At 40.1% G+C, this 70,177-nt stretch overlaps 6 protein-coding genes, 1 long non-coding RNA gene and 1 pseudogene across 9 annotated transcripts in view; 7 read left to right on the forward strand and 1 right to left on the reverse strand.

Moving 5' to 3' along the window:
* The first annotated feature begins 3,671 nt into the window (after positions 1-3,671).
* Positions 3,672-13,267, forward strand: KRT28 (keratin 28, type I). The gene is made up of 8 exons (XM_005861983.2): positions 3,672-4,182; positions 4,654-4,736; positions 5,818-5,974; positions 8,215-8,376; positions 8,457-8,582; positions 11,543-11,760; positions 12,127-12,182; positions 12,924-13,267. The coding sequence occupies exons 1-8, from the start codon at positions 3,733-3,735 to the stop codon at positions 13,064-13,066; spliced, it is 1,395 nt and encodes a 464-aa protein (XP_005862045.1). The 5' UTR covers positions 3,672-3,732; the 3' UTR covers positions 13,067-13,267.
* A 2,359-nt stretch (positions 13,268-15,626) lies between these two features.
* Positions 15,627-20,702, forward strand: KRT27 (keratin 27, type I). The gene is made up of 8 exons (XM_005861845.2): positions 15,627-16,403; positions 16,908-16,990; positions 17,355-17,511; positions 17,788-17,949; positions 18,026-18,151; positions 19,785-20,002; positions 20,218-20,267; positions 20,381-20,702. The coding sequence occupies exons 1-8, from the start codon at positions 15,960-15,962 to the stop codon at positions 20,521-20,523; spliced, it is 1,383 nt and encodes a 460-aa protein (XP_005861907.1). The 5' UTR covers positions 15,627-15,959; the 3' UTR covers positions 20,524-20,702.
* A 3,992-nt stretch (positions 20,703-24,694) lies between these two features.
* Positions 24,695-30,273, forward strand: KRT26 (keratin 26, type I). Its single transcript, XM_005861984.2, has 8 exons — positions 24,695-26,054; positions 26,490-26,572; positions 27,098-27,254; positions 27,378-27,539; positions 27,635-27,760; positions 28,166-28,383; positions 29,511-29,578; positions 30,122-30,273. Exons 1-8 carry the CDS (start codon positions 25,614-25,616, stop codon positions 30,271-30,273), a joined length of 1,407 nt encoding a protein of 468 aa, XP_005862046.1. The 5' UTR covers positions 24,695-25,613.
* Positions 30,274-33,008: 2,735 nt separating this feature from the next.
* On the forward strand, positions 33,009-40,074 carry KRT25 (keratin 25, type I). Its single transcript, XM_005861846.2, has 8 exons — positions 33,009-33,437; positions 33,737-33,819; positions 34,184-34,340; positions 36,817-36,978; positions 37,061-37,186; positions 37,969-38,186; positions 38,527-38,594; positions 39,704-40,074. Exons 1-8 carry the CDS (start codon positions 33,009-33,011, stop codon positions 39,811-39,813), a joined length of 1,353 nt encoding a protein of 450 aa, XP_005861908.1. The 3' UTR covers positions 39,814-40,074.
* An 8,303-nt stretch (positions 40,075-48,377) lies between these two features.
* KRT24 (keratin 24, type I) lies at positions 48,378-53,426 on the forward strand. Of its 2 annotated transcripts, XM_014536121.1 has the most exons (9): positions 48,378-49,132; positions 49,867-49,949; positions 50,330-50,486; positions 50,745-50,808; positions 51,057-51,154; positions 51,253-51,378; positions 51,787-52,004; positions 52,411-52,523; positions 53,183-53,426. In XM_014536121.1, the coding sequence occupies exons 1-9, from the start codon at positions 48,539-48,541 to the stop codon at positions 53,284-53,286; spliced, it is 1,557 nt and encodes a 518-aa protein (XP_014391607.1). In that variant the 5' UTR covers positions 48,378-48,538; the 3' UTR covers positions 53,287-53,426. The 2 variants fall into 2 exon arrangements, with proteins under 2 accessions (XP_014391607.1, XP_005861909.1); XM_005861847.2 differs by lacking the exon at positions 50,745-50,808 and having other exon boundaries at positions 50,993-51,154.
* A 5,857-nt stretch (positions 53,427-59,283) lies between these two features.
* Positions 59,284-60,004, forward strand: LOC102258188 (annotated as a pseudogene).
* Positions 60,005-65,207: 5,203 nt separating this feature from the next.
* Positions 65,208-67,766, reverse strand: LOC106725347. Its single transcript, XR_001361215.1, has 3 exons — positions 67,527-67,766; positions 65,723-65,824; positions 65,208-65,230 (listed from the first exon to the last, which is right to left on the reverse strand). It is a non-coding gene; the product is annotated as an uncharacterized LOC106725347 (long non-coding RNA).
* Positions 66,317-70,177, forward strand: part of KRT222 (keratin 222, type II) — a 9,833-nt gene continuing 5,972 nt past the window's right edge. Inside the window, exons 1-2 of one of the 2 annotated variants that reach the window (XM_005861849.2) lie at positions 66,317-66,518; positions 69,582-69,710. In XM_005861849.2, the coding sequence (XP_005861911.1) occupies positions 66,423-66,518; positions 69,582-69,710 (225 nt within the window). In that variant the 5' untranslated portion in view covers positions 66,317-66,422. Of the gene's footprint in view, positions 66,601-69,581; positions 69,711-70,177 lie in introns of both variants that reach the window. The other variant, XM_005861850.2, reaches the window with a different exon arrangement.

Here is a 70,177-nt window from a genome sequence, read left to right on the forward strand (position 1 = left end):
GCTGACTGGCCCTGCCCCCGATGAGGGTGGGGGGGCCGGCTTGGGGCAGTGCTGGCCAAGGCGAGGAGCCACAGGCATTCTGGTCATTCACCGTCCAGTCAATTTGCATATTACTCTTTTATTATATAGGACTAGAGGCCCAGTGCACGAAATTCATGCACAGGTAGGGTCCCTAGCAGCTGCCAGCTGCCAGCCGGGGCCTCCCTGCCTTCATTCCGCATCACACCCTGGTGGTCAGCACACGTCATAGCAAGCAATCGAACTCCCATTGGTCAAACTCCAGAGGGAACACTTTGCATATTAGGCTTTTATATAGAGACTATAAGCCCATTGCACGAAGAGATTCATGCAATAGGCCTTCCTTCCTCTGGCTGCCGGCATCAGTTTTCCTCCGGCACCCAGGACCCAGGCCTTCACTCCGGCCGCAGTGGAGAAGGCAAGCCTCTTCAGTCTTCAGTCGTCTTCAGTCTTCAGTCATCTTCAGTCTTCGCTCCGCACCTGCGTATGCAAATTAACCGCAATCTTTGTTGGGTTAATTTGCATACTCATCCTGATTGGCTGGTGGGTGTAGCAGAGTGACACCAATTTGCATGTTTCTCTTTTATTAGTGTAGATAGTTGTTTGTTATTAAGCTTTGTCTCTTCTTCTACCCATTCATAAGCCAGGATCTCAGTGAATCAGAGTTCTTTATCTGTGTGGTGAGAAAAATCTTCATTTCTGAAAGGTCTGAATCATGGTGGTCCTGTTGTCTAACCTTTTCAATCTTCCAATATCTCCTTAAACAATTATTTATATTAAATTCTCTCTGACAAGCCCTGGGCAGGTAGCTCAGCTGATTAGAGCATTATCCTACTATGCCAAGGTTGTGGGTTCGATCTCTGGTCAGGGCACATACAAGAATCAACAGATGAATGGGTGGAACAATGAATCGATGTTTCTTCATCTCTCTATTTTTTGTCTCTCTTTCCCTTCTCTATAAAATCAATAAAAAGTATTTATAAAATATTCACAATCTTTAGAGAAATGCAAGGCAAACATTAGGGTAACTGCTATTTAAAAAATAAGACTTGGCTTGGGATGGTGAACACAATATGATATACAGATGTATTATAGATTTGTACCCTGAAACCTATATAATTTTATTAACCAATGTCACCCCAATAAATTCAATTTAAAAATAACAAAAAATAGGAAATAGCAAGTGTTGGCAAGGATGTGGAAAAATCAAAACTCTTACGCCATGTTGGTGGGAATGTAAAATGGTACAGCTGCTATGGAAAACAGTATTATGGTTCCTCAAAAATATTAAAACTAGCCCGGCCTGTCTGGCTCGGTGGTTGAGCGTCGACTTATTAACCAGGAGGTCACGGTTCGATTCCCAGTCAGGGCACATACCTGGGTTGTGAGCTCGATCCCCAGTAGGGGATGTGCAGGAGGCAGCTGATCAGTGATTCTCTTATCATTGATGTTTCTAACTCTCCCCCTCTCCCTTCCTCTCTGAAATCAATAAAAATATATTTAAATATATGTATATCAAAATTAGAATTACCATATAATTCAACAATAACGTCCAAAAGAATTGAAATCAGGGTCATGTTTCCAGCAGCATTATTCACAATAAGAGATTGAGGCAGCTATTTTCTTCCCCTTCGTGTTCCCTGCTACTAGTACAGTCCTGGTGCATCGTAGGTGCTCATTAAAATTTCCTTTCATGTTGTTATGAGTTTTATTTCAAAAAACGTAAGTTGTTATAAGAAACATGTGTTTTCTCATCTTAAAATCAGAGGAAAGAAACCTCTCTTCCTGATTCCTTGTAAGGTCCAAATGAGATAATACACAAGAAATCACTTTGGAAGCTGTAAAGCACCATATAAATGTAAGGAAATCTTGTCTTTATATTCATTGTGCTCTGGCATTTTGAAAAGCTCAATATTAAGGTTGCTTCTGATCAGGGGTTAATAATTTCTAGTTAAGGCCAAAGCAGAGGTTCAGAATCTAAGCAATATCCATTTGAAGGTGAACACTGCCCCCTGGTGGAAATAGAAGGGCAGGGGCAAGTGTGGTTAACAATGTGGGATTGCCAAGGGTGATACTGACTGCAGAGAATCCACTTACTTAAATTTATACTTCTTGCCTTTTTTGTCACAAATGCTCTTTTAGAAGTAGTTTCTTTCCATATGCAGGATATAGACACATTACATCTATAAGTTGTCTAAGTATTATTATGTACAGTTAATAATCAGGCACTGAAGAGATTTTTAATTCCTTATATACTTTAATATTCTAATTCTTTAATATTTTGATTCAGTAATCCAATAACAATTAAAAGAATAATTTTTACAATTTATACTACATGTTAATACTATTGATGACAATATGTGCCGCAGGTATATGTATTAGCATGGTTCATTTAGAGTATATATAAGATATGCTCATGATGCCAGAATCTCAAGGCCATCTTGAACATATGCCAAGTCTTCCCCTGGCATGTGCCTGGTGACTGAGCAAATTGTTTAACATTTCTGGGTCTCAGTTGATTCATCTTCCAAAAACAGGGACTGAATTACGTGAAATCTGAGGTTCTTCGCAGTAATAAAAAGATCTTACAACTTTGCCAAATTTCATTTAAAGGCCATGCTGATGCTGGTGACAAGTACTGGCTGAGCAGGCTTTGGACTGCTTCTGCCAACCCAGTTCCAGAAGACACCCTGACTGTCCTGGTGACAAACCAACTTTATACCTGAACCTGAAACCAGTCAAGTCCAACCAAGTCCCTCCTACCTTTCCACCTGCTTCACCCCCACCCTCCTCACTACTGCTTCAAGAGGAGGCTCCTTGGGTCACTTCTCCTTACTCACCTCACCTTTATTCCCAGCTTGACCTCCCCAGACCCCACCCCACACACACACACACAGTTTGTAACACAATAATAATAACAATAACAACGTCTGCTCTTCATTGACAGTTTTTCATTTGCCAGACACTGTGCTAAGTGTAATCTCCTTTAGAATCTCAACAAACTGAGGTGGAAACTGTTTTATCCACATTTTAACAATTATCTGAACCCTTTCTGCAAGCCTCTCTGGGTTCAATTGAAAAGATACTTTTAGCTGGGGGAGGGTGTTAAATAAAGGAATCAGTCAATATTTATGTTATTGTTCAAGGTAATTAGTAGATGTTAAAATCCTGGTAAGACCAGAGAAGTTACCAGGATTATATTTTTTAAAATAACACTTTTTTTGTTGTTGTTCTGGTGGGATAAAATATGTGTTTCTGTTGTTAATGGTTCTTTATATACCTCTCTGGTAATTAAGACTCTGCTGTAGCTGATGGTACCCTATTACAGTCTTACTTAACTTTTAAAATTTTATAATATCCTGTGCCAGATAATGATGGTATATTCTTAGGATCAAGATGAAAGTAAAGGATTACTCATTCAAAATTAGCAGTTAAAATAATGAACTTAATATAGAATGAACCCTATTATATGTAAGATAACAAACACCCTGAAGCAACAGCCAGAGATGGTAGACATTAATTTTTTTAGATCATCCAATTACACATAATTTCATGTTAATCTGAATGATGCCATTTTTCTTTTGGCATGCATAACTCAAATAGAAACATCCCAAATGGTGTGTATAAAAGCTCAAAGAAAGCATCAGTGCACAATATTCTGTTCTCCTTTGAAGCTACAGCTATCCACAGACAAGGAACATTTCTCATACCACCATGTCTCTCCGATTTTCTAGTGGGTCCAGGCGTATTTGCTTGCGGTCTGGACCTGGATCCGTCAGACCAGCCGGTGGAGGCGTGGGCTTTGCAGGCGGCAATGCATGTGGCAGCTCTGCTGCTGGAAGTGGACTTCCCTGTGCCTTGGGAGGGAGCCTGGGCAGTGTTTCTGGTGGGAACCAGGCTGGTGGTGCCTTTGGCAATGCAGCTTGTGCCGGCTTTGCTGGAAGCGAAGGGGGCCTCCTCTCTGGGAACGAGAAGGTGACCATGCAGAATCTTAACGACCGTTTGGCATCCTACCTGGATAATGTGCGCGCTCTGGAGGAGGCAAATGCTGAATTAGAGAGAAAAATCAAGAGTTGGTATGAAAAATATGGTCCTGGATCCTGCCGTGGACTTGATCATGACTACAGTAGATACCACCTAACAATCGACGATCTTAAGAGTAAGGTGAGAAATCGCAAACTTGAAACTATTCCAAGTATTTAAAATGAAGAATTACCTTGCAAAAGACAGAGCTACAACAAGAAATGCTTTATAACTGTTACCTGTAATTTACATTGCATTTATTTATTTATTTAGGTAAATAATTCTTCCTTTTAGTCAGAGGTAGGCACTTTGATTCAAGAATGTCCATGTAGCTTAAATGTTAATAATTTCACTATTTTTTTTATTTTGAAGTATGTTCATTGATAAGAAAGTATTATGCTCTAAAGTTATATGAGTATATGAGAAAAAAACATATATATGAGTATAACCATACCTGTAACTTTTAAAAATTAAAGTTTAAACATTTTGGTTGTTACCTAAGGGAGTCAGATTTTTATGCAAGAGTTTCATTGTGTAACATTCCTTATCTCCTGAAATAATAAATTATAAAAGCAACTTATTTGTTATGTTCTCCCTCTTGATTTCTTCTAGATTATCTCTTCCACAACGGCTAACGCCAATGTCATTCTGCAGATTGATAATGCCAGGCTGGCTGCGGATGACTTCCGGCTAAAGTAGGTGACAAAATAATCACACTCTAGAAAAAGTTCCCTGTCTATGTACTGTGTTAAATAAGCATTTCCATTTCATCCCACATAGAACGAAGTGCAACCTAAGAGATTAAAGGAAGTAATGCATGTTATAATATGATATAAAGCATGTTATAATCTTTCAATTAGCTATACTTAGAATTTATACATACTTATTACATTGCTGTGACAAAATATCACTGTATTTCTATGCCTGCCTAGAATATACACTGAGTGGCCAGATTATTATGACCACCCCATCAGTATTTCATTGACACTTCCAAAAATACTGAAAATTGAAAACTTCCTAAGCAAATACTCTCAAGGTTTTATTATTATTATTATTTGCATAACTAATTCACTTCATTGTACTGATGGGGTGGTCATAATAATCTGGCCACTCAGTGTATATTCTAGGCAGGCATAGAAATACAGTGATATTTTGTCACAGCAATGTAATAAGTATGTATAAATTCTAAGTATAGCTAATTGAAAGATTATAACATGCTTTATATCATATTATAACATGCATTACTTCCTTTAATCTCTTAGGTTGCACTTCGTTCTATGTGGGATGAAATGGAAATGCTTATTTAACACAGTACATAGACAGGGAACTTTTTCTAGAGTGTGATTATTTTGTCACCTACTTTAGCCGGAAGTCATCCGCAGCTCAGGTTTTATTATTATTATTATTTGCATAACTAATTCACTTCATTGTACTGATGGGGTGGTCATAATAATCTGGCCACTCAGTGTACTGCCAAGAGCAAAGATGTTTGTAAATATTTGTTGACTAAGTAAAAAATATTAACCAAGGTAAAATTACAAAGTGGTGTGTTTTATTTAATTGGGATATACCAGTGGAATTTGTGTGATTAGATATCTGCAGATTATCCTGCCCAGAATTGGGTGAAAGGAGAGAAGAGGGCTTTCTCTGTGTACTTTTATAATATTCGGATTCCGAACTCAATGTCTAACTTTCAATTAAAAGCAATTGAGGCATTATTGTCCTGTCTCTTGAGGTGGTCTCACTTGTGCTGATGTTCACTTAATGCCTCTCAAGGTATGAAAATGAGCTCGCCCTTCACCAGAACACCGAGGCCGACATCAATGGGCTAAGGCGAGTGTTGGATGAACTGACGCTCTGCAGGACCGACCAGGAGCTGCAGTACGAATCCCTGAGTGAAGAGATGACGTATCTCAAGAAGAACCATGAAGAGGTAGGAGCAGCTTCACTTCTAGTCACATCACAATTGCACACATTTGAAATACTTCCGGGGGACAATTAATGTATAATAGTAATTCACGCTCATTATAATAACTCAAACAATGCCCAGGCTATACAGAAAGAATTTCATTTCTCTCACTGTGCCCTTCTACTCTCATCCCTCAAGGTAATAAATGTTAGTAATTTGATCTGGATCCCTCCATTTTTGAGACCGATATAATATTCTATTTTTCTGAAAATATGACATTACTTTTGCATTAATGCAACCATCTTTCTTTCAATGACATTATTTCTTTAATTCACATAGGCTTATCTTGCGGTCAATCTTCTAGCAAAAGACCTATCAGACTAGAAAACGATGTCAATGTTCTCACTACTTAATGAGCTTATTACTATAATATTGAACCCTACACAATGATAACTCCATAATTTGACGCATAACACCAGGAAACTTCAACCCCCCCCCCCACAAAAAAAGTACTACCCCAAATGTAATTGCAAAAGTCTCCAAAATCATAGATGCCAAATTTTCTGAAAACAACCTATGACAAATGTGCCCCATCATTGGGTAGAAATGGCTAAAAAACCAAATCTACTGTCCCCAAAGAGTAAAATTATGGGAGAGGGAGAGAGAGAAGGAGTACTTCAAAAGAAAAAAATTAAAATAAAAGAGAAACAGGGAGAGGAGAGAGTGTCCCAGAGCAGGGGGTTGGAAGAGTCAGGCCACCAGAGTATCAGCAGGAGAGTGAAAAACAGACCCAGGCATTGCAGAGAGTGTGACATCAGGAAAAGAAACAATCCCAGAAGAGAAGAAATAGCAACCACAGCAGCCCAGCCAGCTGTGGGCATTAGGGTAGGAGCAGGATTCACTGTCCTCCTTAAAGACACCTAAACAAAAAGAAGGTGCCTCTGAATGCACTGAGGGTGGGAACAAAGAGCCACTGGCATCTCAACATCCCCCTGAGAGTGTCAAATTTACCACACTCACCAGTGACCAGTACCCCTAGGATAACACCAAGAAATTCCATTTTCTTTTTTTTTTAATTTTTATTTATTGATTTTTAGAGAGACATCAATTTGCTGTTTCACTTATTTATGCATTCATTGGATGAGTCTTGTATGCCCCCTGACTGAGGATCGAACTCGCAATCTTGGCATATCAGGCGGATGCTCTAACCAACTGAGCTACCTGGCCAGGGCCCAAGCAACTCAACATTTAAACTCTTTTAACAAGAAGAATTTTTTTTCACATGAATTATACACAACCCCCACCCCAAAAAATATGGAAATAACTTCAAGTTATCAGTGGTCTCCTTGGGCAATGTAAATCTTTTGCTCTTGGTGGGCACTGGCAGGCCACTGGCCTAAGGCCATAAAAATATGACTTAAGAAAGCAGAGATACCAATCCATCAAAAGCAAGTACTGATGAAAAAGGTCAGCTACCTAAGGAACTACGTCCAGGTCACTGATAAGCTGATTTGTCCAGAAATCCATTTTTTGACCAGATTAGACTATTTCATGATTCAGACTAGAACATGTCCTAGGACAGAGCGGCCACAGAGTGTAGTTACTAACAGCAGACACTCTGGAGCAAGTATGTACCACATTCTGACCCTGCGGTGTTCAAATCCCAGCCTTTCGAGTACTAAGAACCTGGGGAGATTCCTGTATCTCTCTGTGCTTCCCTTTCCTATCTGTCAAATAAGTCTAATAGCACATAACACATAACAAGGTCAAAAGACTTGAATGCGGTAATGCATGTAAACCACTTCGAACAATGCCTGGGAAGCCCTCAATAAAGGATAGCTCTTGTCCCTCCTGTAAGAGCTCCTTGTGGGCAGGGATTTTTCTTTCTTTCTTTTTTTTTTTTTTTCCTACTGCTTCATTCCCATCCAGGAGAACGCTCTCTGACATTTAGTCAATCGCTATGTGCCTAGTCACTCTCTGGTCTTTGTATCCCCGTCTCATTTTAAAATAATAAAACACTTCTCTGGGGATGCTGCCTTTTCACTGCGGTGTTGTTTGGGATTGTTTTCACTAACAGACCACTAATTCAATAGATGATCGGCATGACTCTGGGTCGAATGAGTCCATTTGAAAAAATCTTACGCCTCGCATTATACACTGGAATTTAAACCACAGTCTTTGAGACATGAAGCAACCCTTTAGGAAACTCTTCTTAAATGGTTTGGGTAAATGGCCCCTAAAGTCAGGCTCACCTTTTGCTCCAGGAAATGAAGGCTCTGCAGTGCGCGGCCGGGGGCAACGTGAGCGTGGAGATGAACGCGGCGCCCGGGGTGGACCTCACGGTTCTGCTGAACAACATGCGGGCCGAGTACGAAGACCTGGCGGAGCAGAACCGCCGGGATGCGGAGGCCTGGTTCAACGAGAAGGTGAGGAACCCCCCATCAGCTCTGCCCTCACCACCCCGAGGGTGCAGGCCCAGTGAACCCCTTTGCGCCCTGCCTTCCAGAGTGCCACCCTGCAGCAACAGATCTCCGACGACGCGGGCGCAGCCACCTCGGCCCGGACGGAGCTGACCGAAATGAAGCGCAGCCTGCAGACCGTGGAGATCGAGCTGCAGTCGCTCCTGGCCATGGTAGGTGACAGCGCAGGTCGGCCTGCATTGCGTGATCCTAACAAGTCTAGCTGAAATGCTCCCGTTTTCCCTGTTAGAGCTTTTACCTACAAATACCTCCTGGGGACAGCAGGGAAGACAGACGCTGAGACACTCAGCAGAGAGACTACTAGACAAAGCTCTCTTCCTCCCTGAGGCCACTGAGGATTTCTTTCCTGGCAGGTGCTCAGGGCCCATTTCATGAAATAGCTCCTTCCTCGGGTGGCTCATCTCAGCCCTGGATGGCAAGCAGCAGGCACTGTGCTCCACCACAAAGTTAAGTGGCAGGCTGACATCAGGCGAGCACAGGGGGCAGAGCTGGTGTGGACGCCCTCAGCATCTCCTAGTATTGATGAAAGCCTATGGAAAGCCACCTCGTGCTTTTCCTGGGGAGGTGGGGGGAGGGGGAGGAAAAGAGGGTGCATTTCTGATTCCCTGTGAGCCCTGCCAACCTCTTCATCACCAGGGGGTCCAGGACAGCAGTCCCTGGAGACCACCCAGCACTAAAACCAGCTTCCCTCTGGAGCAGCGGTTCTCAACCTGTGGGTCGCGACCCCTTTGGCGGTCGAACGACCCTTTCACAGGGGTCGCCTAAGACCATCCTGCATATCAGATATTTACAGTACGATTCATAACAGTAGCAACATTACAGTTATGAAGTAGCAACGAAAATAATTTTATGGTTGGGTCACAACATGAGGAACTGTATTTAAAGGGCCAGAAGGTTGAGAACCACTGCTGGAGTGTCAGCTGGCAGCACCCAGAAGACTGGATTTGGAGAATGATGGCACACATGGGCCCAGGGGTTCCCTGTTACCGTCAGAGGTTTCAGGCGCCCTGAGGACACCAGATCGCAACACAAAGAAAGAGCCATTATTATACAAATGAGTGCAGTAAGCCAAGAAAAAAAAAAAAGATGACTCAAAACAATAGGAAGGTTATGTTGATTTATCCACCCTAAAAAGGGGCAGTGCTTTCTTATCAGATAGCATTTAGATTGGAGACTTATTTTACCACTGATTGAATCCCAACTTAACCACCATGCCCCTCTTTTCACCTCCATCACCACTGTGGCTGGTACCCGAAACCCTCCAGACTACAGACTTTGAGCTCCTGGAACCCTCCTCTCTTCCCCATCCTCTTCTTTCCTGTAACTGGAACCCTGAGGACCTGTTCCTGCTGCTGTCCCCTGAATAGGAATCCCTCCTCTCACTTTTGTGCTATGTTGAAGGAAATGAATCACTCAGTTCCCAGGTCAGAATTTAAGCATTTTCACACAGAAACAATGATGTTAGAAAGTAGTTAGATTCTCTGCAGCCAGTATAGTACTATAGTTTGGGCTCATGAAAGAATCCACAACAACAAAACAAGCAAACAAACAAAACCTTTTTAACACACAACATAAATGAATTCTAGAATATGGCGGCATAGAACTAACTTCCATACCTGAGATTCTTTTGTCGTAGATGAATTCTAAGCACAATCTTCTGTAGTTTCGCATGCAAATCATATGTAAATTGGGAGTTGTCTAAATGGATAAAGGTTTCATATGCTTCTAACTTCCAAGTAGTTTACCAACTTCCAAGTTCATCCTGCCCTCCTTCCACCGCTATGAGCCAAACTTTACAGCAGACAGCTATGGGATAGAGATGCTGTCCCCTCTGATTTGAGACAGCATTAATAACCTTAAGAAGGAATACCATCACCAAGGAAGTTAAAGTTCTGAACAGCCAACCACACACCTCATTGACCCCTTGCCACTTCTTGACTCACCCTCCCCATTACCATCCTGGTCACCTTCCACTCCTCTGCCCCTGGAGAGCCCAGTACCACCCATGTAATGCACCCATCAGCCTCTTGGACCCACTGTCTGTCTGTCATGACAAATATTTTATAATTTCCTCTTCATAATCTTAAAATGAAGTCAATAGATAATATATTTAACAATTTACACAAAAAGAATTTTAAACCAGTGCAATGTCATAACTGCAATAAAAAGGAGAATTAAATGTATTTTAATATAAAATGTATTTAATATGTAAATACGTGGGTCCAACTCCCCTAGAGTATGTAATGAAAGAGACAGAGGCTTACACATTTCTCTGATAAATAAGTTTTGTTCTAAACAATCAGGAATTGCTCCACACGAGAAGAAAAGGGAAATGAAAGAGTGGATGGGGGTGGACACTTGGATAATAACTAATATCAGGAGAAATAATAAGCACCCAGATATATTTGTATGTGATAAGGGAAAGAGGAAAATTACTTTAATTAAAGTAGGGATCACATAACAAGACAAATTACAGACTATGGAATAGAAATGAGTAGGTATAATATTCATAAAAGTAGTGTTGAAATAATGGCCTGGACTGTGTTATTAAATATGCCTCTTGTCTTGAAATTCCACCTCTGTCAAGCTGAAATCTCCATTTCAGCTTAAGAAAAGGCCTTTGATTGACATTAGAAAATCAAGGACAGATTAGAAAAAGAAAAAAAAAACTGGGAACAGTGGTGGGGTAGATCTCTGGGGACAGTAGCAGAATAAGATTGAAAACAATAGGCAATCCCAAAATACATAAGTAATTTCAAAATATATGATTGCCAATGTTGATTTCTTATTGTGCTACCCCCAGAAAGTGTTTTAATATCTAGGTAGGTCATAATAGCAAATATTAACTAAATATCATGAATGTCCATTGGAAAAGTCTTAGGGCAAAAAGGTCATTTAGCCCATGTCAGGTCATCTAGCATGCCTCCCCCTCCCCCATCTCCAGTGAAACCAGTCACTTCCCCTTCTTCTCCACCTCCCATTTTATTGTGACAAGCCCCACAAATTTCCAAAGCTTGCCTAAGGAGCAGTACTGCCTTTTGCTGGGAAACACTCGTCTACATAGCCCTCAAAGTGGCTTCACCCCTTGCTCTGACATCTTTTACATCCTCAGAAACAGTCCCTGGAGTGCTCCCTGTCTGAGACAGAAAGCAACTACTGTGCGCAGCTGGCCCAGATGCAGGCTCAGATCCGGGCCCTGGAGGAGCAGCTGCACCAGGTCAGAACAGAGACCGAGGGCCAGAAACTCGAGTACGAGCAGCTCCTGGACATCAAGGTCCACCTGGAAAAAGAGATTGAGACCTACTGCCGCCTGCTAGATGGAGATGGAAAGTAAGTGACCCCACACATTGTCTGTTCACCTTCCATGCCTCCAAGCCTTTCTTCTTTATTCCCACAGCCGAAAAGCCTGTTCATCTCCTGCCTCTGCAGTCATCTCTTCCATATTTTGTATACCACAGCCTCTAAACCTGTGGGTTTAAAAAATCAAATGGAAAGAAGGTTGTTTTCTATCCTCTCTTTAGATGACATTTCATTACCTTCAGCTCCTGCCCCCCAAAATCTATTTTCCTTTATAAAAAACTAAGACCTGGTTTTGGCATACAAAGTTCACTTGAGTTTATGTTCACCTATCAATTCAATAAATATGTCTCAAGTGATAAACAGAAATATTAAAAAATAAACTGTTGTTTTTTACAGCTCATGCTCCAAATCAAAGGGCTTTGGATCAGGAAGCTCAGGGAATTCATCTAAAGGTAATAAAATCTAATTGTATTTCTATTGCAGCAAATACTTCTGCATTAATGGCAACTGTACACTATGGCAACAGTCTATATTTAAACAATTTAAACCAAAGTGCTTAGCTTGGAACTTAAAATATTATTTTAAATGGATAAAACTCTTCTAAACTATGGGATATCCCCCAAAAAATGTATACACACTTTAACAGCTGGTAGCTCAATTTTGAAAATGAAATGTATTTTAATAAACACTGCCTTTATAATTATTCAACATGTGTGCATACATTTTTGGGAGACCCTATATTATTATAAATCTACTAGAGGCCCGGTGCATGGATTCATGCACCAGTGGGATCCCTCGGCCTGGCTTGCAGGGATTGGGCTGAAACCAGCTGACATCCCCTGAGGGGTCCCGGATTGTGAGAGGGTGGTTCTTGGGTGACACACCCCGGAATCGGGCTCCCTCCTCTCTGGTTCTGGGTTCATCACCTGAGAACCGCAGCTGCCAAGTGACCGCAGCTTGGCAGCTCCTGCGTTGAGCATCTGCCCCCTGGTGGTCAGTGCGCATCATAGCTACTGGCCGGTTGGCCGGTCAGCTGGTCGGCCATCGGCCAGTCACTTAAGCTTTTATATATATAGATATTTATTCCCTCACCAAAAATGTACATAATATATTATATTACAACCAACAGTTGAATTCTTCGTCATACAATCTTTTAGGTTGAATACGTGTATTCATATATGTTTTACTTCTAGATTTATCCAAAACCACGCTGGTAAAGACGGTGGTTGAAGAGATAGATCAACGTGGTAAAGTCCTTTCATCGAGGATTCAGTCCATTGAAGAAAAGACATCTAAAATTACCAATGGCAAGACAGAACAAAGGGTTTCTTTCTAGCTGTCATTTTTGAGAAAAGAATAATTTGGGGAAGGATCCTGCACAACTGCATTATTCTAAATCTCAAGGAGATAATAAAAATACTTTCTACCTTAAAGATAAGTTTCTTGGGGGGAAGACCTGTTTTCTTGGTTACCTTTTACTGGAAAAGGGGTGTTCATTTTCAAATAAATAAAAAAGTTAATGTGCACTCATTTCCATTCACTCATGACTAATAAATAATGATTTAAATAATGATTTGCAATTTGTCTTGGATTCTAAGCCATCCCTGTTCTTGTTCATTTTGCCCTCTAGTGGTTTCCTGACAAAGTATGTAAAAGAGGTAAATTTGTGAGATCTGTCCTGTCTGAAAATATTTTTATTTCACCCTCCCTCATGATGAATTGTCAAAGTAGAGAACTTTGGGTTGGACAGTGCTTTCAGTTAGAATTTTTCAAAGTCACTCTTCACGGGAATCATGGCTTCCAGGGCTGTTGAGACATCAGAGCCATTCTGATTTCCCCATCAATGGCTCACAACTAGAAAGTGGCAGAACTGGGATGTGAATGCTGATATATCTGATTCAGGAGTTCAAGTTTTCCCCACCAGTGTGGCTCAGCAGTTGAGTGTCAAACCAAGAACCAAGAGGTCGCTGGTTTGATTCCCAGTAAAGCACATACCCAAGTTTTGGCCTCAATCCTCAGTGTTTCTACCTCTCTCTCCCTCTCCCTTCCTCTCCCTCTAAAAAAAAAATTAATAAAAATTTTTTTAAACAGTCCAAGTTCTTCCATGAATGGTGTTGTACTTCAGGAATAATAACCTTGGCACCCAACTGCTTAATGACCATGATAGAAAGAAAAGACTTGAAACCAGAAATCCAATGAAGGTTCTACTAACTGATTTGAAAGAAAATGATAGTGACAAGGAAAAGAGAAAAGAGAAAAATGCTTCAAGAGACACTGCAAAAGTAGATTCAAGAGGACTTACTGACCTATTATATGTGGGCTGGTAGAAAATAGCAGTTGGAGATTTCTTAGTAATCTTGAGCATGGCACAGTAATTCCACCAGCAACTAATGAAAAAAGATGCAAAAGATCAAATTTTGATGCCAAGATAATTATGTGTTGCGTTGGAAGTCAAGACAGAATATCCAAGTAGAAATGTCGGGAGGGTGTCGTAAGGTGTGGGTCTAGAGAGGGGGAAAGGACGGTGCTAAAGATGTATATTTAGAACATGCACCTGGAGCCAAAAAGGGATGAGATCACCAAGAGAGAGTGTGTACAAATCAAGAACACAGAGCACAAAATGTAAGAAATGGCAAATTTTAGAGCAAGAAACTATGAACTATGAAGAAAGAAGAGGAGCAGAGATATAGAAGTATTCTCAGAAAGCAATTATTGAAAATTCAGTAAAACTGAATTTAGTATCAAATGTGTCTAAGAGAGTGTAAGAGAAGGAATATGAGAAATGATGACTGGATTAGTGATGTGGGATAATTAGCAATCTTTGAGAGATTAATTTCATAAAGTGCTGGGACCAAATTCAGGAGTGAGTAGGAAAGGAAAAGTGGAGAAAATGAATGCAGAAAAGTTTTCTAGAAATAATGAAAGAAATGTAAAAGTACAAGAAATATGGAAATAGCTCTGGCCAGGGTGGCTCAGTTGATCAAGCGTTGTCTAGTACACCGAAGGTTGCATTCAATTCCCAGTCACGGCATATGCCCAGCTTGTGGGCTCCATCCCCAGTAGAGGGCACGCAGGAGGCAATCAATCGATGTTTTGATCTACATCGATGTTCCTTTCCTCTCTCTCTAAAAATCAACAACAACAACATTTTTTAAAAATAATAAAGTCTACCTATAATGCCACCACACAGAGGCAACCCTATTTACATTTTTAAAAGAAATCCAACACTTTTTTAAAATAATAAAGTCTACCTATTTACAGAGGCAACCCTATTTACATTTTTAAAAGAAATCCAGAAATAGAAAACATACAGGCCATAGTCTAGTCCCTTCATTTTACAGATGAGGGGACTGAGGTCCAGACAGGTAACCAATACCTTCACTTAACCTGGTTAGCAAGAGAACTTAGACAGAAAACAAGTAAAGATGAAATGGTAATTCTTCAGTTTTCATTTAAAGACCTGGTCACGTTCCTCTGGTACCATAAGCCCAAGGTCTTGAGCAGTGGTTCTCAACCTTCTGGCCTTTTAAATACAGTTCCTCATGTTGTGACTCAACCATAAAATTATTTTCGTTGCTACTTCATAACTGTAATTTTGCTACTGTTATGAATCGTAATGTAAATATCTGATATGCAGGATGGTCTTAGGCGACCCCTGTGAAAGGGTCGTTCGACCGCCAAAGGGGTCGAGACCCACAGGTTGAGAACCGCTGGTCTTGAGATTCTTTTCAACACATCAAAAAGAAAGATCATATTATCCATAGAAAACCATAAATATGATACCTCACTTGCTAGGGGTGAGGAGAATGGAGTGTTGTTAATCAAGAGAAAGAGAAACTTGTCTATGACACTTTTTTATTCTTTTAGGGATTTTATATTCCTGAAGCCTGGGAGACAGGAAGACTTACTCATACTAAATTTGAAATGCGTCACTATAATAATCTTGATAATACTCCTTCCTGTCTTATTTTGGAGATAACATACAACCCCAAGGTAACTATCCACCTACAGAAATGGACACAGTAGGGTAAAGACATTCATTAAAAAAAAAAAGTCACCCAATTATAAATAATTCATGATGAGCTGGCAAGCACCATTTTGCTAGGGGTTGCAAGGTTCATCCAGAAACACCCTGATCACGTGTATATAAAGACAAACTGAACTGTTTGAGCAGGACATTCACCAGGCAGCTTCATTCCAGGCACAAGCTTCGCTCCAGTCTGGGCACCATGTCTGTGCGCTTTTCTTCTGCATCCAGACGCCTGGGCTCCTGCGCGGGGGTGGGCTCTGTGCGGCTGTCTAGTGGGGGAGCTGGCTTTGGGGCTGGAAACACGTGCGGTGTGCCGGGCATTGGAAGTGGCTTCTCTTGCACCTTTGGGAGCAACTCATCTGTAGGAGGCTATGGCGCAGGGCTGGGCGGGGGAAGTGCTTCCTGTGCTGCCTTCCTTGGGAATGAACACGGCCTCCTCTCTGGCAACGAGAAGGTGACCATGCAGAACCTCAACGACCGCCTGGCCTCCTACCTGGAGAATGTGCGAGCCCTAGAGGAGGCCAATGCGGACTTGGAGCAGAAGATCAAAGGGTGGTATGAGAAATATGGGCCTGGCTCTTGCCGCGGTCTTGATCATGATTACAGCAGATACTTCCCAATAATTGACGACCTTAAGAGCCAGGTAAGAAACACAATGTCATGAGGGTTAAGACCCATAAGAGGATTTAGCTACATGCACACACTCACAAATATATAAGCAATCACACACAGGAAGCAGGGCTTTGCTTTCAACTTCTAATTCTCGGTACTTCGTTATTCATATTAAAAATAATGCACATTAAAAATAATTTATATTAAAATTCTAATCTTTGAACATGTCTCACTTAGCACCTGGTACAAAGTGTGCATATTGATGCTTTTGATAATATCAAAATATCAAAAACTGCCCAATGTCTCCAGCTATATATTACAGGCTTTTCTATAGAAAGAGTTTTTTGTTGTTTTTTAACTTTCTTTTCTCATGTTCTCCTTCTGTTTAGAATTTTCTTTCCCATTTTCAACAGAATCATATTATTGGAGACAGGGTGCCAGAAATATTACTATTATTTCATTGGTGACTTTCTTCAAGGAAATTTGAAAATTTAAAAAGGATTTCCTCACTCTTCACTAATTCTCCATTTATCAGATAATTTCTGCAACTACAAGTAATGCCAGTGTTGTCCTGCAAAATGATAACGCAAGACTAACAGCTGATGACTTCAGGCTAAAGTAAGTAGAGCTTAAGAGAATTTTTTTTTAATTATTTAAGCATGTCACTCTTTTATTTAGGCTCTTTGAGGTTGGCTCAATTCTTTGTTTCTATTTGTCTGTTAAATGTGTATTATAATCACTAGCCTGAATTATATATTTTACTTGGGAAATATGAGGGCCGACAGATGAATGTCAACATCACATGAAAGAAAATTTTGACTATTTCCGTTCTCTTGCTTCAGAGAAATTCATGTATGGCCTGATGGCCGATCCAAGTGAAGTTCTGAGTATATTTTAACAGTTTGACCTCAAAGCATCAAGTTCTACAGTGGCCTAAAAGGTGATGTGACTAACGGGATCCAACTTTCAAATATTTTCTGAGGTTTGAGAACGAGCAGGCCCTTCACCAGAGCGTGGACGCGGACGTCAGCAGTTTGCGCAGGGTCCTGGACGAGCTGACTCTGTGCAGGACGGACCTGGAGATCCAGCTGGAGACGCTGACCGAGGAGCTGGCGTATCTCAAGAAGAATCACGAGGAGGTAGGGGCCTCTCTCCCCCGATGCCACAACCCGCCCTCCTCCCAAACTCTAAAAATGCCTTCCAGATGACAACTGTAATGTCTGAAATCAATCTCAAGAAGGAACTTGTCAATTTCTCCATGTGGTTTGATGGTTTAAAATGTTTCTATTCGTCCCCCTCTAAAGAAACGAACCCTAAAAAAAAAAAAAAAGTGTCTAACTGTATGGATCATGTCTGTCTGGCTCCTTTAAAAACATTCAGATCCTAACTAACACGGTTTAACTAATCGGTTCCAGGAAATGAAGGCTCTGCAGTGCGCCGCTGGGGGCAACGTGAACGTGGAGATGAACGCGGCGCCCGGGGTGGACCTCACGGTTCTGCTGAACAACATGCGGGCCGAGTACGAAGACCTGGCGGAGCAGAACCGCCGGGATGCGGAGGCCTGGTTCAACGAGAAGGTGAGACCACGCTAGGGCGCGCTGACCTGGCCCCGGGAGGGCAAGCATCACCCTGACATAACTCCCGACGTTCCAGAGCGCCTCGCTGCAGCAGCAGATCTCTGACGATGCTGGGGCCACCACCTCCGCTCGAAATGAACTTACTGAAATGAAACGTACTCTTCAAACCCTGGAGATTGAACTTCAGTCCCTCTTAGCAATGGTAAGTAAAAAATTACTAAAAATAATAATAATAATAAGTGTTTGCTTTAGAAGTTAAATATTTCAGAGAGACTTTTCTTCTACACAATACTTACCCATTCATTATTATGCTTGAAATAAGGCACATCTGCACTTTGCACAGTAGATTCCTCTCTGCCTGAAAACTATATCTAGATGCTAATTATTATGAAACATTAGAAATTAGCAAGTATAGTTATTTGGGGGGCACTCGTAAAAGAAATAGTTTTACCATGAATCTTCTCTCCCAAGACAAAAGATCAGAAACCACTGTCCGTGGAGTGCAGAAATATGTTTGCTCCGCACCTAGCTTCTTCATCTAGCATTCCTTTTGCCCACTTAATTAAGAGCACTTACAAGTTCCTTTTTAAGTGGCACAAACAGGAAGCAAAGTAGAGGCATGAAGGTTGCCTACAAAGCTGAACACGCATGATGATAATAACAACCTTATTTATTAAGGGTTTGCCCAGCACTTTCACCCACACGAGTCCACAATAGCTCTGGGGCTTAGGCAGGAAAGACTTTGTAATTCCTGTCATTATTTCCAAAAGGAGAATCTGAGATTCAAAGAAGTTAAGCCGTTTTCCCAGAGTCCCACAGTGGGATATGAAGGAACCATAACTTCTCTCCAAGTTTTCTAATTCCCAAGTCTAAACTTTTTTCCACAGTGGCTAGTAAACCCCCAGATTTATCCACAAAAGAGGCTATAATTGTATATAAAATTAGGACTTTGTATAAAAATCATTGCAGATGAATGGGTAAGACATTCTCATCTTTATTCCGTGTAAAATTATAGCAAGCATCCATCCCTCTGTGGGTTTATATAGAAACCCTATATAAACCCATGTGGATCCACAAGCCAATGAATCAAAGGATTTAAAGACGAAAAGGTCATTCTTTTCTTTGGGTCATTCTACTTCTGGAAAGTATCTGCAGGTCACTACAGGATTATTTTTTCATAGAAGAGCTGCAGTCCTCATGAGACAAGGCTGTCACATGATTAGAAATGAGGTAACAAAGTTTAGGGGAACTTTTATTCTGGGGGGAAGTGGCAAATTGTGTCAGACTCTCCAAGCACAGGCTATATTGGGTGAGTGGGGGGAGGGGGGGGAATCTTTACACTGTGCCCTGTAAGGAAACAACTTCATCTTTGCTAACACTCCTGGGTATGTGAGTAACATTCAACAGCAACTGTGTTATTCTCACAGATAAAAATAGTATGACATATAATAAAGGCAACCATTAATATTGAACGAGTGGAGCCCTAACTGGTTTGGCTCTGTGGATAGAGTGTTGGCCTGCGGACTGAAGGGTCCCGGTTCGATTCCGGTCAAGGGCATGTACCTTGGTTGCGGGCACATCTCCAGTAGGGGGTGTGCAGGAGGCAGCTGATCGATGTTTCTCTCTCATTGATGTTTCTAACTCTCTATCCCTCTCCCTTCCTCTCTGTAAAAAATCAATAAAATATATTTTAAAAAAATATTGAACGAGTAGAATCGTTTGAGTAAATATTATTTGCATTACATGAAGATAACTCTCTTAAATATCTATGTGCTTTGCCTTACGCTAAAACAACACTGTGACATTTTCTACTAAATTGTCTTACTGACCCATAGAAACAGTCCCTGGAGTGCTCCCTGACAGAGACGGAAGGCAACTACTGTGCGCAGCTGGCCCAGATCCAGGCTCAGATCGGGGCCCTGGAGGAGCAGCTGCACCAGGTCAGAACAGAGACCGAGGGCCAGAAACTCGAGTACGAGCAGCTCCTGGACATCAAGGTCCACCTGGAAAAAGAGATTGAGACCTACTGCCGCCTGATAGACGGAGAGGATGGGTAAGGACTGCTTTCATTGAGAAAACAATTGATTTTAAGGTTGTTAACTATTTTTTAAAATCAAGTACAAAGTATCTCTGACCTACATCATGTGTACCTAAACTTCTACTGTTATTTAAGAATCCAATGCTCTCCCATGCTAAATCAATATTTTTCCGTTTCCTCACCAAAACACAGAGTGAAATTATTAATAGGAGCTCTCTATATTTTTACAGCTCTTGCGTTAAATCAAAAGGCTATAAAGGACCAGGAAATCAGATAAAAGGTAAACAAAAGCGGGGTTGAGCATTCAGTGTTTATTTGTATATGTTCCAAATGACAAGTTATTTCCTCTTTATGAATTTGAGAAATCTTACCAATTCATGTGTGTCATTCTAGAGGCATCTAAAGGCACCGTGATTAAAACAATTGTTGAAGAAATAGATCCTCGTGGCAAAGTTCTCTCGTCCAGAGTTCAAACCATGGAAGAGAAATCCACCAAAGTCAACAACATGAAGAGTGAACAGAGGGTGCCTTCCTGAGCCCCAAAAGAACGGCCTTAAATTAAAAAGTCAAATTGAAGCTGGATTCCTAAATAAGGGCCCTCTTATGTCTCTGCTTTCCTTCCAGTGAAGGAAGACAAATTCTTCTTAGAGTAGTAACATTCCTTTGGCTTTCTCTGTGGTGGGGTTTCAATAAAAGTTTTTCCTGTTGCAAGTCATCTTCACTGGTTCTGGTCAGTCTTTGCATTGTAAACTTAACCCCCAGTTGGAACTGAATTTTGTTTTTAATTTCTTCTATTTAATTCAATGACCTTCAGAAATTAGGAGTAAAATTAACAGGCAAACTAGGTGGAGTCTTTTTCGCATTTCTGTGAAGTTTTACATTGTCCTTCCTTGTAAAAATACGTGTTAAACACACACTAAGTGCTGGTAATGAGAATAAAACAGTTAACAAAATCTCATCCCTAAGTGCAACATGACAGAGGAGTGGAAATAAGGAACTGGAGAATCAGAAATATCCTAAAAATGGGGGGGAAAAAACACTAAAACTAAAAATGGTGATATTTGAAGGTAGAAAGGAAAAGAGAGAAGTGTGAGGACTAGATAAGGCAGGTGGTCAATTTCACAATGTTAGGCCACAAAACAAATTTCAGAAGACCGATATCATAACAAGTACCTTTTTTGACCACACTAGTATGAAACTAGAAATCAATAATAGGAGGAAAATTGGAAACTTCAGAAATATATAGAAATTTAACAACACACTCCTGAGCAATTAATGGGTCAAAGAAATCAAAGGAGAAATAGAAAAATACCTTGAGACTAATGAAAATGAAAATTCAATTTACCAAAACTTATGGGATTTGGCAAACCAGTATTAAGTAGGAACTTTATAGTCATAACTGCCTACCTTCAGAAAGATGAAAGATTGGGAGAGCCAAGCTGGGTGGTAGAGAGGTGGGAGCTACACTCACCTCCTCCCAGGAATCAAACTGGAATGACAACTAAAATATAGAACAACCAACCTGAATAACCAACTGAGAACTAGCTGAACACAAGTCTTATAACCAAGAATTTACAGAGGAAGCCACATCGAGATGGGTAGAAAGGGTGGAGACCCAAAAGGTCTGGCTTCATTCCCACAGGTGGTGGCTGAGATCCCAGAGGGCTATCTCAGCTGCAAAGGTTTTCCCTTAGGAGAGGGAGGTTTCCCAGCCCAGAGTACCAGAGCCAGGAAGAGGTGCCACATAACATCTCGCTGTGAAAATGATCAGGGGTTCTGTCTGCCAGGGACATAATGAAGTCCACATATGACAATCCCACATATGACAGCCAACATCATACTCAATGGGCTTTTCCCTTAAGATCAGAAGCAAGACAGGGATGTATGCTTTCAACATGCTTATTCAATACTAGAGGCCCGGTGCACAAAATTTGTGCACAGGTGCAGTCCCTAGGCCTGGCCAGCGATCGAAGAGTGAGTGTTTGGCATGGAAGGGTAGGTCTCAGGCGACCTCTGGGCCCCCGGGCCCCCGTGCACCCCCCTCCACCTGAGTCACGGCGCCCAAGTCCCCACACAGAGATGTGGTGAGCGCGACCAGACGCTATGGGCCGAAGCACAGCATGGGCATCTGGGCCACCCAGCAGTGCTGCATGAAAGCCGGGCAGGCAGCATGCTCTCTCCCGGCCGGCGTTGCAAACCAGCTCCTGCGCGAACTCATGGGGAGCCAAACAGGCCCCTGCAGTCCCGGCAGCTGAGGCCCGGCTCAACCAGAAGAGGCCACATGGGTGTGAGCCGGCCTCCTCGCAGGTGCCTGGCACCTGAGCTCGGGGGGCTTCCCTGGCCCACAAGCCCTGGCATCCCGGGGGAGGGTAGCAGGGGGAGTGAGAGCGAGCTCAGCAGATAACCCGCATTCTCACCACACCTCCATCCCTGTCACCCCCACCCCCATGAGGCCAGAGAGAGGTCGCAGCATGTCATCAACATCCACCATGTTCTGTGTCGCCCCCTGGTGGTCAGTGCATGTCATAGTGAGTGGTTGAACTCCTGGTTTCCCAGTCGAACGACTGCCCAAGGAGACAATTTGCATATTATAGTACTGTAAGTCCAAGCCACAGCTATCAGCAAGAAGAAGAAATAAAAGGCACTCAAATTGGAAAGGAAGAAGTAAAACTGTCACTATTTGCAAATGACATGATACTGTATATAGAGAACCCTAAAGATTTCACCAAAAAACTACTAGAACTGATAAATGAATTCAATAAAGTAGCAGGATACAAAATAAATATCTAGATATCAGTTGCATTTTTATACACCAATAATGAACTATCAGAAAGAGAAACTAAGAAAATAATCCCATTTACAATTGCATCAAAAATATATATATACCTGCCCTAGTCAGTTTGGCTCAGTGGATAAAGCTTCAGTCTGCAGACTGAATGGTCTCGGGTTCAATTCCAGTCAAGGGCATGTACCTCAGTTGCAGGCTCGATCCCCAGTGGGGTGCATGCAGGAGGCAGCCGATTGATGATGTTCCTCTCTCATCAATGTTTCTATCTCTCTATCCCTCTCCATTCCTCTCTCTCTAAAAATCAATAAAAACATATTTTTAAAAAGCCAACTATATGAGTTTCCTCAGTAGATGAGTGGATACAAAAGCTGTGGCTCAGAATCGGTGTGCTTAACCACATCATAACACCATGCTAGGGAGAACCTCATGAGTCTACCTTCCTTCTAGAAAGGGAGGATAAAAACAACTAACTGCGTTCTAACCCCAATTAGTCTGAGATTAAGCAAAGTCATCAGCGTCTCCTTCCCAAACAAACCAGGGAAGCCATTTTGTGGGAGGAGTTAGGATACTAGAATCTGATTCTCAGGGGGGAAAAAAAACTAGAAATCTAGTGACAAAACAAACATCATTCATGTCCAAGAAAAATACATTTCTAAACCCGGCTAACAAATGTAGAATGTGAATTTCAGACAATGGCAAAAGATAGCAAAGCATGTTTGAAGCTAAACACTAAATTATCAGGGGCAAAATTAGTGTATGATCATTAGAATAAGATTATGTAATGAAAAACTTCATCCTGAGATAAGCAAACATTAACACTGCATAACTTAAAAGTTTAAATCAAATACAGTATACACATTATATAATGAACATTCTAATACCTAATGGATTCTGAAAATATGATAATGATATGTGACTGAACACATGTATCCTGAATAAAATAACCACTCTCAGGGTGGAAATACTAGTACATAGATAGAAATGGCCTAGAGAATTTGTTAAATCTATCTCCTTCTTCCAGAAAGGACTAAGCTAAACTATTATTTTAGAAGAAATTTATGATTAAGAAAATTCAGGAGAGTTGCTCATATGAATAATAGATGGCATTTTGAGGAGTTAAGCATCAGACACTGCAGTCTTGCTTTGACATAAAAATGTTTTGTGATCTGTGTGGCCACTTAGCTTCAGAGTCAACTCATCTTCAAAATGGTCCTAATAATATATGCTTAACTTATTTCACAAAAGATTGCAAGTTAATTATTATTTATAAAATATCTAGAGACCAGTAGTTTATGTTAATAATACTTTGCAGTCTCATAATACCTCTTATAACTCAAGAATTATAAACCATTACACTGACAAACTACTCTGTTTTTCTTGTTTTATTCCTGGGTGATATGAGCAAAAGATTAAAATTTTGATCAGGTCACAACAAAATCAGTACTAAGTCCCTGAATATGAGCTGCATCTCTTAATTCATCACACATTGTTCTAAACATGGTCAAGTGGTCTGAATTTCAGTTTTCTATTAATTATCTTAAAATATTTTGGTCAAAAAAAAAATCCATGCATTCCGGGCCACCCACTATTCCATATCTTTTATGAACAGTAACGTTGGAGGTTTTTTCAAACTAGTCAACAATATCCACAACCTTGAAAAAAATCTCATTCAGAAAAAATTACTGTTTCAAAACTATCCAAACCCATAATTAGTCAACCAATCAATTTGTACCATTATAAATGATAGAGACCTGACCCTTCTGACATGGCCACTTTATTATAATAATTTAAGTAATTAACATGTACAAAATGTTTGTGCCCTGCAGACTGTTTTATAGTCATTAATTATTGGAATAGCTCAACATTCATTTGAGACTGTTCAACATTATTATTTTCATTTGCCCAATAGGGAAATGAAGCCCAACCAGACAGGTTAACTTCCCATGGCATCAAGGCAAGAGAATGAAAAGCCTTCTTATCTATGACAATTAATCTTCTATTCAGAGTACCAAATCACTGGCTTTCTAGGTAATAATGAAAACGCTCCTCTTCATCTATTTAACTCCCCACTCATCAATAGGAACATTGATAATCACTTCTCAAAATAATCCATGATGCTTTAAATACATAAATTTAAACTAAAAGGCAGTAAAACAATATTTTTGAGGTAGAGAAATGAACAATATGGAGACAGAAGTTAGTTGAATGGACATTCTGCTCCTGGACTCAACCAAGAAATCTCAATTGCAATTAACTTTCTGTCAATGCCACATATTCATTCTTTTTAGTTAAAATGATAACTGCAGAGCTTCTGTTATTTCAGTTTTTAAAAAATCAATTAAAAAACTCCCACCACCAAAGAATCACTATATATTGAGAGTATCTGATTTTAGTAAGAAAGAAAACACTCAATAAACGCATGAATAATAATAAAGATACTCCATACGCATTTACAGGACAAAAGCAGTAGACATTTCCCATTTGACTTATTAAATTTTTGTTATGTAGAGGGGGAAATGAATCTATTCCAGAGGTCAAAAAGCTGTCTATTTAAGTCTGACCTTTGATGCTATGACTCAATATTACTCCACCTGGCACCTCTTCATATGGAAAGATATCCTTGGGCACTTTTCCACCTACAGACTGGACAGTATTGACAATCACCCAGCTATGAAAAACAACAATTAGAGTATGAGTAACATTTTATTATAAATCGGCATAGTAAAGACTGAAATGACGTACCGAATCCTATAAAAGGCCAGTGGGAGTAAGTACTATGGGTGGTGCGCTTTGGCTTTGCTCTGCTCTGAGAAAGGGCTGCTCAGCTGTGCTGTCGCCATGTCCTTTCGACTTTCTAGTGGATCCAGGCGGGCCTGCTCTCAAGCTGGCCCTGGCCGGCTGTCTGGTGGAGGGACAGGCTTCGGGGCTGGGAATGTGTGCAGTGGGCCTGGAGCAGGAAGCAGTTTTTCTTGTACTCTTGGGAGCGTTTCTTCTGGAGGAGGTTTCTACAGCGGTGGTGGAGGGCTGGGAAGTGGTGTCTGTGCTGGTTTTCTTGGAAATGAGCATGGCCTCCTCTCTGGCAATGAAAAGATGACCATGCAGAACCTCAACGACCGCCTGGCGTCCTACCTGGACCATGTGCGAGCTCTGGAGGAAGAAAATGCAGACCTTGAGCAGAAGATCAAGTGCTGGTATGAGAGATATGGGCCTGGTTCTTGCCGGGGACTGGATCATGACTATAGTAGATATTCCTCAGTCATTGAAGATCTTAAAAGGCAGGTAAGAAATGTGGATTTGCAGACTTTTATTATAGATTTGAGGTGTCCATAACCTAAAGGCAACACAAAATAGCAAATGTGCTTAGCAACTATAATTGATGTATTCCTAGTATTTGGAGCCTGATAATAAAAATTTGTAGAATTAATTAATGAAAAAGAAATAGTTTTAAAACAAATAGAATCATTTTGTTGATCTTATATTTAGCTCATAGTTTTTAATCAAGAGTAATAAAAGTATTCATGATTATAAAACTTACACTTTGGCTCTTAAGTTCTAGGCATTTATTATCCAAGTAAAATCCAGATTCCTTTTAATGCAGAAAAAAATTGTACTAAAATAGATACTTGATGGGTTAAGAAGATAAGAATCACACTTAAATCTGGAGTTTTCCTTGACTTTTGGAACTTAACATTTTGCACAATCTACCCTATTTAGATCATTTCTGTGACCACCTGTAATGCCAGCATTGTTCTACAAAATGACAATGCCAGACTGACCGCTGATGACTTCAGGTTGAAGTAGGTAAAAAATAAAGTCATTCATTATAACTAAGGGGAAAAGACTACATTTGGAGTAAAGAACATATCTTTTGCTTTAAATCCAACATGCTTTTTAATTTAAATTCTTTATTGTTTAAAGTATTAGATATGTCTCCTTTTTCCCCCATTGACCTCTCCCCGGCCGCTCCCACCCCCAGCATATGCCCTCACCCCCTACTTGAACCAACATGTTTTTATAAAGTCAGACTGGATCACTGAAGAAATTAAATGCATCCTTATTTTAAAAAGCCATAGTAAACTTGAAACCATATTTTTATTCAGCTGTTAAGCATATTTGGGTGACAAAAATCAACTCTGAAAAACAACTCCTCCAAAATAATGTCCATAGATGAGTGGGATTCCAAAGTGACCCATCACGTTGCCATCACAATCAGCTTCAGCAGCGTGTACAGGCATCATCTTTCAGTACATGAAATGTCTGAAGAAGGTACCCTTTGCACCTGCCTGTGATTATAATTCTCATGCTCTTTAATGGCCTTCCAGGTATGAAAACGAGCTTGCGCTGCACCAGAGCGTGGAGGCCGACATCAATGGTCTGCACAGGGTGATGGATGAGCTGACCGTGTGCACAGCCGACCTGGAGATCCAGTGTGAAGCCCTTACTGAGGAACTGGCTTACCTGAAGAAAAATCATGAGGAGGTAAGGACACTGCGGGGTGGCTCTGTGGCGTATCAGATTTCCTTCCTCGAGTTCACTGTTTATTTCACAGCACTGTGATTCTCAAAATTCCACCTTGAATATCCACACTGATCCCTTCTCCAGGAAATGGAGGTCCTGCAGTGTTCAGCCGGGGGGAACGTGAATGTGGAGATGAATGCAGCCCCGGGCGTGGACCTAACTGTTCTGCTGAACAACATGAGGGCCGAGTACGAGGACTTGGCCGAGCAGAACCGCAAAGAGGCGGAAGCCTGGTTTAACGAGAAGGTACGTCTGTGGCAAATCACACACCCAGGTCAAGGGCCTGTTTGTTCAATAGACCACCAGGCTGGTCACTAACCTTTCTGACAATTATGCTTCAGAGCGCTTCGCTGCAACAGCAGATTTCTGACGATGTGGGAGCAGCCACAGTGGCCAGGAATGAGCTGATGGAACTGAAACGCAACCTGCAAACCTTGGAAATAGAACTTCAATCCCTCGTGGCCACGGTTTGTAGGAATCACCACTGATTTGAATATGTGTGTGTGTGTGTATGTGTGTGTGTGTGTAATAAGTAAATACATATATCATATAACAAAATAGGTAACAAAGTATATGTAACTGAAAAGATAAAATATATCAAATACATATTAATATATTAAATACATATAAAAATATTAAATATCAAGAATTTTGTCCGTAAACATTACTTCTGACTCATCAACCCCCAAAATTTTTGTAAAGAAACTTTTTTCAATGAAAAGGAAAAACATTTTTAAAACTTTGCTAATGCTGATTTTGATTGAAAGAATTTAGACTCCATATAAATATTTCATTCCGCCTTGAGAGTGTTGAAAAGAGGAACGTGTTATTTATGGGTTCTACATGCAAGTCTTGCTTTGTTCTTCTTTCAGAAACATTCCTACGAATGCTCCCTGGCAGAGACCGAAGGCTATTACTGCCTTCAGCTCCAGCAAATCCAGGATCAGGTCGGGGCGATGGAGGAACAGCTCCAACAGATCCGCACGGAAACCGAAGGCCAGAAGCTGGACTATGAACAGCTTCTTGATATCAAAATATTTTTAGAAAAAGAAATTGAAACGTATTGCATATTAATAGATGGAGATGGAAGGTAAATATTAACGCATGGAAAAATAATCTAGTTATTAAAATATTCATCTCACATCAACCAGGTTTTCTCAATATACGTGTATACTAATATTGTACCCTAGAATGTCCTACGCTAAAGAGCATACCTGTGTATGGCCTCAGAAAGTTATTCCTGCATCCAGTTGAAATGAAAACAGGCAGCAAAATCAAATGTTTAAGTCTGTAAAATATTTGCACTCTGTTAATATATAGAACATTTAAATATAGAACGTTGAACAATTCCTCTACTCTAATCCAAGTGGCTTTCCGTGACTTAGTGTTGAAGTACATTTCTCATCATAACACATCCTATTTTATTTTTACTTGCTTAGTTACCAGAATGACACCCTTGGGAGAATCTGGGCACATTGCTTAAGCTCTTTAAACCCCAGTTTCTTTATTGTAGAACTATGATAACACCAAATCCATACTCTGAAATACTTTTAACAATAGTGCCTCACTGTGTAGGGAAAGTGCTTATGACAGTGGCTTGCACACAAAAGGGATTCGGTAATCAGCGGCTATTACTAAATCTTGCCCATGGTCTCACCATGACTTAGCATCTTATGCATCTTCCAAGACTAGTGTCAGTCTCTACAGCGTATTCTCTTAAGAACCCTAACAGTGATGGCTCCCTCCTTTGAACAACGTGCGCATTACACTATTCATTTTTCACTTCTCTTACCTTTCATGCCATGTTAGAGGTACCTTTACTTGCATGTGCTCCCTTTTCTTTTCAACAACGTAAACTGCTTGTATCTTGGCTCCACAGCACATAGTCTGGTGCCTCCAGTGCAGTAGGCACGCCAACCATGCTCATTGGCCAGGTGACTGAAAAGTCAGAATGCGAACTTGCAGTCCCCGTATTGCTAGATAATGTCTGATCACAAGGGAATTTTTTATCCATTAATTTAAACATCCACTTAGATTAAACATCCATCTAATCGCTTCTTTTACTGTATTGAAGTCATGAAAAACTTACTAATGTCCATTAAACGTAAGAATTTGAATCTTATTGAAACTAGAACTCCAAAACTTTCATTCCCAATTCATCATTATTTATGAGCTCCCGAATGAAATAAATGCAATAATTTACTCTTCTCTTTGCAGAAAAAGCAAGTCCACATGTTACAAATCAAAAGGGTGTGAGCCTGTAAATTCCGAAAATCAAGTCAAAGGTATGGGAGGATTTTTACTTGTTGTAGCTCTTTTAAACTCCAGCAATTGCATTAAATAAGTCACTTATATTTGTAAGCTTATGACAGTTCTTAATATTTGTATTTCATATTCTTATACTAGTAGAACAGATGTGGTCAAAGTATGAGATTGCTGAAATGGGTAACCCATCCCTCAATATCTTTTTTACTTAGAAACTATTATTTTCACAGTTTCAATGCTTTGATAGCAGAACTACTTTATTTTAAACCACAAAACTTGGGCAAGTTGATGTTTTTTTGAAGACATTAGTTGCTCCAGGCCTGTACATGCCTAACATTTACATGTTTTAATCCATGTTTCATTTATGCTTTCAAACACCCATTTCTCTAAAAACAGTGGTAAATACAAGAAAGAAAGAGATCCCAGGCCCTGCTAAGCAACAGTATTAATATTTCATTTTTCACAAACTTGCAAATACCATTTTTAAAAAGCTTACCCATCGTCACTAAATACCTTTCAACCTGTTAAGAATGAACACTAAACTTTCATTTGTTTTATTTTAGACTCAAAAGAAGAAGCAGTTATTAAAACAGTGGTCGAGGAGCTAGATCAACTCAGCAATGTCCTTTCACTGAGGGTCCACTCAGTTGAAGAAAAATCCTCTAAAATAAGCAATATTACAATGGAGCAACGCGTACCTTCTAAAACACCATAATGAGGGGGAAGGGGTTGCTGTTTTCAAAAGCCTGGCTTTGCAAAATCCCACTGGCTAAGTAACCCAAGGAAATCGTTCACTTCTTAACAAATAAAAAGGCTAGACTTTGTTTTTCTTCTCTTCCTTTCTCAAGTTCTTTGCATGTAATCCTTCTTGGGAGCGCATACTATGTAATCCCATCTATATGATATTCTGGAATAGACAAGATTACAGACATAGTAAACTGATCAACATTTTCATGGTGCCAGGGCTGTGGGAGAGGTTGACTACAAAGGGATATGAGATGATTTGGGGGGAGGGTTAATGAATTGTTCTGTATCTTGATTGTAGTGGGGGTTACATGACTATGTGTTTGTTAAAACTCACAGAACTGTATGTTTAAGATGAATTTTACTCTACATATATGAAACCTCAATAAATTCAATGAAAAAGAACTGGCAAAAAAAAGGGAAGGAATCTATCCTAAAGAAAAACATGAATATGTTCAGCACTGTTAATAATAGCAAAAAAAAAAATTGGAAATAAGCTCAAAGTCTCCTAATAATGGTTAAACAAATTACTTAATATTAGGTTTGACCCAGAGTAACATAACAAAATAACAGGACTTTATACAGATAGAAATTTATTTCTTTCCCACACACAAATCCAGAGGTAAGGTATTCAGGGCTGGGATGGCACCTTTGCACCAGAGAATCCCCAGGAACCCAGCCATCGCACCCATTTCCGCAGGATGGAGGAAAGGGAGAAGATGGGACAAAGACTTGTGTCAGCTTGCATCTTAGATGAAGTATCTAGAAAACACTAGTACATATACTTCTGCTTACATCTCATTGGCTAGCTTAATCACATGACCACAATTAGTTACAAAGAATGTGGAGAAAGTAATCTTTACTGTGGGTAGCTATTGCCCAGTTAAAAATTTGGGGGACCAACCAACAGTTTCCATCTCATTAGACACCTACCAATGCATGCTCTAAGGCAGTGATGGCGAACCTTTTGAGCTCGGTGTGTCAGCATTTTGAAAAACCCTAACTTAACTCTGGTGCCGTGTCACATATAGAAATTTTTTGATATTTGCAACCATAGTAAAACAAAGATTTATATGTTTGATATTTATTTTATATATTTAAATGCCATTTAACAAACAAAAATCAACCAAAAAAAATGAGTTCGCATGTCCCCTCTGACACGCGTGTCATAGGTTCGCCATCACTGCTCTAAGGCATGTAAGATAAACAAAGAAAGTTACAGGGCAATACATATAACACAGATGACTCGCCTAGGCATGTGTGTCTACATGCTATGTATGTATGCAAATGCATGGAAAACCATCTGGAAGGGTACAAACATCTAGAATGGTGAACTGTGGTTGCCTGAGAGAGTAAAGAAGAGAGCAAAAAAGGAAGGTGAGAAAGGATTTTAACATTTTACTCTATACCCATTGATCCTGCTTGATTTGTTTACATCAAGAATGTGTTCATGCAGAGAGTAAAATCATGGTTTCCATGTTCATATCAGTATTATTCACAATAGCCAAAAGGTGGATGCAACCCAAGTGCCCACCTACTGTTGAATGGATAAAAAAAAATATGGTATATAAATGCAACGGAATATTATTAAACCTTTAAAAAACAAAGAAATTCTGGCACATGATTCAACTTTGAAGACATCATGATACAACTTTGAAGCCAGTCACAAAAGGCAAAATAATGCATTATTCTACTTATCTTGAGTCCCCAGAACATAGTAGATGTTTTATAAATATTTGTTAAATGAATGAATGAATCCATATGTTCACAACAGTGTCACATCAATGTTCATGGAAATTTTGTCCATAAGCCAATTTCCAGATTTTTCAAAAAATTCCATAATGTTTAGGGTTTTCAATAACTATATGGGGATCCACACCCAGTAAATAGTTAATTTACTGATGACTTTCACCTAAGCTAAACCACAATGAAATAAAAACAGATGAAATATTTGCTTCCAGGTTTGCTTCAAATTTTGCTGGGTCAGGAAATAAGTTAATATCCTTCCAAACTCCCACAACTCATAACAGCAATTAGGGGTGTGTTCCTAATTGCCAAAATGGCTAAGAGAAGGCAGCTATACCTAACTATAAGTAAGTGTCAACAAAACATGATGCATGTCAGCCAAAATGGAAGTTACTTCCCATGGGAAACAGTGGCAAGAGGGTATGGGGGCGAGATTGGTATTTAAAGGACCAGGCTGGGTAAATCATGATCCCAGTTCTGTTCCCTACTTAAGTGTAAAGAATTGTAACAATAACATTTTTTATAAAGTCTCAAAGACATCAAAATCTGCCTGGGCATAAATAGCCCAAAACCATGACGCCAGATTGCTATGGTGTGGCGGACTGATGAGTTTTATCTTCTAAGGAGGGAAGTGAAGAATGACTCACTCACAACTTGAAAATGTAATAAGGAACCTGAAATTGCTCCACCCAGACCCATTTCTCAGATAACCACCAACCTGAGGGCAGCTGCCCTCCTACAGAAATGAGCCCAGCGAAGTCAGTTACTAATTAGGAAAAATCATCCAATTACGCTAGCTTGCTGAGGCTGGCAAGCTCCCTTTTACTCTGTGTAGGCAGAATATTGTCCAGAACACACTTGAGAATTGTCTATAAAAAGGCACACAAAACAGTGGAGAGGAGAAGGCACTCCTTTCTGGGACTCACGAGAACAGCTCTGCAACACGCTTGCCCGGACACCATGTCTCTTCGACTTCCCAGTGGCTCCAGGAGGGCCTGTGCCCGTCCCACCACGGGGTCGCTCAGGCTCTCGGGTGGGGGAGCCAGCTTTGGGGCTGGAAATGCTTGCAGCCTGCCTGGAATTGGAAGTGGCTTCTCCTGTGCCTTTGGGGGCAGCGCATTGGGAGGAAATGCTGGCGGGAGCAATTCCTGTGCTGGCTTTACTGTGAATGAGGGGGGCCTCCTCTCTGGGAATGAGAAGGTGACCATGCAGAACCTCAATGATCGCCTGGCCTCCTACCTGGACAACGTGCGAGCTCTGGAGGAGGCCAACGCAGACCTGGAGCAGAAGATCAAGGGCTGGTATGAGAAATTTGGGCCTGGATCTTGCCGTGGTCTGGATCACGACTACAGTAGATACTTCCCTATAATTGATGATCTCAAAAGTCAGGTAAGAAACTACACTCCTCAATCATTTTTATGAACTTTCATTTCTAAAGGCTCTTTCCTTTCCTCACTGAATTCTAAACGCATTTATCATCCCTACTTGTCTTTTCCTAAAAGGAATTTCAATTTAGCATTGGAAATAAGCACGAAGTAGATTCATTTGGTTAACCTCATGATTTAAAATGTCACTATCTGGTCACTATATTAATTTTGATTATTTCCATTTTCTAATCTTAAAACATAACCACATTTTTATTGATTGTGATAAATTGCCTTTAAAAAAATCAAACTCCCCATTTCTAGATCATCGCTTCCACCACCAGCAATTCGAATGCTGTTCTACAGATCGATAATGCCAGGCTGACAGCGGATGACTTCAGACTCAAGTAAGTAGACTCCCAGAGCGAAAGAATCCATGGAGGTTAATGCGAAGTACTAAACTAAATTTATTTTTGATCCCTCCATTAAATATTAAAATACTGGGATTTAAAGCAAACAGAATGCTATTACTTTTTTATACTTTTGTCACAAGATCTAAAGTATGAACTGCCATAAAAGAAGTGTTCAATGCCCTAGTTCTTTTTCTGTCAAAGAAATGCATCAAAATAAAGAAAAGAATAATTACCATACATTAGACTTTGAAAATGTCTCTTGTGGCCAATCTGGCACCTCCAAATTCTATTTGCTCATTGATTGTTGGCTATTTCCCCAACCATGTGACAAACTGGAAAATCATTAACACCCTTTAAGGTATGAAAACGAGCTGGCTCTTCACCAGAGCGTGGAGAGTGATGTCAATGGATTGCGCAGAGTCCTGGATGAAATAACCCTGTGCCGGACAGACCTGGAGATTCAGTATGAAACCCTGAGTGAGGAGATGACGTACCTCAAAAAGAACCATAAAGAGGTGAGAGCTGACTGTCTGCGCTTTGCTGCCCCTCTGTAGACACTACCTACCTGATAGGAGATCACGTACTTGGCTTCTTAAACAAGAAATTGGTCCTAACAAACCATTATCAGACAGACATGAGGCCTGAGTTGTCTTTAGAAGTGGCCAAGTCTTTGTGCAGATTCACCCTTGCTCTCTCATTGTTTCCCATGGGGGGAAAAAGAATCATGTTTTCCAAACCAATCAGGGTTAAAGAGTAGTAGTTGGCTAGATAATTATAGCTATAGATACTTAAAATGGTGCACTTAAAAGATTACATCTAATGAGATGAAAGATGTATACTGTAAGGACTGCCTAAGAAAACTAGATGTAAATTTCTATATAACAGTGGCAGATTTAAAACACTTAAACATTTACTCCATACACACGTTAGGTATATATACTTAATATTAATACATATTCTTAATGAGTATGGCTATAGAAGTAATGAGACTGGAATTAAACTGTTACATTAAAATTTACACTTCCAAATAAGTAGTATATGTCCAAAGTGGTCATCGTGGGAAGCTAGATTCTAAATTAGACCATACAGCCACTACTCCAGACACACCTCTGGCGTTGCTTTCAGAACCACTGTTTCCTGATCATATCTTTATTCTTTGAAAAGGAATTTGATATTTTTAAACAGCCAAAAAACTTCTCAAAGTCAAGCCAAGGGCTTAAAGGAGAAAAGCTAAAAATGCTGCTTGCTTAGTCATGAGGCTGTCTTGTAATTTAAGTATTTGAAGAATAACATTTGTATAAATATATGGGTTCAAGTATGGCTATAGCCCCCTGGTAGTTACTCAACAAATTTTTGATGAATTGAATGCAATTGATTTCATTTTTTTTAATGACTCACAGACAAACCCCCATGCATCTTTTAATCTTTTTCTGTTTGAACTGGGGAAGATTTCCCTAAATCCTCAGAAGTAAAAACGGCATCTTTTAATCTTTTTCTGTTTGAACTGACTGGGGAAGATTTCCCTAAATCCTCAGAAGTAAAAACCCCACCTGGAGACAGACAAGGCACGGGACCACCAGGGAGGAACGAATGCTAGAATCACCTGAGGGACTTGGTACAGGGAGGAAAGAAAGCCTCATTAGTGTCATGAGGACCGGTCCAGGGCCTGGGACATGGGTGGGGAGGAGGGTTCCTGCAGCAGAGGCGTAAGCCGCTCCGTGTTGTTTCAGTGGTACCGTCTTAGTGGTGTCTGCCATCCACAATCTTAGAATGACTCACTGCACCCCAACAGCACACACCTCGGATGAAATAATATGCAAAACTGATTCCAACCTCTCTGATGATGATAATGATCATAATGACTAGCATTTACTTAGTATTTACGCGCCAGGTAGTACTGTTGGAGTTATTACTATTTCACATCTTTCAACAACACAGAGAAGGATATTATTTGTTGCCTCAATTTTCAGATAAGAAAATTGGGATTTGAAGTGAAGCAACGTTCCCAGGTAGCTACTACCGGGCAGAATCAAAATTCACATGGAGATCGGTTTGACACCAGAGTCCATCAAGACACTATAATGGCCTGTGTAAGCTTAATAGCTTAATAGACAACTAGGATTCTTTAGAAGATGATGTTCTTCCTTTACTAATAATAAATAAGTTTATAATTATAAGCAAGTATAAATATATAAACATAAATATGTATTTACTCATAGTTATTTCAACTGTTCAAAATTATCCAGACTCAGCCCCTCCACCGTGTTCATGCTGAGTTCAGGATATTGCTGGGTGGAGAACACATCAAAGCTGGTCTCAAAGTGGAATAATGACCAAGTCCACGGAGGTGGAGACATCTAAGCTACAAATGAATAGAAAAAGAGATGATGGATCACTCATTCTATATATTTGTTTAATTTTTTAAAAAAACATATTTTTTATTGATTTCAGAGAGAGAGAGAGAGATGGAAACATCAATGCTGAGAGAGCATCGTTGATTGGCTGCCTCTTGCATGTCCCCTACTGGGGATCAAGCTGTAAACCCAGCCATGTGCCTTGACCAGGAATCCAGCAGTGACCTCCTGGTTCATAGGTCCACACTCAACCACTGAGCCATACCAGCTGGGTTCATTCCGGACATTTTAAGGACTTTCATTTGGAAAAGGAATTAAGACTTTTTCTATTCAGCAGAACTATACCTGATTGATGAACTGGAGTTTATGAGCTGGAATTGGGTTCATCATAGAAAAGACCTCTGGAGCAACAAAAACTCCAAGAATGAAACAGGCTATTTCATGAGGCAGTGAGTTCACTGTCATTGAAAGTTATGTCCGCTGGACAGGATATATAAAATGTAGAGGGAGCTCATTGCACAGCCTGGGAGATGGAACCAGGTGAATGCTAAGAACCCTTCCAAAGCTAAGCTTCTAGAGCTTCTAGACTTTCTATGAGATCCCTGCTTAGCTGAGCTGCACACTTTTCTGCCTCTAGGAAATGCAAGTTCTGCAGTGCGTCGCTGGGGGCAACGTGAACGTGGAGATGAACGCGGCGCCCGGGGTGGACCTCACGGTTCTGCTGAACAACATGCGGGCCGAGTACGAAGACCTGGCGGAGCAGAACCGCCGGGATGCGGAGGCCTGGTTCAATGAGAAGGCGAGTCTTTGTGAGAAAACAAGCTTGCTGCATTTTGGTGATGCTCACACCTAAGATTTGCTCCCTCACTTATACCTTCCAGAGCGCTTCCCTGCAACAGCAGATCTCTGAGGATGTGGGCGCCACAACCTCCGCCCGGAATGAGCTGACTGAGATGAAGCGCAACCTGCAAACACTGGAAATTGAACTTCAGTCTCTCTTAGCCACGGTAGGAAAGGACAATGTCTTACCATCTCCTAGGTTATCATTTTAAATATGTGCCGGTTGGTTTTAAAGCTCTTAACCACATTGCCTGACCGGTGTGAATCAGTGGTTGAGCATTGATCTATGAACCAGGAGGTCACAGTTCAATTCCCGGTCAGGGCATATGCCTGGGTTGCACGCTCCACACCCAGTGTGGGGCATGCAGGAGGCAACCGATCAATGATTTTCTCTCATCATTGATATTTCTATCTCTCTCCCCCTCTCCCTTCCTGAGATCAATAAGATTTTTTGAAATCTCTTAACCATGTTGAGAATATCTATATATATAGAAGCCTAATATGCAAATTGTCCCCTTGGGAGTTTGACCAGGAGACCGATCGCTCCCTATGATATGCGCTGACCACCAGGGGCTGGCGCAGAAAGAAGGGAGGCCCTGATCAGTCCTGATCGCCAGCCAGCCCTAGGGACCCTACCCGTGCACAAATTTCATGCACTGGGCCTCTAGTATGCATATATTATTTTATGTAATTAACTTAAAACATTAAGAGAGAATAGGAGATAATAGGATTGTATCTAGAACAGCTAAAACAGCAACATCAATGACTTTAGACTTGTTCTACCAAAAAGAAAGACTTGCTCATTTTAAGAGTGTCACAGAGTCTTCTTAACCATGTGTCCACAGGAAATCTACAACAAGAGCAGAGCTAACAAGAGGAGAAAGTCATATGTCAAAGCAAGTTTGTATATGTGTGTATCCGTCTCAGTTTCTTCATTGTTTCCTTACAGAAACAGTCCCTGGAATGCTCTTTGACAGAGACAGAAAGCAACTACTGTGTGCAGCTGGCCCAGATCCAGGCTCAGATCGGGGCCCTGGAGGAGCAGCTGCACCAGGTCAGAACCGAGACCGAGGGCCAGAAGCTCGAGTACGAGCAGCTGCTGGACATCAAGGTCCTCCTGGAAAAAGAGATTGAGACCTACTGCCTCCTCATAGGCGGAGATGATGGGTAGGTAAAATAATTTACAGAGAAGTCATATACTGAAATCTGCATGAAACTTAGATCTCTGGGAACTGATATGACCACATTTATTATCACATCGCTAAATATTAAACATGATACTCTACTGCCAAGGTAAAAATTAGCCACATCTTACAAAACCAAAATGCAATAAGCCCTGTACTTACGGTATGAAAATGTAAGACTCACCTCTTGATGGCTAAAGCAGATGTAACCCACTGAAATGTGCTCACCAGACAGCTAAATAAAACATAATAGTGAATTTAGAACTGAAGGGGCTCTCTCCAACTCACGTTTTTGTAATGTTTTCAATAATATGTGTTTACAGGGCTTGCAAATCTGGAGGTTACAAGTCTAAAGATTATGGGTCTGGAAACATGGGAAGTCAAGTCAAAGGTAATTGAGTAAATTCTATTTTTATGCTATACTACTTCATTTTCAATACACAGCTTGATTGCTTTTATATTCTCAGAATATATATTATATTTTATATGTAAGAGTAGATAAAGATTTGTAGTAGACATCAGGGAGTGCTAGATGTCTGTCTTTAGAGATGTATGCTAATTTTATTTTTTTAATATTGTAAATTTTTTTCTTTTTTTATATTAATTTTAAACAAAGTAACATGTCGCCATATTTTTAGCTAATCAAATTTCACCAAAAAATGAGTCCAAGTATTTGTGCTTATTGCATAGTTCACCCTACATAAAAATCCTATTATTCCTTAATTGATATACTTTCTTACTCATTTTTTAAGTTTATTGAATTAAAATATACTAAACATAAAATTTAGTATCTTAACCATTTTTGTGTGTACACTTCAGTGGCATTATGTACATTCGTATTCTTGTGCAACCATCACCACCATCTATCTCTACAACTGTTTTCATCTTCTAACACTGAAACTCTATACCTATTAAACAATAACTCTCCATTCCCCCTCCACAGCCACTGGCAACCACCACTCTACTTTCTGTATGAATTTCACTACTCTAGGTACCTCATATAAGCAGAATCATATAGCACTTGCCTTTTTGTGACTGAGTTATTTCACTTAGCATAATATCCTCAGGATTTGTCCATGTTGTAGCATGTCAGAATTTCCTTCCTTTTTATTTTTTCATTTTTTATTTTTTCTTGATTTCAGAGCGGAAGAGATAGGGAGAGAGATATAGAAACTACAATGATGAGAGAGAATCATTGATTGGCTGCCTCCTGCACACCCCCAATTGGGGATTGAGCCTGCAACCCAGGCATGTGCCCTGACTGGGGAATCGAACCGTGACCTCCTGGTTCATAGGTCGATGCTCAACCACTGTGCCACACTGGCCAGGCGAATTTCCTTCCTTTTTAGTGCTGAGTCATATTCCCTTGTATGTTTTTACCATATTTTTTTATCCATTCACCCATTGATGAATTCTTGGGTTGCTTCCACATTTTAACTATTGTGATCTTATTCATCTTTTCTCACTCTCTAAAATCTCCTTTTAAATTTTAATTTCTAGATCCAGCCAAAGCCATAGTGGTTAAGAAAGTTCTGGAGGAGGTAGACCAACGCAGCAAAATACTAAGCACCAGGCTCCACTCCCTGGAAGAGAAATCTCAGAGCAATTAATTTGAGACACAAGAGCTAGCATATGCCAAATGCTTTCCGAGAAGAAGAGGCATTATATGTATCTGCCAAGAAAAATCAGCAAGTCTAAAAGAAGTCTGTCCCTTTGTCTTTCTGTTACTGAAATATAACCTCTAGCCATCAATAGTGGTATCTCCCATTCATCTGCAAGAACGTCACATCCAAATGTGATGACTCATCTGAATACCTTGTAGAAAATGTTGCCAATTCTTTGTGTTCAATAAACCTTCCTTCAGCAAGTTATCACTGATGGTATTGTCTTATATTTAAAATGTCCGTGTCTGTGGCCTAGATCTATGAACACTTAACAGCTTTTCATTTATATAAAAACTTTTTTAAAATTAACATATTTTCATGAGGCTTCCCCAACAATTCAAAATGAGACAAATTCAGAATGAATAAAAATACTTTCACTTAAATCCCCAATTTGCCATACTCTGACATAATAACAAGTCTATTCCCTTTCATAATAGCTAAAATGTACACATTTCAGGTTCATATGTAAAATGGGGATAATAATACTTCTCTCAAATGGTTATTATAAAGATTAAACAAATTATTCTAAAGTGTGTTTATTGAATAAGCACTCAGTAAATGCTAATTTACTTTTAAATACTTGATATTTATAAGGGTTAATTCTCAAATATCATTTCCTTTTTAATATATATTTAAATAATGTTCCAAATATAAGAAAGATTAAAGCAAAAGTTCTGGTTTAGAATTCAAGCTCTATTAATGGAGTCACATAATTTCCTCAAATCAAATATTACCCCTAGAGACTTAGTTGACCTCTCAATCCTCTATGGATGGATTATCCATATTATAATCCAACCATGAAAATTTGATTTCAAGCCCCATCTGAAAATATTAAGCAGAAAAGACAACTGGAGTTTTTAAGGGCACTAATTATTCTTGAATTACTTTTATTGTCTATTTCTAATGCGATCTTAGCCAGAGGCCACTAGAGTCAAAATATCTAATTATGTCCCCCATCAGATTATGTGAAACAAAAACATTACAATCTTCGAGAAAATTCATGAGTTCTCAGAAATGCAGCTTTCTCAATAAATGTGAGCATAATAGACATTCCTTCACAAATAGAAAATACTTTTTTCTTTCATGCCATTCAGGCTCTGTGCCACTGTTAACAATCAAGAATTTTCTCAGGCCCAAACAGTGTGGCTCAGTGGTTGAGCATCAACCTATGAACCAGGAGATCAGAGTTCGATTCCAGGTCAAGGCATGTGCCCAGGTTGTGAGCTCAATCCCCAGTCGGGGGTGTGCAGGAGGCAGCCGATCAATGATTCTCTCTCGTCATTGATTTTTCTTTCTTTCCCTCTCCCTTCCTCTCTGAAATCAAAAAAAATAGATTTTTTTTAAAAAAAAAAAAAAAAGAATTTTCTAGTAATAAGACTCTATTTACTTACTTTTATTTACTACTTAATTTTGAAAGCATTTTTGAAATGTAATGATAATTGTGTTATAGAAGAAGACAACTTTGGGGAGACATTTTCAGAGCTTCAAGTTCATACACTGTAACCAGTGTGCCAACACTGCTCCCTAATGAAATGCCATCTTCCTTCTGCCACTGTTGCTGCCATCAGTGCTCATTCTTGGTTCACTGAAGAGTTTACTCACAGCAACTATGAGAATTTTCAGGTATTTACGTGGCTGTCTTACCAGATACAGTCTTACTCTATGAGGAAACCAAATTTTATCGAATGTAACTGTCCTTTCCTAGGCTTAAAGTCATATTCACACAGACCTGCAGAGGCAATACAATTGCCCAAATGGTGGATCCATATTTAGTTATAGGAATAATCCAAGAGGAAGGAGGGAGACAGTGTTGAAACTGATGTGTAATAGTCTTCACCTAATTTGAATAATTTCCTTGGGCTTTGGGCTGGAAGGACAGTCTCTAGTTGTCTGGTACCTGGCCCTGGGATGATTTAAGGCAGGGGAAGTATTGGCTTGATGTGTGAGAGTTAGTTTAATTTTTATCTGTTCCTATAAATTAGGCAAAGCAATGGAACAAGATTCTAGTATTAGCATAATTACTGGAAGGAATGCTGCCCCACCTACTGACCTGTCTCAGCATTTGAATGCTGATAAATATAACATGAAATTATTGTCAAGTAAGTCTATAAGGACGCAAAAGAACAGTTCAACTATTAACATGGCTAGTGAAATATACATTAGGAAATAAAATGGGAGCATATTTCAGAGCTCTGTCCCACCATGATGCTACAGGCCAGAGTGAGTCATGACCAGCTCAGTTCTCCACGGAAGCAGCTGACCAAGCCAGAAATGAGATCACAAAACTGAAATGCAGTCTTCACAACCATGACATTTAACTACAATCCTTAATTGCTAAGGTTTGTGAGAGCAGCTAATTATAGTCTTAAACTTAAATCCAAGAGATATAAATAGTGTCCTACCAGGTGGCTCAGTTTGTTGGAGCCTCGTCCCATACACCAAAAAGGTTGGGGGTTCAGGGCACATACCTAGGTTGCAGGTTCGACCCCCAGCGGGATAAGTACCGAAGGCAACAGATCTCTCTCTCTCACTCTCTCTCTCTTTTCTTCTCTCTCTTTTTCTCATCAATGAAAAACATATCCCCAGATGAGGATTTAAAAAATAGATATAGATAGGGTCTACATATTTTGATAAATAATTATATATAAATTTTTCAAAAATAAAATCCCTTAGTAAAGATACCAAGGACATCAGATATACATTTTTTTAAAATGGTGAAGACTATACAGCACTTGAATCAGATGAAATTAGGCTGATCTTCTAATTCAGCACCAGGTGGTCTTATGGAATAAACAACACTGTACCAATGCAAAAAAAATGATCAAGCCATATGTTTGAATATATAATCACAATTTACAAAGCACTTATAATCCTGTGCACTAAGTAGGACAGGAATTATTATCCTTAATTTTACAGGTTAGAAAACTATGGCTCTAAAATTCTCCTTAAAATAAAGGCAGAGGAACAAGGACAGTGACAGATAATGGCCAAGTGATTTCATCTCAAGTCAACAATGTTTCTGACTTAAAATTCAAATAAAAGCAAGAAAGCAAGATGTAGGCACCTGTGCTCTAGCCCCAAGAAGGAAATGATGAGTCTGAATAAGTGTAACAATCTAACAAGCCTGAGGATCCGGAGCTTCAACTATTGCTATAATTGTTTCTTATATTCCACAGAGATTGCAGAAATATAAGAAAGCAAACCTTTGTAGACTTTTTTAAAAAGAAGAAGAAAATATTTATATACTTAGGGAATGATAAAGCCTTTTAAAAATCAAACAAAAGCTGAAGGCATGAAGGTAAAGCTGTATCTCTAGGAAGAAAATAATACACAGTAAAAAGCAAAACAAAATTTAAAAAAAACCTTTTAAGCCTTGATAAAATATGCTAAAAATCTATTCCAACACCGAGGGGAAATCTGTGCAGCTAGCTAGCCAAGCCACTCCAGTTTTCTGATGCACAATTTCAACCTGTCCTAGCTGCAGTTTGGCGCCACCTGCTGGCCGCTGTCTTCCCTGTGTAAAATCAAGAGAGGATTCTGGGAAGAGAGCTGACTTCCAAGAAAGCCGCAGTTGCAGGAATCTGCAGCTTATTTAGTTGGCCTGACTCATCTTCAGCCTCCTATTTCCCAAACTTCCCTTCCCAGACCACCCCTCCCAACCCTGCCTGTCCACCTGCCATATCTCCCCTAGACACCCCAGAAGATATGCACTTTAGCCCACTTTCTCTGGGGCTGGACACAGACTGTGAGCTAACAGCTCACATTTTATATGTCTGGGTTTTATATGTCTGTGGGTTCTGTGAATAGGAAGCTATTGTCTATTTGGTATGAGGCAAGGTCCCAAGGACCTGTCAAGTAAAAATAATCAATAAACTCTGTGCTTACTTCAATCTACATTGACTCTGGACTCTGAAGGACAGAAGTACCTCTACCCTACAAAGTCACGCCTATTCTCTTAACTCTCCATAAACCAACTAAATAATCTTCAGGAAAAGTAAAAAAAATAAAATAAAAATTAAAAAGAGCTGTTTAAAGAGATTCTAGAGCATTCAAACTCGACAAGTACAAAGCTAAGTCATTTTCTCCCAGAACAAAATCTGGCAAAATGGCGTGATCGAGCAGATGCTGGTGGAGAAAAGGAAGCCTTCAAACAGATATGCTTAACTGAAACTAAAAATAGAAAGACTGGAAAAGAATGATGGGGAAAGAAGATAGGAAAGAGTGAAGGAAGAGAAACAGTCACAGAATTTGGTGCATTTCAGCTCTATTTTTGTAGGTACTTTGTAACTCCTTTGGTGTCTGGCAATAGCACAGGACTGACATCGATTTATGGATGGTGCCAGATCCACTGGGAGTGGCTTCTCAGGACACATATTACTGCAAAATCTTTTTTCCCTTCCAGGTAGTTGAGCCTGGTGAGGCTCACAGTGGCCATCATCATGACACTGACCTAAATAATAATTCTCTGCAGGGAAGTCCCCACATGATTCTGGCATGACCTTCCCTGTCCCCTCTGCAAACAACACCTCCTTTTACTAACAACCCCTCCAACACAGACAGACACACACACACACACACACACACACACACACACACACACATACACCCAGAGGTGGAGAATACAGATTTAAAAGACAGAACACATAATAAAGGACAGAAGCAATCAGTGACCCAAGCTGTTCATGAAGCAAGTCAAGCTGTGTTGTTTTTTGTTAATTCAAGGGCTCTTTATTATCTCTCTACAACATGTTAGGTATTAAAAGAGGCTGTGCACACATCAAATTGGAGCTTTTCCTTTTGCCATACCATCTGCCAACACTCAACAAATACTCTATGCCCAGTTACTTCCCTTAACTATTCTGGTCTTATGCTTTTATTTGAAAAACATAACAGAATATTCTCTGGAGTGAATAGAAGATAGAATTTCCCAAGTTCATTCTATTTTCAATGCTAAAGATTCATCAGGGACAAAATGCCATGCTTTTCAGTACTGACTTTCCTGCTAACCTAAAAGCATGCAATATATTAATCTGAAATTTTAAAAATACTAGTAATCTATCTCACAAAAATGGTAATGGTTACTATTTGAAAATAATTCTGCAATTATTACAGAGGTCATATTCTACAGAGGTCATAGTTGATTCTTTACAGGTAAAAATAAACTGCTAATAACAAACTTTTCAAAACAATGTATAACTGATGGCAGCACTGAACTGGGAGCCCAGATACATGAGGTTCAGTCCATTTCTTTTAAACTGTCATATAACTAATGGATGCCAGGCACCAAATGTTCGGCATTTCTGAACACTTACCCCCACTGGAACCTAACCAGATTCTTGAAGTTTTCATTTTACAGATGAAAGAAATCCTAATAACTAACTTGTGAACTCGGGCAACTCGTTATTTCAAATAAAAGAGAGTGAATATTAAATTTGGGGATGTCTCAAAACAATGGAGACCAAAGCTTATTTAAGAATTCTAATACTTCAGGCAAGAACAGAATTGTATTTATATATGTGATTAAAATCCTTTAACCCACTAGACATCAAAGTTGTAGACAGTTTTTAAGTCACAGAATCGAGATTAGTCTGATAGATTCACCCCTGAAAAGAGAAGGCACACAGATACACAGAAAGAAAGCATGAAACTGCACTTAAGGAAATAGTGACAAACAAGAAAATCCTGTGGGTTTACCTCTACATTTGTTTATACACTGCCTCATTAGACAAACAATTTGAGGTGATAATGGCTGTTTTATTTATTACGTAAAGGCCCTTCCCAGAAGTCATCTCTGAAGTACAGAGAATCAGAGAAGCATCTCAAATGAACTTGATTTTGAAGCTGAATTTTAAAAAACAAAGAACAGACATATGTCAGCATAAAATTATATCAATTTTGCCCTGGCTGGGTAGCTCAGTTGGTTGGAGCATTGTCCCATACACCAAAAAGGTGCAGGTTCAATTCCCAGTCAGGGTACATACCCAGGTTTCAGGTTCAATCTCAGGTCGGGATGTGTACAGGAGGCAACCGAGTGATGTTTCTTTCTCACATTGTTGTTTCTCTCTCACATTGATATTTCTCTCTCTCAAAAAAAAAAGATATTTCTCTCTCTCCCCCTCCACCTTCCTCTCTCTCTAAAATCAATAAACATATCCTCGAGTGAGGATTTAAAAAAAAAGTATGTAAGTTTTTATTATGTACATAATAAAATTATATCAACAAGAAAGCTAAAAAAATGAGACACAAGATAGAACACCTGTCATCACAAGCTTCCTCAATGGAGACCCAGATGTCCAGATATCCCAAATCAGAAGGTAAATAAAGCTGCCGAAATGAGAAAGCTACACCTTAGATGATCACTGACTAAAAACTCCACAAACCCCTGGCCAAATTCAGAGGCCAACGATGCTGCTAAAAGTCTTTCCTCAATCTTTCCACATGAAACCCTTTCTCCCTGTGCTCAGAAATTTCTGTTTTATCAGAATTCTTTCACTTAGCTGCCGTTCCTTTCTTTAAACCTTCTTTTAACCAAATGCCAGCCTTGTGCAGGTAGAAAGATTCCATTCATAATATTAAGAGGAAGGAATAACCCAATGATGGTCCCTCCCGTCTCCAGCATTCACATTCCATTAAATCGTTAGCGTTTAGACTTCTTTGGTTTCATGGCTTTGGGGAGGGGTGAGGCAAGATGACCAACAGACGGTGCTAGTTGGTGCATTTTTTTACCTACCTGAGAAGGGTGTAATTCGAATTACGCCCAGCTTAACGATTTAAAGTTTATAAAACACCTTGTACTCCTTGGAGAGGCAGCACCCTGAGTATAAGACTGAAAACACACCACTCCTACGAAAACAATACAGGTAGAACATAAAAGCTACTGCCCTAAAGAGCCCCACAGCAAAGGGAATTACCACTGACTTAATAGTCTGTCCCAATCAAAGGCAGTCTAAGGAAAAATTAAAAGAAGGCAGAACATTGTTTAAAAAATGATCAAATGTAAGGATTAAAGCATGCACGTGGTTTAACAGACACTGCCAAGATAAAGGAGAAAGTTTTAAATAAACGAACGTCAGCGAGCTACATGAGCATAAAGCTAAGAAGGTCAAGAAATATATTTGAAAGCATCTATACTTTTATTAAAAGATGCTTTTTAAATTTGTGGTAAAATACATATAAAGTAAAAGTGAACATTGTAACCATTTTTAAGGGCACAGTGCAGTGGTGTTAAATATATTCATGTTGCTGTGGAACCAATCTCCAGAATTCTTTTTCTCTTGCAAAACTAAAACTCTGTATCCATTAAACAACTCCCACTGCCTCTCCCCCAGCCCCTGGCACCACCACTCCGTTTCCTGTCTCTGAATTTGACTACACCAGCTACATCATATAAGTAGAATCATACAGTATTTGTCTTAAACACACACTCACACACACACACACACACACACACGTCATATAAGTAGAATCATACAGTATTTGCCTTAAACACACACACACACACATACACACACACACACAACCTTTATTGACTAGCAGAGGCGAATGGAAAAATCTAAAGTACAAAGGGACAGAAAAACAGGAAGCAAATTATTACAGGGGAGGATTCTAGATTTCAGTGTCTATATAATGACCCCACTCATAACATTAGTTATCAGAAGTGGGTACAGATTATTTTCTAAATGTCTTTAAACAAAACAGAAAAGAAAAGAAAAAACCATGAGCAGAGGTAGACTAGGGAAACTCCAGATTTCAGTATCTGCAAATGACTCTATAACATTGGTTAGAAGTGGATTCAGATCCCCTTCTCCAGATATCTTTAAAATAAAGATAAAATCAGTATCACCTTCTAGTTTCATAAGATTTGATTCTAAAGAGGGAAGTTGGTGTCATTCTATCAGACTCAAAGTCAATCAGAAAGTCATACTCTTTGATCTGTTACTAAAACAATCTGTCTACAAGCTTTTAGACATTCTCTGATTGAGTAAACGTGCTGCTGAGATATAATAATGTGTACATGGAAGACTTATTTATTTATGTTTTTCTTACTGACAGTAAAAGTGTCTCATTTGATCTCAAAATAAAAAGAAGACAATAACCTGAAAATCACAAACTTCAAACCTCAGAAAGACGCTGACTGAAATAATCATAGAGAAAGGCGAGTCAATCTAAACCAATGCTGATGCTGCAGCTAATTTCAACTTTAAGAGAACAATACAAACAAAAAGTGACAAGTCTGATGGGAAATTTCCCTCACCATATTACGTATTTTAATGACATTTGTGAATTTGTGCCCTGCAATTGGGAAATCATGAAGCAAATTTAATAGAATTGCTCCTTCAAAAAAGAATTATCAGTCAAAACCTCTGAAAGAGTCAAGCTGTCATTCTGGGAATAACTTATTTTTTTTTCCTTTGCTCCACCTTGTTGGTATTTCCTTATTATAGTAAATGCCCCCAGGCTCTGACCCAGCTTCAGAAAAAAAGACAGCAGAGTGGGTCCAGGAAAAAGACATTATCCAATTGCGGATTAGCAAAACTGTAATAGGGATTAAGAAGTGACACAGAAAAGGAACACCCTAAAAGGGTGCATATAAGGGCCAAGAAGGCAGCCTGCAAATACGCTCTTCACCTCTTCGATTCGCCTAGACACGCTCAACCCTTGCAGGAGCATCATGTCTTGCTCATCTCGGATCTCCTCCTCCCGGGCTGGAGGAAGCAGCTCAGTCAGGGTGTCTGCTGGTGGCAGCAGCAGCAGCAGATGTGGTCTGGGGGGCAGCTCTGCCCGGGGCTTCCGAGGAGGAGCCGGCAGCTGTGGCCTGAGCGGGGGATTGAGCGGTGGCTTTGGAGGGGGTTTTGGTAGCTGCTCAGTCGGGGGTGGTTTTGGAGGAGCTTCAGGCTCTGGACTTGGCTTTGGTGGAGGTTCTGGATTCAGCGGGGGTTCTGGATTCGGCGGGGGTTCTGGATTCGGCGGGGGGTCTGGATTTGGTGGCGGTGCTAGTGGAGGCTTCTACAACTATGGCGGTGGTTTGGGTGGTGGTACTGGTGATGGCGGGCTTTTCTCTGGAGGTGAAAAGCAAACCATGCAGAACCTCAATGACCGCCTGGCCAATTACCTAGACAAGGTCAGAGCCCTGGAGGAGGCCAACGCTGATCTGGAGAACAAAATCAAGGAGTGGTATGAGAAGTATGGGCCCGGGTCTGGAGATGGTAGATCCGGAAGAGATTACAGCAAGTACTACCCAATCATTGAAGATCTCAGGAATCAGGTAAGATCCTACCCACCGCTGAGCTTCTATTGGTCTCTTTTGCTTTTATTCAGAACATGTACAGTAATGAAGATTTTAAGCCAAGGAACTATTTGAAAACATAGTTGCTTCTTGAATATTTAAAATGGGAGTTGGTGTGTTTTAACTATGACAGTACTGCAGATTGCACCTAACCACATTAATTTTCTGTTTGCATCTCAAATGTATTTCTACATAAGAGTAAAACTTATACAATGACAGGCAGCTGGTTACCATGTATGTATGAGTGATGACAATGAGTCAAAACTAGCTTAATCTATTTCATGATTCATTCTGACAGGTTGACATACTTTAGAGTCTTGCTAGATTTAAATGGTCTTTACAACCATTTTTCTTTCTAGATGTGGTGGACTCTAAAGTATCTTGCCACCGTTGCATGGAAATATATATTTTTCAAGACTTTTTCAAGAAGTGGAGCTCATTTTTCACACTATTTTCTGGAAGAGCTCATGGAATAACTGATTTTCCAAAGCAGGGGAAGTATGCAGAGGGCTGTGTTCTATGCCTAGTCCAGTAACTACAAACTGTTACCTTTCCACAAAAAGATGTAGTCCAAATACACCCCGATCATCAGTACAAGTGCCATCACTAAGCAAGTTCTCAAAGCTAACTCAGCGGCTTCTACCCTCACAGGCGGGCATGCGGACGCAGGTAAAAAGCATCCACGATTCATTCCCTGTTTTTGCCTTTTCCAGATCATTACTGCCTCTGTTGAAAACGCCGGGATGGTGTTGCAGGTTGACAATGCCAGATTGGCTGCGGATGACTTCAGACTGAAGTAAGGAAATTGAAGACTTGAAAACAAGTGCTGTGGGAAAAGTGAAATTCAATCTGTTTGCTTAAGTCATTCTAATTTTTTAAAAAACCTTTTAGGGGATCAAGACCTAAATTCACAAATGTCCCAAATGTAAATTTAAAAAACCATCATCTCACCAACAAGGAAAAGAGAGAAATGAAGACTGACGTTTCTGGCATAAAAACTATTAGCCAGCAATAGAATTAATATCAGGCTCTTATTTTTCTTTACAAGGGAAAAAACCCTAAGATTAGTAGCCTTCGTTGGTTAAATAGCTCAGAGGAGAACACTCCTTGTTGAGTATGTAAGATTGGGTGTACTCCTTGACGTGTACTGCTCTGTCTTACGGCTGCCCCTTCCAGGTATGAGAATGAGCTGCACCTCCGGCAGGCCGTGGAGGCCGACATCAACGGCCTTCGGAAGGTCCTGGACGAGCTGACCATGACTCGCTCCGACCTGGAGATGCAGATTGAGAGCCTCACCGAGGAGCTGGCCTACCTGAAGAAGAACCACGAGGAGGTAGGAACACCGTCCACACTATTAAACCACTCTGGCCTACCTGTTTCCCCCATAGCCATTCTATAAAATAAAATAGTATCAGCTGAATGGGCTTCCAACTCCTGTGACCAAGAAAAAAAGTAATCATGAGCAAATTATAGCTGAATTTGGTGGGGGGTATCTTTCCCCTTCAGTGTCTTAGTTTCAACTATGCATTTTAGGAAGTCCATTGCTTCTCTGTTTTTATCACTCTGATCTTTTTTTTCCCCTTTATGCTAGGAAATGAAGAATATGCAGGGAAGCTCCGGAGGGGGTGTGACGGTAGAAATGAATGCCGCCCCAGGCAGTCAGCTGAATGGACTTCCAACTCCCATGACCAAGAGAAAAAGTAATCATGAGCAAATTATAGCTGAATTTGGGGGTTATCTTTCCCCTTCAGTGTCTTAGTTTCAACTATGCATTTTAGGAAGTCCATTGCTTCTCTGTCTTTATCACTCTGATCTTTTTTTTTTTTTCCTTTATGCTAGGAAATGAAGAATATGCAGGGAAGCTCCGGAGGGGGTGTGACGGTAGAAATGAATGCCGCCCCAGGCACCGATCTGACCAAGTTACTGAATGACATGAGGGCGCAGTATGAGGAGCTGGCTGAGCAAAACCGCAGGGAGGCTGAGGAGCAGTTCAACAAGCAGGTAGGTTATCACCGCTGAGCGGCTAAGCCTGTGGCCACACAGAAGCCATGTCCGCTCATTCCGTCAGCCCACAGTGACTGCATTTCATTTTTATTTAGAGTGCATCCCTGCAAGCACAGATCTCCACCGATGCCGGGGCAGCCAGTTCCGCCAAGAATGAGATCACAGAGCTGAAACGGACCCTGCAGGCCCTGGAAATTGAGCTTCAGTCCCAACTGGCCATGGTGTGTGCCAAGTGCTCTCCAAATTCTCCCACAGGGACCTAAGGGATTCGGTTTGCCCTCTTTGCCAAGACGTTCCACTTGGCACATAGTGAAAGAAGCATCAAGGAGGACAGTATCGTGGTCACAGAATGCATAAAACATTCCCAGTAAAGATAATATATGCTATTTCCATAGAAGATTTCATTTTTAAAAAGTAATGCCAACAAAAAATTAAGACATATAGCTTGCGATTTGGTGAAGGTGCATATGCTATTTCCATAGATTTCATTTTTAAAAAGTAATGCCAACAAAAATTAAGACATATAGCTTGCGATTTGGTGAAGGTGGACGTCTCCGGGTACCTTATAAAATTTTGTGATTTTCTCTTCATCATGAATTTCTTATTTTATTTATTTATTTTTCTCTTAGAAAAACTCCCTGGAAGGGACCCTGGCCGACACGGAGGCTAACTACATGGCTCAGCTGTCGGAAATTCAGATGCGGATCAGCAGCCTGGAGGAGCAGATCTGTCAGATCCGGGGCGAGACCGAATGCCAGAACGCCGAGTATGAGCAACTGCTGGACATCAAGACCCGCCTGGAGATGGAGATCGAGACCTACCGCCGCCTGCTCGATGGAGAGGGAGGGTAAATGAAAGTCATGAACGCGCTAAAAGGCATACACCTCAGTGCATTTATGTCATGAAACCAAAAAGGGGCTTGGGAGTTGCGACCCCTTTGGGGGTCGAACGACCCTTTCACGGGGGTCGCCTAAGACCATCGGAAAACACATATATAATTACACATTGTTTTTGTGATTCATCACTATGCTTTAATTATGTTCAATTTGTAACAATGAAATTGGGGGTGACCACAACATGAGGAACTGTATTAAAGGGTCGCGTAATTAGGAAGGTTGAGAACCATTGATTTATGAAGTCACAGTGACAGCCCAATCAAATGGCATCTACCTTCATCACAGAGAGCCCTCTGTATGGAGGAGTTTTCCTGCCTTTGCAACATGCAAAGGAAAACAATTCTTTTTTTTCTCCAGTGGTTCCAGTTTTGGAGGATCTGACTTTAAAAACTCAGGATCCAGAAACATGGGGTCCAGGGATTCCACATCTGGTGACTCAAAGTCTGGAAGCCATTCTAGCCAGGGAAGAGGTAGGTATTTTTTTAATGTTCATAATTTTATAATTTAAAAGCAAAGACAGCCCTAACTAGTTTGGCTCAGTGGATAGAGCGTCGGCCTGCGGACTCAAGGGTCCCAGGTTAGATTCTGGTCAAGGGCATGTACCTTGGTTGCAGGCACACAACCAGTAGGGAGTGTGCAGGAGGCAGCTGATCAATGTTTCTCTCTCATCGATGTTTCTAACTCTCTATTCCTCTCCCTTCCTCTCTGTAAAAAATCAATAAAATATCTATTTTTTTAAAAAGCAGACATGTTTTGCTTGTGATATTAAAAGTATGTATACTGTTGCCTGGCTGCTAAGGCTCAGTGGTTGAGCATTGACCCATGAACCAGGAGATCAAGGTTGGATTTCCAGCCGGGACACATGCCCGGGTTTCAGGCTCGATCCCAGTAGGGGGCATGCAGAAGGCAGCCAGTCGATGATTCTCTCTCATCATTGATGTTTCTATCTCTCTCTCCCTCTCCCTTCCTCTCTCTGAAATCAATAAAAACATATCTTTTAAAAAAATTAAAAAGGATAAAGTATATACTGTTGTTTACATAACCTTACCCAGAGAGAACATAATTTATGAATGCACTTGTATTTCTCCAGATCATTTCCAGACTGACACTGTGATTCTATGATTTTCAGATCCAAGCAAGACTAGAGTGACTAAGACCATCATAGAGGAGGTGGTGGATGGCAAGGTCGTCTCATCTCACGTCAGCAATATTTCTGAGGTGAAAGTCAAATGAGAAATTTCCAGATCTTTAAGAGTGTCTTTCAGAGAAAAAAATCTAAAGGACACAAAGGAAGACATCGCATCAACCTACCCACCTTTCTGGATAACTTCAGGGAGAAGTTTCTGTACAGAAATAGATGACTAACCAATTTTCCTGCAGCCTCTTCTTTTCTAATTAGAATGCTCTTGAAAAAGTTGAAATGACAACTTTGCTCTAATTGCTTCTGTGCTTCAATAAACTTACTTTTGCAAGTTAATTAAATCATTGCTGAATTTTTTTTACAAAATTTAATATTTTACCTAGAAATGAAGCTGCCAGTTATGATCTAGCTGCAGTATTATGTTACTGATATTTTATTATTTTTTATATGATTTATTGATTTCAGAAAGGAAGGGAGAGGGAGAGGAAGATAGAAACACCAATGAGAGAGAATCATTGATAGGCTGCCTCCTACAAGCTCCCCACTGGGGACCGAGCCCACAACCTTGGCATGTGCCCTTGACCAGAATTGAACCCGGACCCTTCAGTCCACAGGCTGATGCTCTATCCACTGAGCCAAACCAGTTCTGCTATCTGAACCAATAAATAACCCCTTTCCTTAAAATAATTGGATTAGGTAGTTGTCATTTGGAGCCTGAAGAACCCTAATATATTTCTGGTCAACGCCACCCCCCCTTGACCAGAATTGAACCCGGACCCTTCAGTCCACAGGCTGATGCTCTATCCACTGAGCCAAACCAGCTAAGGCTTAATTGAGTGATGGCGAACCTATGACACGCATGTCAGAGGTGACACGCGAACTCATTTTTTTGGTTGATTTTTCTTTGTTAAATGGCATTTAAATATATAAAATAAATATCAAAAATATAAATCTTTGTTTTACTATGGTTGCAAATATCAAAAAATTTCTATATGTGACATGGCACCAGAGTTAAGTTAGGGTTTTTCAAAATGCTGACACACCAAGCTCAAAAGGTTCGCCATCACTGGTTTAATTCATTATTTACCAGCACTTTCTTCATAAAAATAAAGATTATAGCTATTTCCTATGTGGGCATTTTTAATACCATCACCTTAGAACTCAGTGAAAACTGAAATTAAACCTCAGTGTCCCTAAATCTGTAGCCAATAGCTGAGCCCACAAAGAAGGATGCCATTACTAGCATTATCAATCTATAATTAGTTAATACCTAGTTTCTTAAGGTCCATCACTGATAAAAAGAAATATGACCTCTACCTTCATCAAGAAGGCTACACTTCAGATGGAGAGGAAAGCTAAGACACAAAGAAGACAGCAGACAATAAAGGGTGTTCACAGTGAAGGGCTTCATTCCACAATATTCACCACAAGTGCCACAGGAATCTGACATTGTGTGGCTGCGGGACATTTAGGAGACTGGTCAAAACAGAAGTCTTGGGAAGTAAGGAGGGATATGTGCTATGGTGCCAGATTTCTGAAAACCTTGAAAGCCCCAAAGAGAAGAGATGCTCAGATACTTGTTCCTGTGCCAAATCTAGCCACACCTCTAGCCAAAAACTGTCTCTTAGCCAAGGTGGTGTTTCCTTTCCCCACTCTCCACTGCTGAGGTCTTTTACGCCATGGGTGGTCCACACGGCTCTCTTGTCTCGCTTGGAATAACGAAGCGAGTTAAAGTAGGGTAGGAGGCAGTATAAGGTCAGTCCCAGGAAGAAACAGATATAGGACAAAGCCAGGCTGGGTAAGAACATCCCCACTTGAGGAACTTAATATGAGCAGATCATAAATTAGAAAATCAACCCCACAAACCAATCCTCAAGAAAAGAACATGGGATTTGGCAGGAAAAAAAATCAAATTTAAAATTACAAAAAGATAAGCCTGAATAGAGTTCATGTAAATTGTACCTTCAAATATAAAACCAACAACTGTATGGAGTATCAAGCCTTAATAATCAAGACAACTTAAAAATGTAGTTTTTCATATTCTAGGCACATTGAATAAACTATCAAAATGAATTCATAGTCACAACAAGACTTCTACTTAAATAGCTAACCACAGGATAAATAGCCAAGCATGAAACCACTACTCCGAGAAAAAGAGCAATGTTAAGTTGTCTTAAATCCAACATGTTTCCCATCAAACCATTACAGTAAATTAAATCTTGCAGGTGAACACTTGAATTATCGGAGGGAACACGTTGTAAAGTATATGAATGTCTATCTGCTGTGCTGTACACCTGAAACTAATACAAAATAGTGTGGAATGCAAACTGTAATCAAAAAATGAAATAATTTAAAAATTAAATCTTGGATTTTCCAGTAAGAAAAAATTAAGAAATATGAACCAGCTGATCCAGCCTGGATTAAGGGCAGAAGGACAGAAATGGAAACCAGTTGAGTGCAGCCTCCAGAGTCTTGGGCCATCACAGCCACATCAAGAAGCCCCTCTCTGTGAATCTTCCCAGATCTAGTCATCTGGTCCTGTACCACCCGGGACCTACATTGATGGCCTGGCCAGTATTAGCCTCATGTCAAGGCAACAATATGCGGCTACTCCGAAAACCATGTTGAGGTGAAAATCCTCATGCGGTGTTTCCTTGGCATGAGTTAAGATGCTGCATTTGTACTAAATGACTATTTCTAATTGTTTTAGAAAAGGCTAGAACATACTGAGATGCACTGTAATATGTTAAAAGCACGTTCAATTTTTAAAATGGATACTATTGAACCATTTTGGATCATGAAATATATTTAGAGTGCTGAATAAAATATTAAGAACAGGATGTTCACACATTATTAACCTGCCCTAAAATTATTTTAAAGCCACACAACAGGCATATGTTCTATTTTGAAACTAAAGTTCAGCTCTCCAGGCAACTTTTAAATGAGAGAAATGTGTTTCTTTCTTCTAAGAGTTAGACTTCTCCATAAGAAGGAAGAGCCAGTGCCTACTTGCATGTGAATTTTAACTGTTGACTTTTGATCCAGATTCATATGGTTGTTCTTGTCTTTCTGACCTCAAGGGACAACAGACAAGAATGGTGAGAATGCTGGAAGTGGCATCCATTCTCACAGAGATTAGACACATAAAACAAAGTTTATAGAAGGCAGAGAAGAGGAGACAGCCAAAGGATTTGAGACTATAGAAAGTAGCCCAAACTTGCTTAATGATGTCATGGAATTAGAGAGTGTTCAACAAGTGGAGACAAAGTGATGAATATAAATCACCCAGGATGAAGTTCAAGTCATGTTTTCTGAACAATCTCCTTAAATAATAAAATGCTGCGAGTAATAAATCACTTAAAAATTTATCAGCGGTTTAAATATGACACTTGACAAACAGGAAATATTGATCAAGTTCTGTTAAAAAAAACAATTTATTCATGTGTAATATATCAATGTCAATATGAAATGATAAGGTGGAAAGAAGCAAACACTATTTTGTTACTATTTAAATGGCACCTACAGGACAAGCCCAGAGTGTATCACAGATCTATTGTATGTAAAATACATACACTGCTAGAGAGAGAGAGAGAGAGAGAGAGAGAGAGAGAGAGAGATATGCAGTGTTTATTTTGTTGACGAACCACAACAAATATGAAAGCATATGAGAGCTCATTACAAAATTGCAATAAGACGTGCATTGCTTGGCCCCAACTTGCTTCTTAAGGACACCATAGACTTGGGTAGTGTTTAAAAGATCTACGGAATAGCAGGGCAAATTACAGGTGTGAAAGCTGCATTGCCATAGCTACGTTTTATTTTTTTTAAATATATTTTTATTGATTTCATAGAAGGGAGGAGAGAGAGATAGAAACATCAATGGTGAGAGAGAATCATTTATTGGCTGCCTCCTGCACACCCCCTGCTGGAGATTGAGCCCACAACCCGGGCATGTGCCCTTGACCAGAATCGAACCCGGGACCCTTCAGTCTGCAGGCCGAAGCTCTATCCACTGAGCCAAACCAGCTAGGGTCATAGCTATGTTTTAAAAGGACAAAGAAAAGATCACCCAAAAAAGGAATTGTTATGATGTTGTACAAATGTACATCTATAAATTACATTTTCTGCATAAACTTCCCAGGAAATGATTTAAAATTTTGAGGACAATTTCATCGTCTTTCTCAGAATGGATTCAGAAGCTACCCAGAGGTGGGAGAGCAGGGAAGACCTCAATCAAGTTCCGTCTGGAAATCCTGGTAGACTGTCAGCTGGGACGGACAACTGACTTTCAAGACAGGTACTATCTTTCAACCTACCCATCACAAGACTTGTTCTAAGTGCTTTGCAACAGCCAAAGATAATGTTATAATATGTTATGATATAGAGTTACAATAAGGAGTATTCTAACAAGTTAAGAGAACAAGGTCACTTTGGGAAGCTAATAAATATCCATTGCCATCCTGGGGAGAGGAATTATCTCAGTGACTGGTTTGAAATGGTATTTCAGAGGGGAGTGCTACACCAGCAGACTGCCGCCCCCGCTGATGCATCCGATTCTGCTACAACTGAGATGAATGAACGGTAGTGGACTTTTCAGGTCCTAGAGAGAGAACTACGGTCTTCAGGAGCCCTGGAATGCAAAAAGCTCCTCCTGGGTGAATCCACCAAAAACCAATTTGTACACAGAGATAATTTCATGACTTCACCTCAGCAATATGTTTCCAAAATATCATATTCCCTAATGAAGTTTATTTTTAAAAGCTCTTTAGGAAAAATAATCCAAGATCTTAGGCTACTTCAATTAATAACTCAGACAAGTAAGTTTCCATTTCATGTAATGAAAAACACCTGGAAGCAAAATGATTAACTGCAGATATCAGCCCCTATTCTACAAATACTATAGCCCCCGAATTAGCTAAGACACTGCAAATGTCAACATAGTACAAAATGCTCAGCATGGCCCATAAGGTGAGGGGTGAGGTACCCTCCTCCTTCCATGGAATCTCAAAACCTTACCCCCTTTTAAAAGTGGAATAGATTATCTGTTTTACTTGAAAGAGAAGTTAGAAGAGAGAAAATGCCTGTAAGTAGATATTCTTTCTTGCAAAGTGAATAGGAACTATCTGATACTAACAACAGAGAAAGGAATCCTTTCCAAAGTGAGTCACAGACAAAAACGGGCATGCCATATTCAGAAAGGAACCAAGCGAAGTCTCTCTAATAGGTTTTAACTCAACTCAAAAAAAAAAGTTATTGGTTGCTTATAATATGCAAGTACAGTGGTAAGATAATAGAGCTAAACTATCAAAGGAGGATATAGAATCATACACTTGAAAAAAGATCAAAGTTAATCCTAAAAGATTAACACTTAAGATTTCTCAAAGAAAAATGAAAATGTTTCCCTAATTCTCAAACAATGCTGATTTCAATGACCATTTCTTTCAAGGTATGAATCACTGTTTTGTGGCTACTTAGAGAAGTTTCAAAGATAATGATTTTTGAGAGTAACTGAACTGGTGGTACCTGTACGTCAACATATCACCAAATTTTATTTCTGGAGTGAGCAATGATCAATGGACTGAGCCACTGATGAGTTGAGACATTTGAAAAAAGTGGTTAAGAAGGAATTGAAGGATTAGTAGAATGAATTTTTCTGAAGGCAACAGTGTGAAAATGCCTTGTAAAATGTATGACAGACTGTGGAATCAGGGAAGGACAACTATACTTGCCCTACCAACAGTTTTGTTTTTTTATAGAGACTGAACTAAATTTCAGAAAATGCATTAATTTCCAAATGTAACTGTTTATCATTTAAGCCAAAAGACAACTTTCAATGTATTAAACTTTTAAAAAATGTTTACTGAATGGACCTGTGGTGTAAGAAGCCAAAGAGAAGCAAAAGTCAAATTGAGGGTGCCAAAAAAATTAAAAGAAAATAAAAAATGTTCACAAATTTCAGAACACTTTGTACCACAGAATGAGAATAGCATTGCAGACTACAGTCTTCAAGAAATCAGCAACTGGACAGCCATTGCAGTACATTGAGCTCCATAGACAGCACCGGGGCAAGTGCGAGCCGGCCAGGCACTGGGTGACTGTGTGCCTGCTGAGGGAAAGTAATTAAACATGGGCAAAGGAGATCCTAAGAAGCCGAGAGGCAAAATGTCATCGTATGCCTTTTTTGTGCAAACTTGCCGGGAGGAATCCAAGAAGAAGTACCCAGATGCTTCAGTCAGCTTCTCAGAGTTTTCTAAGAAGTGCTCAGAGAGGTGGAAAACCATGTCTGCTAAAGAGAAAGGAAAATTTGAAGACATGGCAAAGGCGGACAAGGCTCGTTACGAGAGAGAAATGAAAACTTATATTCCTCCTAAAGGGGAAACAAAAAACAAATTCAAGGATCCCAATGCACCCAAGAGGCCTCCTTCGGCCTTTTTCTTGTTTTGTTCTGAGTATCGCCCAAAAATCAAAGGAGAGCATCCTGGCCTATCCATTGGTGACGTTGCAAAGAAGCTGGGAGAGATGTGGAATAACACTGCTGCAGATGACAAGCAGCCTTATGAAAAGAAGGCTGCTAAGCTGAAGGAGAAATATGAAAAGGATATTGCTGCATACCGAGCTAAAGGAAAGCCTGATGCTGCCAAAAAGGGAGTTGTCAAGGCTGAAAAAAGCAAGAAAAAGAAGGAAGATGAGGAGGAGGAAGAGGAGGAGGAAGATGAAGAAGAAGACGATGATGAATAAGTTGGTTCTAGTGCAGTTTTTTTCTTGTCTATAAAGCATTTAACCCCCTGTACACAACTCACTCCTTTTAAAGAAAAAAATTGAAATGTAAGGCTGTGTAAGATTTGTTTTTAAACTGTACAGTGTCTTTCTTTGTATAGTTAACACACTACCAGATGTGTCTTTAGATAGCCCTGTCCTGGTGGTATTTTCAATAGCCACTAACCTTGCCTGGTACAGTATGGGGGTTGTAAATTGGCATGGAAATTTAAAGCAGGTTCTTGTTGGTGCACAGCACAAATTAGTTATATATGGGGATGGTAGTTTTTCATCTTCAGTTGTCTCTGATGCAGCTTATACGAAATAATTGTTGTTCTGTTAACTGAATACCACTCTGTAATTGCAAAAAAAAAGTTGCGGCTGTTTTGTTGACATTCTGAATGCTTCTAAGTAAATACAATTTTTTTATTAAAAAAAAAGAAATCAGCAACTGTGTTCAGCACTAAGTCAGAAAATGAATCATGCACGCTTTTATCTTAATACCAGATTATTTTTCATACATAGCTCAAAACATATTGATTGGACTCCAGCTTTCTCCAAATGCTCAAAACTATTCACTTTAATGGAAGTAGTATTATATTCATGAAAAATGTTATGATCTACGCCCATGATTTTTAACCTGTGTGCTGCAAGAATTTTTAAAGCATGCAATACCTGACCATTTAGTCAAGGGAACTGAGTTCTTTTCCTTAGATTGTCAAATAAAAAAATGACAACAGCCAACGCAATAGCTGTCCAGTGTGAATGAATCAAAATTATACCTATTTTTCTGTCAAATCAGCAAAAAATATACTTTTTTGGTGTGCCACATAATTTTAGTAATTACTTTATGTGTGCCATGAGATGAAAAGGGTTGAAAATCGCTGAGCTACGTAATTACGTTGTATTACAACTGAATAATTGCCGGTATGCTGTATTAGTGTCTCTAATCTGAACACAGCTCCACGCCCGAGAGGACAGATTACCATGCTGACCTAATACACACCAGTAATCCCTACGAGAGCAACTCCTCTCCTGGTTATACCATGAGAAAGTCAAAACAAACCCAACCTTGCAATGAACATTCCAGAACTCAAAACATATTTTTAAGAGAAGTTTAACAGTAATCATTCCATTTTCAAGACAAGATATAAAGTTAAGAAAAGATAGCCTACTCTGATATTCATGTATTTGTTCAAAGGCATTAAATAAGCGTTAAGTCTAAGGGATTAGTGGGAAAACCCAGTAAATTAGTGGGAGTTGGAGCAGGTTCCAAAGAAACATAAGACATGCACTCTTTGCCCTTGAGACGTTCACAGTCTAGTTAAGGAGAAAACAATTACCCAGCATTTTGAACCTCACTTAAAGACTGTGGAGAAATCAAACTTTTGTTAATCTATTATTTTAAATGCCATCCATTTAACTGCCAAAGTTGGATTATTGCCTCTTCCAAGCCTGAAAGGAAATATAATTTAAAACAAAAAATTTGTACAGCTAAAAGTTCTTCTGAAAAATGTGTCTTTGTAAAAAGCCTAAATGTGCCACTTCTGGGACTCCAATGTTTATCCACCAGGCTTACTAAAAAGGGATCCACGTGGATATGCAAATGCAAGAGTGCTATGAGCTATGCGCCTGTGTCCTCACAGCTATACAGCAGTGCTGAGCAGCTGGAAGGTGCTCAGACACTTGGAGACTGACGGAGAAGTTGAAAGCAGGAAAGGGAGAGGAGGATGGGGAGACAGATCCAGATGCGCCTGTAGCAGCTGCCAGGGAGCTGAGTCCAGGCCAGAGAAAGCCGGAGGGCTCCTCCCTGGTGGCAGAAACTAAGGAGGCGAGGAGCATTGTGGAGACCTCAGAAGGCAGAGGGGGGCATGGGATATGGAGAGTTCGCTTCTGGAAGAGGCTCGTTCATCTTGCAGTGTGGTCAATCGGATGGCTTTTTGTTGTCGTTGTTGTTGTTGTTGTTGTTGCTAATCCTCACCCGAGGATATCCATTGATTTTTAGAGAGAGTAGAAGGGAGGGGGAGAGACAGAGAGAGAGAAACATCAATGTGAGAGAGACACATGGATTGGTTGTCTTTCACACGCATCCTGATCAGGGCCAGGGATTGAGCTGCAGGCTCATGCCCTTGACCAGAATTGAACCCGGGACCCTTCAGTCCACAGGCCAATGCTCTATCCACTGAGCCAAACTGGCTAGGACAGTCAGATGGCTTTTAAGCCTGAATAATATACAAGTCAATAATTCAAGCCATTATGTGAAGACCAAGAAGCAAAAATAATATCCGAAGCTATATGAACGTTTGTTACAGATGAGAACTATGTCCTATGTGATCCACACAGGTCTCCTCATGCTTTCCACACAACCTGTCCCCAGAGAAGCTACTGGAGAGGACAATAGAGGAACACCTAAGCTGGGTCCTGCACTCAAGGCATTCGAAACACATTAACACTCAGTTCCGAGGGCTGCCTCGGCTATCGCTGCCACAATAGTTGTGCAGGGCGTGCATCCAGGACCAGGAAGGGACCAGCTCTATTGTCAGAGAAGGTCCACTCCAAGACACACGCTGACTTGGGTAGGGTGGATGCTGAAAGCCACGCAGAGGAATTTCTGAACTTAGCTTCCTCCATCACCGGTCAGCCTCCTATTTTTCTACTCACCGCCTCTTTCACTTTACTACTTCTCTTTAGCAGAAAACGCTCCACATGATGACCACACCATCTCTGATAAAGATTCAAATCTAACATATAATGTCTTCCCACATGTGCTACAATGTTCCCTCAGATACACTCAGCAGAAGACAGTCGGGGCAATGTCATCAGGTAGAAAAAGGAGGTTTAGAAACAATCAGGACTTTAAAGATAGAGTAAGCTAAGGGAATACCTGTCAAATTGGTGGGGGTTGGTGAGGGAGATGTACTTAGGACTCCACAAAGACCTCTCTTCCAGGGATCTGAATAGAAAAGCCAAATATGTAGCTCAAGGGGGACCAGTGATGGATGCACAGTTTTAAGCTAAGAACTGTGACATGAAAGGTTGGCACTTCATTAAGTCACCTCGAGATGAAAAGAGGCCTGGAGGAAAAGGGGGCTGAATTCCTGAAATAGTTTTGTTTAGTGCTTATAGTCTGCAAAGCTAACAATGTAACCTGAACTATATTTGTTGTTGTTTTTGAAATGTTTTTATTGATTTTATAGAGAGAGGAAGAAAGGAATAGAGAGATAGAAACATTAATGAGATAGAAACATCAATCAGCTGCATCCCACAACTGGAGCATGTGCCCTAACTGCGAATCGAACCAAAGACCTCTTAGTTCATGGGTCGATCTTAACCACTGAGCAACACTGGCCAGGTTGTATTTGTTTTTTTGTTTGGTTGTTTGGTTGGTTGTTGTTAATCTTCACCCAAGGAGGGGAGAGATGGGGGGGCGGGGGAGAGAAACATCAATGTGAGAGAGACACTGATAATCAAACCCGCAACCCTTGGGTACTCTGGCTGACATTCTAACCACTTAGCAACACCGGCCGGGGCATAATCTGAATTGTAATACACCGAAACTGTATACATTTGATCCTAAACTGGCCTCACCCTCTAGTAACATTCATTTTTAAGCATGAAACAGTCTCTGTGTGTGTTGGGCTGCAGAGAACAAGATAGGAAGGGGAAGCACTAGGGAAGATGCCAGAGAAAATAGAACCCAAGGCAAAGTCCTTGATCAGGGAAATAGCCATACTTTTTAATTGAATTGAAGCCACAAAGAATGAATTTGGTATCTGTCAAGAACATGCCTGCATATGTACTAAACTCTGCTTAATCGCTCTGTGTGAAACGTTATGTGCGGGCCATATGGAAATGCATGTAAGCATTGCTCATGCACCTCGAACATGCTGAGAAATGCTGACAACACGTTCCAACACAAATCTCTGTGTCTAATTATATTCCTAACTGATACATGAAACTATACCATGTAAAGGCATGCTCCTATGAGTAGAAAAATCAACAATATAATAAAAAGGGGACAAACCAGTAAAGGCCTATCACTTAAAACAATATTTAAAAGTACAATTATGCAACTATAAGCCTATTGAAATGCATGATTGACTTAAAAAGAAACTCACAGTATCTAAAGCTGATAAAGAAATTACTTAATAAATAAAAGAATACCCAAGCTCTACGGGATTATCCCCAAAATAAAAGATCAGCTGGACTGGTTGATATAACTATGCAAAGACAAAAGATTCAGAGTTGCATCTGCCTGGAAGAGAAATCCATTTCATATAAACTTGTGTTGCCATCAGTTCTATCTGGTATGCTTTTTAGGATAAAAATTGATCACAACTTTAGATATAGGACAGATAAAGCATTAGAGCTGCACTGTTCACACAATAGCCACCAGCCAAGTGGCTATTGAACACTTTAAATGTGGCTTGTCCAAATTGAGATGGGCTATAAAAATGCACACTGGATTTCAATGACAGGATCAAAAGGGAAGAATATAAAATATCTCATGAATGTTTTATATGGACTATATGTTGAATAATTATATCTTGGATATATCAGGTTAAGTAAAATCCATTAAAATTGACGTCACTTATTTCTGTTTTTATCTCTTGATACAGCTACTAGAAAGTTTAAAGTCACAGGGATTGCCTTTGTGGCTTGCGTTATATTTCTATCAGAAAACACTGCTTTAGGGTGCATAAGAAATACTGGAACTGTCAGCCCTCTGTGGAGTCTAGTTCCACTCTGTATTTCAGACAGAGATTAGCAGGAACTACATAAAGTAACCAGAGTATAATTCTTTAGTTTCTTCCTTCTCTTCCCATTACCAAGTGCCTGATTCTCTATATGTCTCCTTTGCAGTTACCAAGGAAGAGAATCAGTTTGGCCTAGATAATCATAAGTGGCCCTCTCAAGTCAGCTTTTGTATTGGGTACATCACAGGTCCCCAGCCTATGGACTGGCTGTCCTTGAGTCAGGTGTCCATCCCTAGACCAATCCTTGTGATTGGCTGGGGGGTGAGGGGGTGAAGGAGGCGTGGGTCAGGTTAAACAGAGTACAGGAATGATCTGGAACCTCCTCTGAGCAGGGGCTATAAATGACCAGCTTTGCTTGGAGGGGACTGTGGGAATGCCCGGTGGCACAGACTGGGCTGGCCAGCAGGGAGTTAATTCAAAAATTGAGAGAGCATGATGCATGCACATTCAAAGGTCCTGTGAGTGCGAGAGCCGAGGACTATTTCCTGAACGATGCTCCGGATACAATTTCAGCCAAGCCATTCTACAAATAACAATAATAACAGATCTAGTCGCAAAAACATTTCAGTCACATCTAGCAACTAGCTGGCCAGCTTAAACAAGAACTTTAGGCAGGGAGAGGGAGAATGCAGAGACAGAGGAAGCAATATATGGAACACAACCAACCAATCAAAGTCCCAGTCCCAACCATTCCATCACATCACCATGTGACTTTGGGCAAGACACTTTAACCCCTCCTGCCTCAGTCTTCACTGGTACAAAATGACAGGGAGATGAGGATTGGATGCAATGATAGATGGAAAGGTGCTTTTTAAAGTTCGAAGAGCTGCACAAATGTTATATTTCAAGCATGAGCTGTCATTAACTCTACGTTGACTATTGAAGGAGCAACCGCACAATAAATCTGACCTCAGTGAATACACCCTCTCCGGGGACCATCTGGTGGTACTTTTCTCAGCCTTGTTAAAACGTGGCAAGTGTTAGCTCTCGGCTCTCGTACTCTGTTAGCACTTACCTCTCGCTGTGGTTTCATCTGTAATGTGCCTTCAGGAATTCACGCCAGTACATCAAACCCGCTGTCAGGCCAGCAGCCCGCCATGAGCCACACCGTATGCATCTGAGAGAAATACAATCAATCAGACCTGTGGCGAATGACAACTGTCAACTGAATCTGATGGTGGCTTTCTCCAATAGCTGTCAGAATATCCAAGACTTACACCCTATCCTAATGCCCTACCACAGCAATTGTTTAGAGAATTCAAATGGTGAGCAAAGCTGTAAAAGAAAATCCAGCTATCATGTTTTGGGCCCAGATTTATTTCCATGCAATATCTTGGGAAAACAAAATATAATTGTCCTTATATGATGCCTGATTTCATTCCCATGAGATAAATTACCTTTTCTTTTTTCCTTCCCCAAAAAAGTACTCAGTTTTACAGAGAACCAATCCAGAAATACTGAGGATGTTTTCATTTTTGTTGTTGTTCCTTTATGGAGGGTCTGGCACTTCTATTATACCAACAACAGGAGAAAAGGGTTTACCAAATATTTGCATCATTAAATAGAAACACAGGAATTGGCTTGTGAAAAAGGAGCTCTGTGTCTTTAAGGCTCCACGGGGCTCTGGGCTGGGAGGCAGACAGACCAGCGCTGCTGCAGCAGCGACTCATCCTATCGATAAGGTTCAGTTAGCCAAGGTGGAGGATGGGAAAAGAATGGAGCTGTCCCAGCTACTCAATGAGATCAGGGCAAACTATGAAAAGCTCCTCACCAGAAATCAGATAGAGACCGTGCTCTCAACAAGGATCCAGGTAATGATTTCATACAGACAGACACCCTCCAGGATAAGGAGACAATCCATGTCTATCCAATTCCTGTCCCGGCCTCTCTGAGGTACAGTATTTCCTTTTCAATGCAGCGTATACTGGGGAAGGAATTTAGGTTTTACTGCAATGTGACGGGGACTACAGGGGGAAATGCTGTGATTATACTGTTAAGCGACCATGAAATAAGTGTTGATTGATGCATTTAATTTTTATGTAAATTATGAGGTTATGGTCATTAATAAACCATGGGGTCAACATACAATAAAATGGTGCACTCGAACCTCTTTTGACATCCTCCAAGGAGGAAGCATTTCAAATACCCTTCAAAGATAATACAGAGTTACTTATAGAGATAATTTAAATGACATCTTAAAAATGGCAAGCTTTATAGTAAGATTTATTAGCTTGCACACTTTGTAGAGGAAAACTAACTAAAATATTTTTAATGAGTTCAGTTGTATTCCAGATCGTTATAAATAGAAATCATCTGGGCATAAGAACAGGGCATTCAGAACAATTCTGATATAAATCAGGACAATCAACCCCCCCCACCACCACCGATTGATAGACTCTCCACTTACATTGTAGATTTTTGCTTTTGTGCTATAAGATGAAAATGTTTATTTCCAATATTTAGGCATGCTATATTTAAGTTTTAAAGATAAGAGAGAACCAAGTTAAATAAGGGTTAAATCCTAGTTTTATAGACTTACTTTGTTTTAAAGTGACAATCACCTTCAGCAATTACTTAGGATCTCAAATCTTTAAACAATGGTACAAACTAATATTTTAGAAACAAAGGTTCAGAAATTCAGGGATTTTTTTTTTTTTTTTAGTTTACCTACCATATCTGAGTTCAAATCCTATTCTGAGCACCCAAATACTGCAAGGAGTTTACTTCAGAACATCACAAAAAGGGGGGAAAGTATTGCTGGGAAATCATGGGACTTTACTCCATTAGCAATTCATTTTTAGTAACATTATAAATTTTACCTCTGGAAAACATTGTCAGTCTTCATAGAGAATGATCAGTATCCTGGATTAAGCAGAGTCACTGGGATATTTAACTGTTGGAATAGTTCATCCACCTTTTACAAAGAAAGGGGGGATGGCCATTAATTTTTAATGATAATTTCTGAAAATTATAAACCTAATAAACACTTTTTTTGCATTTGTAAAAATACAAGTTATTTAGTTTACAAGTCACAATGCTGAAATGCATCCGCTAAAGCCAAAAAGCAAGACTACATACAGTACATTTTGTTTGGTCTTCTTAATTCAGAGTCAGCTGAAATAAATTCAAGAAAGCCTGTTTAATTATTACACAATAGGGAGCTATTTCAGTTACTTATTACTATATAACAACTACCCCAAAACTTAGAGTAAAGAAGTCATTGTATTCCCTCTCACGATTCGGTGGCTTGACTAGGTTCACTGGGGGTGACTTCAGCTGGACGTGACATTGGCTGGGACTGCAATCATCTTGGGGCACAACTGGGCTGGGTCATCCAAGGTGGCTCATTCATGGGCCTGGCACCTTGGGATTTTGAAAGGCTGGCTCAGCAGAGACAAATGTTTCTCTCTCTCCATGTAGCCTCGGGATCTGTCTCCATCTGGCCTCTCTATATGATCCCTCCAACAGAGCATGCAGACTTCTTACATGCTGGTCCAAAAGCATAGAAGCTCCCAAAAGCACAGAAGTGCAAGTTGTCAGGATTTCTTAAAGGCTTAGTCCTAAAACTGACACTTCTGCCACATTCTACGGGCTAAAGCAAGACATAGGTCAGCCCAGATTCAATGTGGAAGGCCACCACACAAAGACATCCATTTTGGGTCGGGTGGTTCATTGCAGGCCATCTTCAGAATCTAGCTACTATCCAAGCTTCGCTGCCCATTCCAAAATGCAAAAGACCAATGAATACCATAGTTTTCATGCACTCTTGTCTCCTAAATTCTCGACACTTTCTTTTGCAGTTGCTCTGATATGTGATGCTGCTTGCTTTTGCCAACAATGCTGAGAACAACAAATCAAAAGAAACATATAAATGTTATCTAATACTTTGCCCTAAACTTCATTATAGACTTTCATGTACCGCAGTGTTTCCTCCTTTAAAACATCTGTTGTATCATCATATTACATTTTTTAAATTTTAAAATGCATTTTTATAAAAACATAAAAAGGTTGTAACTTTTGTTTCAAAATATTACAACCAACTTCATACACTGCTCCTACTGCTCGTGGGGCCAAATGTTCAGAATTCTGTCAAAAGATACTTTCATTGAATTTCAACATCAGTATAAGAACATTTAAAGCTAACCATACAATAATCCATTTGTTATTTAATATGAGGACATTTAGAAAACAATTTTGAAGGAAGTCATTTTTTGCTTCTACCTCAGATAAACAACATTAGCATGCCTTCTAAAAAGATTATATTGAAAAAGATAAATCAATAGTGGGTTAGCTTAATACCGAAATCTATATTAGAGTTTCTAATGTCTATGATAACTTAATTCTCTAAATTATTCATAATACACTTTCCAGCAATATTTACTCCCTGTCTATGTACCCAGTCCAATAATTGATTAATATAGGGTATATAACAGTTTATCTGCTTTTATAAAGCAACCAACAAGAAAATACGGGGGGGGGGGGGGGAAATAGTAGCTAATTTCAATCCTTCTTCCTTATTAATGCCATAAATACTGGAAAGTTAAGAATCAGAGGTCTCCAACTCAGGTCCTGTAAACTGTTACTTTTTATTAAAATAGGTGTATTTTTTTCCTGCATTTCATAGACTGCCATAGTAGGAAGAGACTTTTGAGGTTCATTTTACATCTGAGAAAACTGACGCTGAGAGTGCAATGGACTTGCTCAGACATTTAAATGATTAGTAACGAAGCACTAAAACATACATTCGTAATCTAACAACTTAAAGAAAATAATGATTCGATTCCCATGCTATTTTTCTATCATTGCTCTTAAGTGCCTCACTTTCAAGAGTGCTCTTTGTTTCCTTGTTATTGTTGTTGTTGGCTCTCTTCTAGCTGGAAGAAGATCTGAGCAAAAAAATGGACAAAGATGAAGAGGCTTTAAGGGCAGCTCAAGCAGAACTCAAGGAAGCCCGGCGCCAGTGGCACCACCTGCAAGTGGAAATTGAATCTCTCCACGCTGTGGTGAGCCTGTCTCCAGAGCAACTGGCCCATGGAGTCCCCAGATGCTACATGATTAAGGGGGAGGGGGCGGGGGGAGGGGAAGAGAAGTATGTGAATCAGCTGTGAACCACTAAATTTAATCAATGTTAAAGTATTCTTACTATTTTTCTCCATCCTACTTTGGAAATATGCACAAATTCAACCAAAAGGACTAAGGTGAGAAAAGAAAAAATGTTTTTACAAAGCAGAAGCAGGGGAAGAGGAGGGGAGAGGGGGAGAGGGGGAGATATAACCCCATTACCTTAGAGTGAGAAACTCACTGTGAGCAAGAAATCAAGGCCACTGAATTCTACCCCAGGTCCTAGTTTAACTACCCCTTTCCCTCCTTCACTCAAGGTGTAGTTCGCCCCGATACAAATTAAGTGATCCTTGCTTATTGCCCTGTGGTTCTCTACTTGTTGGAGTGGGGGAATAGAGCTCTTGTCATT

Source organism: Myotis brandtii, unplaced genomic scaffold (assembly GCF_000412655.1).
Source record: "Myotis brandtii unplaced genomic scaffold, ASM41265v1 scaffold157, whole genome shotgun sequence".
Classification (NCBI taxonomy): Eukaryota; Metazoa; Chordata; class Mammalia; order Chiroptera; family Vespertilionidae; genus Myotis; species Myotis brandtii.

Excerpts from the sequence above, each read along its gene's own strand:
- KRT26 (XM_005861984.2), top strand. The coding sequence starts at position 25,614 with ATGTCCTTTCGACTTTCTAGTGGATCCAGGCGGGCCTGCTCTCAAGCT. Across the intron at positions 26,573-27,097 it reads GCTGATGACTTCAGGTTGAA|GTATGAAAACGAGCTTGCGC; the intron begins GTAGGTAAAAAA and ends ATGGCCTTCCAG. Across the intron at positions 28,384-29,510 it reads TTAATAGATGGAGATGGAAG|AAAAAGCAAGTCCACATGTT; the intron begins GTAAATATTAAC and ends TTCTCTTTGCAG.
- KRT28 (XM_005861983.2), top strand. The coding sequence starts at position 3,733 with ATGTCTCTCCGATTTTCTAGTGGGTCCAGGCGTATTTGCTTGCGGTCT. Across the intron at positions 4,737-5,817 it reads GCGGATGACTTCCGGCTAAA|GTATGAAAATGAGCTCGCCC; the intron begins GTAGGTGACAAA and ends ATGCCTCTCAAG. Across the intron at positions 8,583-11,542 it reads TGCAGTCGCTCCTGGCCATG|AAACAGTCCCTGGAGTGCTC; the intron begins GTAGGTGACAGC and ends TTACATCCTCAG.
- KRT27 (XM_005861845.2), top strand. The coding sequence starts at position 15,960 with ATGTCTGTGCGCTTTTCTTCTGCATCCAGACGCCTGGGCTCCTGCGCG. Across the intron at positions 16,991-17,354 it reads GCTGATGACTTCAGGCTAAA|GTTTGAGAACGAGCAGGCCC; the intron begins GTAAGTAGAGCT and ends ATATTTTCTGAG. Across the intron at positions 17,512-17,787 it reads TCAAGAAGAATCACGAGGAG|GAAATGAAGGCTCTGCAGTG; the intron begins GTAGGGGCCTCT and ends AATCGGTTCCAG.
- KRT25 (XM_005861846.2), top strand. The coding sequence starts at position 33,009 with ATGTCTCTTCGACTTCCCAGTGGCTCCAGGAGGGCCTGTGCCCGTCCC. Across the intron at positions 34,341-36,816 it reads TCAAAAAGAACCATAAAGAG|GAAATGCAAGTTCTGCAGTG; the intron begins GTGAGAGCTGAC and ends TTCTGCCTCTAG. Across the intron at positions 38,187-38,526 it reads CTCATAGGCGGAGATGATGG|GGCTTGCAAATCTGGAGGTT; the intron begins GTAGGTAAAATA and ends ATGTGTTTACAG.
- KRT24 (XM_014536121.1), top strand. The coding sequence starts at position 48,539 with ATGTCTTGCTCATCTCGGATCTCCTCCTCCCGGGCTGGAGGAAGCAGC. Across the intron at positions 49,950-50,329 it reads GCGGATGACTTCAGACTGAA|GTATGAGAATGAGCTGCACC; the intron begins GTAAGGAAATTG and ends TGCCCCTTCCAG. Across the intron at positions 50,487-50,744 it reads TGAAGAAGAACCACGAGGAG|GAAATGAAGAATATGCAGGG; the intron begins GTAGGAACACCG and ends CCTTTATGCTAG.